At 39.0% G+C, this 72,089-nt stretch overlaps 1 long non-coding RNA gene across 1 annotated transcript; it reads right to left on the reverse strand.

Moving 5' to 3' along the window:
* Positions 1-18,936: 18,936 nt before the first annotated feature.
* Positions 18,937-52,259, reverse strand: LOC110469775 (uncharacterized). The gene is made up of 3 exons (XR_002465314.2): positions 52,203-52,259; positions 51,933-52,080; positions 18,937-18,999 (listed from the first exon to the last, which is right to left on the reverse strand). It is a non-coding gene; the product is annotated as an uncharacterized LOC110469775 (long non-coding RNA).
* Between the last annotated feature and the right edge of the window lie 19,830 nt (positions 52,260-72,089).

Consider the following 72,089-nt stretch of genomic DNA (forward strand, 5'->3'; position numbering starts at 1 on the left):
GTGTCATAAAGTATAAAACTCATCAACAGATGCTGATTAAGGAGAATTGTTATATAAGCTATATATATATTTTTCCTTTAAGGTTTAGCTTTGCTGGTTTATTAGAAAAGGGCTCATATGAGAAAGGTATGGCAAGGGAAATGGTGGCAGAAGGCACTGTGTGGACACCAATGGAAACATATACTTTGAAAAACCTTTACATCCTACCATTGTTCCCTAGAAAATAATAAAAGATGAGTATTTTAAAAAGTTATTTAATTTGACATACTATACTATAGCCAAAATCAGTCACCAAGCTCACTGAAAGCAATCTTCAATCTATTTATAGTATGATAGAATGTCTTGGATTGAAAAGGACCTTAAAGATCTTGTTCCAACCCCCCTGCAGTTTTCTCAAAGCCCTGTCCAATTGGACTTGAACAGTTCCAGGGTCATCCACAACTCCTTTGGGCAACCTGTTCCAAGATTTCAGCAGCCAAGAAACTAAACTTCATTTAGTTACTTCAACTTTATACAACTCCTTGCTTAGTCATCCCACATATTAGGAACGGAAGGATGCAGCAGACCCTCACACCATGTAGAGAATGATGGATAAATTCAGAAGGTAGAGTGGGAAAGACTTTTGAAAGTCTCAGGCTTTTTGGCCAGGGCCAAAGAGAGTTTGTTGAATGAATGCTATTAGCCCATAGATAGATTTTTCAGTTGCATTTATCCTCCATGTTTTCCTATGGCAAATATCAGCTTTCAAAGATGAGCAGTTCAAGGAGGAGATGCTGGATTCCCAGTCCTGAAACTGATTCATTTGCAGTGCTGAATGCCTTCACCTGCCAAATATGGGGACTGTGACCCAAAAGGAGGAGTAGGGTTCAGGGTAGGAAAAGTCACGCAGTGAATTCCTGTTCCCCGAGCTTTGCTGAGCTGAGCTGCCACAGAACACGGCTGCCTTTGCAGTCAACTGAAAAAGAGCTAATTCCTGTGTCCCCAGAAAGAGCCTGTGTTTCTGCAGCTGAGCTGTAAGTTATGGCTGCCACAGGCAGTGGGTTTGCTGCATTAGGAGTGACACACTCAGCTATAAAAGTAACCTAATTGCTGTTTGACAGAAGCGTTAAATACACAGTGAGTTCCTTTCCTGCAGAAGCGAATAATTGCTATGTGCAATTTTACACTTCGAAGGTCAGATTTTGCTGTGTTAAAATCATACAGTTCAAAAGCAATTGGCTTTCTTCTAGCACAGAGCAATTTGGTGCTGGTGTGGGATAACATAACCAGCAGCAATTCACTGCGGCACTGACTCAACTGCAGTATTCCTCAGGTGCTGGTCAGTGCAAATCCATAGCTCAGGGCTTGATCCAAAGCCATGTTGCTGTCACTGTTTCCAACGGGCTCTAACTAAAAAAGAAACCCATTGTGAAAAACCAGAGAGCTGAGTGTATGTCCTACACAATTCAGCTGACTATTCCTATGCTCAGCAGCTGATAGTTTAGGGCTGCAGTATTGATTTGTGTTACTGTACTTTATAGCTAGTATGTTACAAGATTAATTTTGTGCTACTCAGCATCTGCTTTCTCCTTGGGAAGTTTTGTAAAGATTTTTGCTGACTATAAAGAATTGACTTTTACTTTTTTTTTTTCCAAACCAGCTGAACACATTCTTTATACTCTGCCTTTCCAAAGCATAGCATGACAGATAGAGTTAAGATGATTATACTATATACTTACACATGCTTCTGTGCTCACAGGTGAATAACTGAAGTCTTATTAGTACAGCTCAGCATCCTTGTTCAGTCTTCTCTCACTTCCAGCCAACATTACTGTGGTAGATTATTATTCTGCTAGGATAGGCTATGTTTTGGCTCCTGTCCAAAATAGGATATAAATCTATACACTTTTATGGATTAGTATTTTCTTCTTGCATTTACTTATACTTTTAAATGGGAAATAACAGGAATTGGTTATAGGTAAAAGGGTATATATTTAGTTCAAAAAATAAATATATAAGTAGCTCAAAAATAAAAAAAAATAGGTATTATCATGAATAAAATTTCAGATTTCAGTTGTAATTTGTTGATTTAGGTGTTTATAAATATCAGTGAAGTGATATCTAATACTGACATCTAATGCCTTTTCACCAAATCAATATAGGCAAGATTTTGAGCACCTATGATCTGGCTGTGCCTCCCTTTGGGAGTCATTTAGGGCCAGGCAGTGTGTGATGGATGGCAGGCAATGAAATGGGTCTTTACACAGCTTAGCACCAGCCCCTGCAATGTGCAGGGCCAATTTCAGGGAAGAATGGGAGAAATAAGTTGCATCATTTCAAGCCCTGACATAAATCCTTTTCCTTTGCTTCAAAGGAAAGGAGCTCTAACCCCATTTGTTTCTGGCCTGAGCAGTTTTGTGCTGTCTTTGAGTGAGTCTGTGCTTCATTGCACATTGCTTTGTATGCTTTTGTGCCTGCACTATGCAGCAAGACATAAACCTCATCCCCCGGCTTTGTTGCTGAATTAAAAGCAATAGAGATGTGAAAATACATACTCAGTCAAAGTGAGAAGAGGAAATGAAAGCATGGATGCTTCTTAAAGGTTAACCCAGGCTGTGTCTCAGAGGCAGGGGCAATGACACATGCTTTTTAATGAAGTCTGAATGTATTGCTCATGAAGGTTCTTATAGAGGTATTTCATCTACCTTGCTCCAGATTTGTTTTTATTGGGCTTTATGGAAGCAAAAGCCCTGTTTTATTCTTCAGGGAGTGCCACATGGTGGTAGGGCTGAGAGAAAGGCAGAATTACGGTGCCAAAGATTTCAAAGCCTAAATCAGATCATCTCTGAACATGAACACTCACACCTGAGCTTTCTGTAGTAGAAGCATGCAGACTTAAGCCCAGTGAAGCTCTGTCCCTTTTAGCTGGGATCACACCCAAAGGCTAGAATAGAAGAACAAGTTTTTTGGTGTTTTCTGTGGAAATCTGGAAGCATGCACTTTTAGTCCAAAGAAAACAGAATAACTACTCTCCTCCATCAAAAATCCATGTCCTTCTAATAGCATAAGCTGTACACCATGACACAGAGAACAATTCAATAAAGTTAGCAGTGTGTGAACAAAATTGTCAGGGTCCTTATCTGCAATAACCAAAACGTACATGTAAGTAATCCTTCAGCCCTGGACACTGTAAATAAAAAAAGGTCAAGAAGCCTTGGCAAAGGATCTATGGCAATGTACTATTATCTGGGTAAAGGCTGCTGTAAATCACTTTGTATGGCACATGCTCACAAGCAGAAATGGTTTAAAATCAGTAAGAATAAACCTGGGAAAACTGACTGCAAACAGCCAGCAGATGGTGGTAAATCTTGGGAGATGAGTACAATATGTTTATTGCTGCACCATAAATGAATGTGGTTCTGCAGATGTAAATAGACCATAAATCTGATTTTGCCCTCAGTTAACAAGGCCTTTATTGCTTACCAGAGATAGAGCAACTACAGCTGTGGATTTCTGCCTCAGAGATAATCTCTATCCATGTTGCCATCCCTAACAACTCTACAACAGAAAGAAAAACACTTTAGTTCTCCTAGAGCATTTTTCCAAATTTTGTTCTGTGTTATCTTGTAGCACCTTAACTTTCCAAGTAATAAAGGCAAACAGATTGACTCGACTTCACATTAGGTATCAAAATCTCAGTCTGAGGATGTCTCCATGGGTTCCAGGACGTGACCTTGTAGAGAGCAATTCACCTGACAAGTGTAACTGAATGGACCCTTTTGTGCTCAGCACTGAATACAGGTCAGACTTGAGTCCAGGCAAGACTTCTAAAGTCAGGTTTCTGTAACACAGGTGTTCACATCTGAACAAGCTGTTTCAGGTCCAGTGCTAGTCCTCAGAAGTGAGTTTTGTGCACCCAGTTGAACCACAAGGCAGGTCCCCTGGGTTCAGTTCACCCCAAAAGAGACATGTCTTGATAAGACACATAAAATGGGATTTTCTGAGATGTTCTACTGGAAGAAATGGGATTTATGGGAAACATATGTGCTTCAGGAGGGGCAGTAAGAAATGATGTGGAATAACCTCAGGCAACTCAAACAGGTCCTAAAGTTTAGACAACTGAATGATACTCTTCTGTGCAGACCATTTCATATGAACATAAACTGAATCCAATCCCCAGCTGCTTGTGTTAGGACAAATCAATCCCACCTGTTATATTATCTTCTGTCTGTGAGATCTACAGGCTTTATATATTGGAAAAAAATGAGGTTTATCTGTGGTGTTAGCCCTTATTTCTGTATCTTTTCTATTCTTAAGATTGTTGAAGACTTTCTGCTGTCACCAAAAGGGTCTGGATTGAATTTTGTCATGTAAGAGGCCAGGGTTGCTGCATTCTTCTTTGTCATTTATCACCAACAGATTGATATGCACCACTCAGAAATTCAAACTTTTATAAACTTATCTAAAAGGCTTACAATTAGCACAGGCTCTGTTAGAAATCATCCAAAATCAAAATGATCTTCCATAATCCATGCTGTGTGTCTCCTTTTTTGTTGCATTTATCATTCATTCTGTGTAATGATAAATCTCCTGAAAATATGTAAGGAAAAAATATGCAGTATGTATAAGAAGAGAAGTTCAAATATAAAATAACAGGATCCTTAAACCAACATGAAAGAAGATTCACTATCAGAAGAAGAGAAGGCTAAATGCATGGTGACAGAGCACTTTTTACTGGAGTTTTTTTGAAAGCATATTTGTTTGATAGTTCCCAGACCCTTTCAGGGCCAGACCCTGAGTATGTTCATCATCACAAGTGTCTACTACCAACTATAGTGTGTTTCCTTCTTCCACTCAAGTTTCCAGCACTGAGATGCAGCAGGAAACATTTGAGGAAATGAAGATGAAGGAGATTAAGAAACCCAGAGTAGAAAAAAACTACAAGGAAGCCAATGGAACAACCTCTGCAGGTTTCAGCATTTTGGACAAGACTTGATTGTGCTACTTAATTTCTATCATAATACATTTAAAACAGTAGATATCAGTACTCAATGTGAATTTCAATCTCATAAATAAATAAATAAATTTGGAGAACAGGTTGCTAGAGAACAGAACTCCTAGCAAGTATTAATGCTCCTTTCTGAAAGATAAATCTCAATTACATCCCTAATTACCTGTAATTATGAAGGTCAAAGTCATAAAGTCAAATACTGAGATGCTTTTTCTCCATTCTGGTAAAGTCATCTTTGAGAAAATCCTTTATGTTTTAGTCTGTAGACAAGAAAAACAAATGTTAATGAACCATTGCAGAATATCTTTTCATCTTAACACTGTATTTGTTTCCTTTGACATTAGTATTAGCAGTTAATAATGGGACAGGTATTAATTGCATTTTAAAGTACTGGGATTGATGTACAGAGGTGGGACAAACTGGTACTTATGCCAAGCACTGCAGGCAATTATACATAACCTTCTTTTAATCCAAATTTCATCCATAATAAACTATAGCACTAGTGTGGAGACAATAAATCACTTACAGACAGTAGAAAGGTTCATTTATCTTTGTAGAGATGCTGAAAAGAAGTCACATCTGAGTTATTGCAATGAAAAGTGGATTTTTGGACACTTGTGAAAGTACATTTGCAAAAATGTTTATTTTTCAAGCTACTACATTTTACACATTTTCATTTACACCTGCTCATGATTTTTGAAGCAAATATCATTCTTCTTAAAAAAAAAAAAAAGTCATTTCTTTGAGGAACACAATGCCAGATGCAGAAGGCAACCTACAACGATGCAAGCATGATAGCAGAGACAGATTAGAGTTAGAATAAGCAGGGAGTGGTGCTTGTCTCATGCTCAAGAAAATTTTAAATGAATGGATCTCACAGTAAACAGCACTGACAGCAAATCACTCCATTTTCCCTATCCCTAATGCTGTGTCCAGTTACAGTCCCAGAAAGGGAAAGGCTGGATATTTTGGCAAATGGAGTTGTCTAGCTCACTTGGTATACACTGTGGACCAGCATGCATCTACTCTTCTTCCATCACTTACCACCATTTTTGCCTTTTTCACCGCTCCAAGTGCCTGCTCCTCATTGCTGGCCTCACCAGGCATGTCCATAGCAATCCTTCCTGCAGACTCTGTCCCCATGCCAGAGTCAGCCACAGATGCTCCTTGGCTCCATGGCCTCTGATTTTATTCTCTCTCTGGACATCTGAAGATGACTGAGGTCACTGAGGACATGCATCCTCTGAAGTTTGCCATCCTAGCAGGCAATTAAGGGTAAGGTAATTAGCTGGACTGAAGCCCATGGCAAAGTCACTCCAAGTTCCTTCCTTTCAGCAAGTATTTTGGGCTGAAGAGATTCTTCCCTGACACTTTACACCCTTTATTTGTTAGTATATTTTTTAAATTTCAGGTTGATTTATTCTTATCTCCAGTACTTCTTTTCCCTGTAACTGTCACAGCTGGTTTGCACCAGAGATTTGGATATTGATTCATTGTCAGTGCCTACACACCATGTCCCTGGCATGAGCTGCAGGCAAGAGGAATAATTAAAGAGTGCTTGAGACTGCTCCAGAGTGCATTTAGATCTGTGTGTATAGCTATAGATATAGCTAGATATAGATATAGATATAGATATAGATATAGATATAGATATAGGTATAGATAGATGATATAGATACAGATGATATATAGATATAGATGATATAGATATAGATATAGATATAGATATAGATATAGATATAGATATAGATATAGAGATAGATAGATATAGATATAGATATAGATGATATAGATATAGATATAGATATAGATATAGATATAGATATAGATATAGATATAGATATAGATATAGATATAGATATAGATATAGATAGATATAGATAGATATAGATACAGATCTGTGTGTAAGCTATGGGGAACACTTGCAGCAGTCCAGAGGATGAATGTGAGTATCACTCACAGCCCACCCAAACTGCTCTGCCTGGCTGAGAGGGTGGCATACAGGCTAATGGTGAGGGACATGGTTGGTTTGTGGCTCCAGGCAGAGTGGTGGCTGCTGCAGAAATATATCTGGTAAAGCTGGGCTCTGCCAGTGAACTGGTATATTCACAGAATCATAGAATGCTTTGAGTTGGAAGGGAATTTAAATATCATCTATTTCCAAACCTCCTGCCATGAGCAGGGACAGCTGTAAGAGATGAAATGTTAATGGTGAATGACTGAAAACAGTTTCCCATTTGTGGAGTGGCAGGGTGCTATGCTGAGGCCAGGTTTGCAGCCCCCAAGGGGAAGGAGGTGAGGTTTTGGTGTAATGGCAAGACTCTGGTCTGCATAAGATAGAGGGGATGAATGATCACCACTAGAGGTTACAAGGCCTTTAAGGGTAATAAGAGGCAGATCATGCAAGGTGGGATGGTGCTTTCTGTCATGCCAATGGCCCTCGCCTACACAACTCACTCTGTTGTAAAACTCCCTCTCTCCCTGTGAAGGTCCTGAGGATGTTCATCCCTTCTGATGGGACATTACTGGCTCAACTGTGCTGATGTGAGAGCCAGCTGTCCTCTTTTAGAAGGTGTCATAAAGCATCAAGGACCCCCAAAGTACCCCCAGACTCATTTCTGAGACTTTCCACCAGAGGACTGAAAGCTCTCCCTGCTCAGGGGAAGTACCTGGGTGTTCCCACCTGAACCTCAGTTACTGAGGTTTCATCTGACTTTGTGCTTTGTAGGCTTTTTCCCCAATCTGATGCATCAAGATGGTGACCATCACTTCAACAACCACCACTTTGACAAATGGACACCTAAATTGTAACAATCAAGTCTCATTGTGAGATCTATAGGTGGTGATATGTTTTTACTTTTAACCTTTATTTCTTCCTTCTTTCTTTCTTTTCCCTTATAGAATTGCTTAAGTGATATTTTCATGCTTTCATATTACTATATTACAGTAGGTAATAACCAAAATGACTACATACCTGCTTTCAATTGCAGCCACATTGCTCTGAAATAAATACTACATAACTATATTTATAAGCACTGATTGTTCAGTGTTGTTTCACTCTAATCCCCACCACCCCAAGGGATCTATTACCAAGAAACTGTGTTACCCTTGCCTTTAGGGGAGGGCTGTAACACCACCTCCCACTAGACCTGCTTGGTCAAAGGCCCAGCCAATCTAGCCTTGAACTCTTTCCCATTTTCCACATAGAAACTTCCCTGCTCTGGACCTGAGCTTGGCATGTGCTGAGCCAGCAGGTTCAGCCTCTCTTGCACATCAGATTTGTGGTCCGTGCCTGGACTTGTTTGTCTGGCTAATTTGTGTGTTTTCATCTGTTGGCTCCTTGTTATTCAGATTTGTTTGTTAGTGGTGAGGATTTGTGCATCAGTCACATAATTGCAGTAGAAGAGAAGCTCTCTAGTGGAACACTGCAGCTGTTTGTTTGTATCAGCAGTACACAAACTGCAACAATGCAGGGAAAGAACAACCCTCTGCTAAAAATCCTGGAGAACAGAATGAAAACTGCTACTCGAGGCTATAGAAATCTCAGCTTTCTGAAAACTGTTATAGAAACTCTAAAGGTGCCTCAATGAATCATGATTTTACAGACAGAGTGGTAGTGCCTCTTGGAAACCTGTGCCAGAGCTGTGCTTGTGTCACCTGGTGTATGAGGTGCAAAGTCACAGACAACAAAAATAAAATTAATGAGTTTTTTCTCTTGAGGGCCCTTATTTGGGTGAAGTAGGATTTTTTTTTTTTTTTTGTTTGTGGATAACTGTCCAGATTGGAGTTTGCACTGGCCTGGTTTAATTTCCTCTGCACACAGTATAATCACTGAAATAACTGAGCTGGCTGCAATTATTGGCCATGCAATTTCATGCATCCGTGAAAATTTATTGAAGTACAAATCCTTGCATTTGCTTTAATTTGTGCTAATGAAAGGCCTTGGCACGTTTGCTAGTAAGTCTTATAAAGAAGACGATTCAGAGGGAATTCAAAGGGAATCGCTGTAATGATTTCAAATTAGAGTAATAAATTTGACTTTATCACATTAAAATTAATAAAACCGTTGTTAGTAATTTGATTTTCCACTACTGTGCACCTAGTATGAAATATAAAGATGGATTGTTTTTTCAAGAAGTTTCTGACCATCCACAGTTAAAACTTCTGATCAAAGCGAAGCTGTGGATTTCCATCTCAGCATATGTCTCATTAAGAAATTTATCTCTGAAGGAATTATTAGAAACCACAAGAGTGGGATACAGAAACACAAAGGCTATCCAGCTGTAGAATGACAACAAAGTTTAATGAATATTTAGTTTACAATTTTTAACTTATGAGCTGATTAATGATACAAAGTTGTATTTTTTCCTCCAGATGACAGTAGAATCAGAAAAGTGATATGCAGTAGCAGTATGGATGTGACATCTTTATTTTTCATACCTAAATACTATTTGCTTGAAGAGCAAACATATTGTTTCTGTGCTGGTTGAGGCTGCTCTACAGTGAACATACACATTATGCTCAGGCCTGGAAATTCATTTCTTTGTCCGTCATGTTGTACTTCTCTGCAATGAAATCAAAAGCTTTCAAATGTGCTTTTTTCTTCTGTATTCACAAATATAATAAATTTCCACATGAATAAAGATGAAGATGTTGAGGGAAAAAAAAAAAGCAACAAAACCAGCCAGCTGTCTCTTGAAATTCAGCTGCAGTGCATCCTGTTGCAGCAGAATGGCCCCTTGTAGCCCCAAGGTGGGGATCACCAGCCCATGCCCTGCCAGGAGAGTGCTGAGGGCTCTGCTCTGGGCTCTCTCTCTCTCAGTGGGGCTGCTGACTCTGCTGGGACATTATAAACAGTGCCAGAAAAGAAACAGTGCACAGATAGAGGTGCAAAATACATTTTGATTGCAATCACAAGACAAATGGAGCAATCTTCCTTTGGTACAAGGTACGAAGGTGGAGGAAGATGGGTGGCTATAGGATTGTCTTTAGGGAGCAGGCTGAAGAGGATGGAAAGAGGAGAAGGACTATTCGGATACTGATCCTGTTTTCTCATCTTCTCTCTCCTTCTCATTAACCTCCAAATTCTCCCTTCCTTCATCTTTTTTCCATCTGACCTTAGATGCCCCTTCATCTTGTCACCTCTAAGTCTCTTCTCTGTCTGGCCAGATGAGTTACTGAGGATCCACCTTGTTGTACCTGTGCTGTCTCAGGAGTACAGCGACAGCAATTTGAAAGCACTGGCCAGATACTCTTTGTGCCAATAAATTACTCTTAGAAGAGCAAGGCCCACCCTCTGGTCCCAAGGGCATTTCCAGAGCCTGGCTATTCAGCTGCTAGCACAGCTGGTGCCAACAACACCTTGAGGAAGAGGTTTTTGGCACAGGGTTATCATACGTAAGAAAAACCACACAATGCTAACCCTCTTCCTGGGGAAACCTGGACACAGGAAAATTCTATATCATCGTGATCTTCAGCCAGTTCTTGATGCAGGGAACCATTCCTTGGCATTGGATAGCCAGGCTCATTTCAGGATTCCTGGAATAAAAGACTGCTTAGGTGACTTTAATGGCTATTTATGTTCAGGTGGATTATATAATGGCAATAAACTATTTACAGTGAAAGCTATCCTACAATGGATTCCTCCTCCTGTGAGAAACTGGTTTGCAGCACCCAGCTGTTCTTTGTTCTCTGATGTCAGGAAGCATCATGGCAACACACATCACTCATGTGTAGGGAAACAAATCTCATGGCCATGCTTCTCATGGTGCTGCAGACAGCTGTGAAGCTGCTCAAGTAGTGACTAAGCCCCTCTTTATTTTCATTGGAGAATGGCTGTTTTCATATGATCACCAAAGCTATCACATTAAAAAGCAGCACTGTCATTATGTCCCTCATCAGCAAGGCACAAGTTGGAGTTAATACTTTTTTTTAAGATTTTCATCTGCTTGGCATTGCCCTTAACTAAACAGCATGAATGTATGCCATAAAATGATCATGGGTGGGTAGTGATTAAGTGCTAGAGCTATGGAAATGAAAGTCCCTCAGCCTGACTTCTGTAAAGCTTTGCCTTACATACAGCCTAAGCTATGTCTACTTCTTTTATTAACTATACATTAGAGACACAGGTTTCAGTGAGAAAAAAGAAGTATGGAAAAAGTGTTTCCAGGAAAACAGAATTGCTCCTGGGTTTTGGAGATATTTATGAAAGGGCTCCCTTTGCAGGGTTTTAGAGTTGCTTTCTTTCCCAGAAGCCAATGTAGAACTGCTGTCCAATAACTATCACAAATTGATTCATTGTTCAATTTTTCACTCCAAGACCCTGACAATCTGGATCAAGCAGCTAAGTAGCAATTAAAAACATTTATGGATGGCTGATGCAAAATAGAGATTGACTACAAGGTGATCCTTCTGCTCGGCCTAGTTCTTGAATTTGTTTGCAGATGGAAGAGTCAATGAGTAATTTATTTATATAGAGAACAGGATGTACAGGGAGAGCACCATCTTCTGAAAATGTTCTGAACCAATTTGAGAAACAATAGCCTAGTGTTGTTAGAGTTATTTTCTAATTTTTTCATTTTAAACTTTTGGTTTTATTTTAAATCTAAACTCTCATATTACAAATCCTATAAATAAGAATGTCCTTTGAGATACAACAGTTCAGCAGTTGAAAGGGACAGGTATGAAAGCTAAGCTCTTCGAAAGGATGTAATGGCACTTTTTTGAACATTGTAAGACAGAAAAGTTTCTATCTAGAACTTGCCTTTTTTTTTTTTTTTTTTAATTTGACTTCCTGTTTACAGAACAAAAGCAATTGCATCGTGCCCTGTTCGTTTTCATACAACACACTCATCTAGAGGAAGGTATTGTGGTAGTAGGTGTTGTTTATCATGAGGTGCACCAGAAATTTAGAACAAATACTCTAGTAATGTTTTGGGGTTTCTGAAAGAGCTGTTTGAAACAGGTAATTTCTAACTCTTCTCTTCCTAAGCTATATGCCTCCCTCACCAGGAACTCAACAGCATAAAGAAGTCAAAGCCAGCTAATAAGAACCCAAAGAAACTTTAAGGTATCAGAGCTTTAACAGATGTTTTATTAAGGCTTCCTTGGACTCAAAGTGAGAAACTGAAATACTATGTTTGAAGAGATATAGGTCCTACTTGCTGGCTTTCAGGGCAACAAAACAATATCTCCATGGCTGGGAATTTTTAACTTCAAATGTCAGATTAGGCTGGTCCACATTCATGATGTACTTTAGTTTCGAATCAATTTGGGCAGAAGATCTTATGTTTGCAGGAGACAAGGATTTATTCTTATCTGCCTTGCATACCACTTACCTATCTGCTTGGTGGATTAAAATTAGACTGACTCCTGGGGGAGAATGATTAGTGAGCAGAGAAGAAGGAAGTGGCAAAGGTACTTTATAAATAAATTTATCACTTAACTGCACTTTATGACTTACATATTCTCTGCTAGCAGCAATGAGAGTGCTGCAAATTACTTTGTTACTAAAGAAATAAATATCCATGTCTTTCCACAACAATCTATCTCCTGCTTCATATTCTTCAAGGCAGGGATACTGCTTAAAATTATACATACAGATTGATTGCAAAATAAGGTTGAAACTAATTTTAATTGTTTAATGGATGTTTTTCGAGAAACTGGGTTGAGAGCTCTTTCTGCATCTCAACAACCCATTACAACAAAATTCATAGTTTGCCTTTAGCTCACACTGAACTTTGAAAAAAATATTCTATCCTGTATAGCATTTCCATAATGGTTATAATGGCCATGTCAAAATATGTGGTGCTTCTTGCTACGGTTTATTCCTAATAAAGGAGAAAGAGGGAGCAGGGAAGGAATTATTCCCACCCAGCAGTCATCTTGGGGTACCCCTTGTACAGCTTATGCCTTAACCTGGGTCTTGCCCTCCTGCCAGGAGGGTGTAATGAAGTGACAAATGTTGGTTGTCCCACTTCCATCCTCCCCAGTTCAGCAGCACAAGGGTCCCAGATCAACCCTCTATCTGCATCCATTGAGGAGAATAGTTTGCAACCAATTTTATGGATGTGTAAGGTGAACTCCAACAGAAAATGCAGACTTTCTCAGCTCCAGCTTTCCAGGAGGTCCAGCCCTAATGATGTTGTTGCTGTAATTATCATGCCCCATTTGATGTTTGCAAGACTGAGCAATGATCACTTACAGCATCAACAGGCAAATGTGTTTATAAAGATCAAACTGATGAGTGACTTAGAGACATCCAATTTCACATATTTCATTTGCAAATTGTTCCTTGAAGATTTTGTTTACTTTTTAATAAAATCCTTCAGCTTTATAGAAAATCAATTCTCTGTCATCTAAATGTTGTCTTATAGCTCAGCATGCCCTCAATTTATTTTTGTATTGCTCCCTATTAATGAGAGTGTATATTAGAAATAGCTATGAAATATATGCTGTGCTTTTTTGCTGGGGACAATTTTAAAGAAGTTTGATGAAATTATATTGAAAGTGAGTGTTCTAAATTTTAGGTTTGTATAATTTATATGTCCAGGGTGACAGATTAATCATAGGTGCCTGTATAACTTAAAACTCCAATTAAAATAAACAAAAATTAACTTGTTGGAATTGTCATGTATGTAAGAAATCAGTCTGAGTAATAAAAAAAGATTTTAAGCCAAATTTTTCTTTTCAATGCTCCCAGCCTTAAGTTAATGGAATGAATGGACTAGTTTATCATAGGCAGTTATGTGTTTCAGAAGGGACTGAGGTAGACAAAAAGTAATGATGGCTGTCAGCTTTGCATGAAGAATCCAATAAAATCACCTGCAAGAGAGAAGAGCTATTTTTTTAGACTTCAAACTAATGCCTTATGCTTATAAAAACTTGTGAAAAATCAGAGTGACACTGAGAGTCTACCAAGGCTGTGTTAAACATAATTGAAACATATGATAGAAAAATTTAGGGTGGGGTGGAAGTCATTGCTATTGAAAACCAGTTATTAAAATAAACATTTATGTTTTTGATCACTGGAATTTATCTGACAAGCTATAATCTTCAATTGATGCTAGTTTCCTTCTCTTTATCCCAAATTACTAAAATCAGAGTATTTTTTTCTTCACTCTCCAATTACAAATTCTCATCAGCACTAGCAACTCCAACTCCATGGGAGAGAGGAAGAGAGGTATTGGAGTGAAGATGATGGTCAGTCTGGAATTGACTACTAATATTTCTGGGAGAAGCAATAAAGGAATGAAGGTGAAATAAATATAAATATAATATAAATAAATATCATGTAAATAAAGAAAGTATGGCCACTGAACTCAGAGGAGAGAAGTAGTCTTAGAAAAATCACATCTGTGAACTTCACCAATTAAAACTGAAACTCCCTAAACTAAATTATAAAACACACTTCCAATATAATAAATATAATAATAAATATAATAAATATAATATAATATAATATAATATAATATAATATAATATAATTAATATGTATCATATTATTTTAATAAGGGAATTAATATTTGGGAATTTAAAACATTTACTGCAAGTAAATCCTGAATTTAAAAGAATATTGTACAATAAATCAGGAGTAGAATCTGAATATTGCCTCTTTTTTTAACAATAAAATTAGTATCTAAACTTGGCTTTTGCAGATAAATGAATGCAGTAACAGGACAAACCAACCCTTTCCTCATCCATTTATCCCCAAGTAAATGTGTAAATGTATTAAAAAAATGAACAAGTACTAGTCAAAACATAATGATGTATTAAAACCCCAACTGCAGTGGTGTGTTTTTCTTTCATTTGATATTTGTTTAATATCTGTTTCCCCCCCCCCATCTCCAAGTGGTCAATCCTCCCTTTCCCTGCCCCTTTCCCTAGAACCTTCCCTGTCATTCATTCTAGCCCCCTCCTCAGCTTCCAGATGTTAGTTCTGCCCTAAACTCCTCCCCTGCTATTCCCTCATTGGTTACTGTTCCTACACCCGTCCTCCTGAGTTCTGTATAAAACCTTTGCCCCCCCGCCCGCCGGGGTCTTGGGGCTCATGGAATAAAACCATCTCGTTCCCCCCCAAGTCCCGTGTCGCCTTCGTCCGTCCCCGCGCGCCACGAACTGAAACTGCAGAGCTTGCGGGGGAAAGCGGCCGCCCGTTCTCTTCCCTCACCGCCCAGCACGGCACCGCTCGGAGTGCCGCGGCGAGGAGCGCGTACCGCGCCACAACATATGGTAGCGAGAGGATGGTTCCCTCCTTCGTCTTGTAAAAAAAACGGGCAAATTCGTGGGGGCGCCCGCCTCACAGAAGAAGAAGGAGGGAAGAGGAACATCTATGGCCGTAAAAGCTCTGCCTGATGCTAAGAGGAGCTGAGCGCCAAGCGAAAAACTGACGCTCCGGGACCCTCTTCGTTCTCGCCATCTTCCCGCCCGGGAGCAGCCGCGCTGCACGGGCAGCCGGGCTGCAGAGCTTTTTGGCGGGCAGACTTTCCCGAGGACACAGAAGGCGGTTTTGGCAGCGGCTCGGGGGAGCCTGAAGAGGGACTGACCGAGAAGAAGAGGTTCCTCGGTCAGCAGCTGCAGTGAGACCAACGGAAGCTGATAGTGGCCGAAACCAAGGCTTCGGGGACGAGTCTTGGTTTAACGGGAACACCCAGGCTTCTGGAAGGGCCAAACCGAAAGAGAAGGAACATCCCCAGTTTTCAGCGCGACTTTTCCATCGAGTTGAGGAGAAGATCCAAGCCATCTCCGTCCGAGCCTGCAAGGTAAGGTGGGCTACACGGGGTGGGGATCGCCCCGACGGGCGGCTGGGTCTGCCGCTTTTTTTTTTTCTCGCGTTTTAACCCCCGTCTGCGCCCAGACTGGGGCTGTAGCCGTGCATGTCCCTGGCAAGCGGGTGGGTTTTCTTTTTCTGGGGGAAGCTAGCACTGAGTGCTATTCTTCGCCTAGTCTTCTGTGGGGACCTAGATTGGATCGCTTTTTCTTCTCCTCGAAAAAGTTGTCTTCTCTATCCTCCCCTCCCCATTCTGGGCTGGACGGAGGGGGTAGAAAAGACACCAGTAAGGAACAGCTAAGAGAGCGACACGTTAGCTATAGGAGCGTTGTTAAAAGGGGCCCTTTACACCCACGCATTGCGCCGACATCCAGCTGCGTCGGGCGGCCCCCCCCCCCTCCTATAAATTTCCCCTTTTTGCTTCTGTGAAGCTCCCTATGCCCCCATCCCCTCGGACTTTCCTAAACCCTTTCCTATCCTCCCTTGGGGATTGCTGTGGCCGAGCCGCCCCAAGTGCCCTGCCGGACACTGCTCAGGCCAAGTGCAGTGTATCTGGCACCCCCTCCCAAGATGGCGCTGCCCACGCCGCTCGGGACCCATTTCCCGCCTTGACCCTTCTTTTCCACCCCTGGCTTCCCACCAGTCCCATTTCTCTCCCAATAGCCCTGCACCGTCCCTGCACGAGGCTAGTCCCTGTTGGGGGAGGCGGGGTTGGATATTCCCCCATCCTTCTTCGGGCTCGTCCTCCGGGGGGAAGGTCGGGAGGGATCTTCTTCCGAGGAAATGGAGCCGAAACCCGGGACTGAGGATCCGTCATTTTGTCTTCCCCCTGAAATGGCGGCGCCCCGGTCCACCCCTTACCGATACCCCCTGTTAATCATGGCAATCACTAATTAAGTGATTGTCTGATTCCCCTATCTTATTCCTTAATGTACCCTACCCAATATTCCTTTTTATTTAACTACAAATTCCTCTTTTTGCTTTTGATTATTTTTGAATAATCTGTTTGTTGAGTTATATTTTATAGAAAAAAAGATCATCTCATTCAATTAATACTCAAGATATTAGGCCCACCTCGCAAACAAACATTCAAATTGAACAAACCACATCGCTGTCCGCTGACTCTACTTTAAGACAAGCGCCGTTATCCGCTGACTCTGCTTTAAGAATTTAAGAAGCTGAACATCGCAAGCGCCGCGACAAAGCAAATTTTAAATCAGATGAAGTCACAAATCCTGCTGTGCTTTGTACCCTTAATTTGGACTTTCATTTAGGACAATTTTATATATTCCAGATGAAGTTTTTATATGTTTCATATGTTGTAATCACAATTAGTTTATCATTTTTTAATGTCTTTCAATTTATGTTTTTTTTAATAATATGTAATGTTACAATTTAATTTTATATTAAGTTGTTTTGTTGTAATTATAATTATTTCAGTCTTTTATGATATTTTTTGACTTAAAGGCTGTGTTTAACCATTATTGCTACAGGAATCACTCAGCTACTATATCGCTTCAAGCTTGCTGCATTGCTGCGAAGTTTAAAAAATTATTAGTTATATTTAGTTGATCTTTTATTAATTCCATTTAATTATTTTATTTAAATTAAATAATTGTGATTTTAATCATTCTAATTCAATTTTTTAATTTAATTTCTGTTAACTATTTCATTTTATTTCAATCGCCTAACTTTATCTGATTTCAATTCTATTTCAACTATTTCAATTATTTACATTATTTTAGATTGTTACTCAGAGCAGCAAAACAGCAAGTTTTGTGCAGTCTTGTGTCTAATTTAGGATATTACTACTCTTCCTGCCCTATAAATGCAATAATGTGTCTTTCATGTCCTTTAAGTAATTTACAATGTTATCATATGATTTTATATTATTTGCATGTTTTATTAATTTGCTTAAACCACAGAATTCTCCTTCTTTTTGTAAAGGAAAATAGGGAGATGCGGTGGTGTGTTTTTCTTTCATTTGATATTTGTTTAATATCTGTTTTCCCCCCCCCATCTCCAAGTGGTCAATCCTCCCTTTCCCTGCCCCTTTCCCTAGAACCTTCCCTGTCATTCATTCTAGCCCCCTCCTCAGCTTCCAGATGTTAGTTCTGCCCTAAACTCCTCCCCTGCTATTCCCTCATTGGTTACTGTTCCTACACCCGTCCTCCTGAGTTCTGTATAAAACCTTTGCCCCCCCGCCCGCCGGGGTCTTGGGGCTCACTGAATAAAACCATCCCGTTCACCCCCAAGTCCCGTGTCGCCTTCGTCTGTCCCTGCGCGCCACGAACTGAAACTGCAGAGCTTGCAGGGGGAAAGCGGCCGCCCGTTCTCTTCCCTCACCGCCCAGCACGGCACGGCTCGGAGTGCCGCGGCGAGGAGCGCGTACCGCGCCACAACACCCACCTCAATGTGTCTAACTGTGAGAGGGAAGTCTTTTGCAAATGGATATTTTCACTCCACAAAATGCAAATGATGAAATTACAATGAAGACAAAAATTGAACAAAACAAGAACTATGTTATTCATAGTGACAACAAAATCTTTCTTAAGTCTGGCAGACCTTGACCATCTTGTTAACAGACCAGGAGTATCTATGTAACATCCTAGCAATAGTCCAAAAGAATTTTCAGGCCAAATGATTCTTATTTAAAGACTGTACTCATATCTCCATAGGAAAAGTACAATATAAGTATATTGTCATCCTGTGCAAAATGGCTGACTAATGATCAGGTCTTAAAATTTGAACCAATGTTGTGATAGATTAATCATGGCTATGAAGTATGAAGGAGCTCAGATGGGAATACTCTGACAGCCCATAATAAATCAACTAAGAGCAACGTGTAGAGCTAGTAAATAAGTTCAGAACCAAATATAGAGCATATGAGTCAGGCACAAAACTAGAACAGCAAATAACATAAATAAATATGGAAACTGTAAGAAAGATGTATTAAATTGCTGAAAATGCAAAAATACATAGATAAGAAGAAAAACAAATGAAAAGTAAAACCTAAGCACTATTGGCACTTTAAGAAAGGCAAAAATATTTCCAAGTTATTCATCTATAAAACAATACTGACAGCAATACCAGTATTTGACTGCTGGAAGAAGGGATGAACATTCTGCAAAGCAGGCCTTGACTGGAGCAGTAGAACAGCCTACAAATGACCCAGAGTCCAGGGGAAAGACAGCAGCATCAAACTGGGACCACAGACTCTTCAAACAAGTAGTCAGCATATCTAGACGTGGATAAATACAAAATGTTGATTATTTATGGAAATATCGGGATACAGATGCTGAAAAGAAGAAATCATTACAAACCCTAAGTGAACATAATAAATCAATTCAGAAACACTATAACCAATCTCCAAAGCTCAAAATATCTCTCATAAATCACAGTTATTTGCTAAATCTGAGGCGCTGATTGACCAGAGAATGAAACAACCATGGTTTCTTCATCTTGATGCATTTGTCCCATGTCAGAGAACTAGTGACCTATTCTAAAACACTTATGATGTAATGAAAAGGTAAAGACAAGAGTGACAGCACAGCCTTAACTTCTCAGTGACACTAGCATGAATGGAATAGACAATAATAGAAACAAATGTCTTGCAGTGATGGTTGTGCATGAAAAGTTCACCCAGCCCTTTCAGGAGCATGAAGTCATTCAAGTAGAACATAGCCATAAATCCCTGGAGGGAATTTTTTAAAAGCAGGCTGCTCCAGAGTGCTTTCAGCACATGCTCCAAGGGAATAGCACTATTATTTTACACATATGCTGCAAGAAATTGACTGCAATTACTGACAACTTATCCAGGCAGGAATTGTAACATTAAATGAAAAACAAGTGAACAAGAATAAAAAATTGTGACCCTATTCAGAAATATAAAAGATGGGAGAACACTGAGACCATTGGACAATAAATTTTCACATCCTTTTTAAGAAAATCTCTGGAGAGAATTGTATGAAACACACAACACACAAACAAACATTTAAAACAGTTCATAACAATTTTTCATCCATCTGTCCCAAAAACAGAAAGAAATCTCAATTCTCCTGAAGTATGCTAGAAAGACGGATATGAGACAAATATCCAAGAATGCATCAAAATGTACTTTGTAGTCAAACTGCAGTGTCCAGACTACTGAGAAAAGAAATTCTCCATTCCAGAATATAGGCCTGTACCAGAAAGCTTAGGCATTCTGTGTATCAGCAAACAGCCCTGGAGATCTCTGAGATCTAATTAGATGTGATAGGTGTAGGAGAAGTCCAGGCAAGTCACAAAAGAAAAAAAAAAAATACAGTCTTATAGCAGAAGAAAAATAGATCACTTGAATGCAAAGCACTCATGACTGTGGCCTGATTCCTTGACTGCCTCAGAGGCAGATGAAGCAATGTGTTTGCTAAGTACACTTGTTATCACAAAGTATTACTTGAGAGAAGGGCAATAAATGAAAACAGGAACCATTCAGGGTCAGATGGAATGTTCATCTAGGAAGAGGAAATATTTGGGATTCTGTAAAAGAACAGGTTGAGCATAGAGGAAGTTCGGCAAGATAGCCCTTCACTTTAGTATGGCTTAGGACTTCCTAAACCAAAAATGTTGGGTTTGTTTATTAACCTCCAAGTAATGTTTCTTTCCATACAATTTTCTTTATAGCCAAAGTACTCGATCCTTTCAGTACCTTTCAGGTGCAGTATGCTTGTGTGTAACTGAAGTGTACTATCTTCTCATTTCTCCACCTTCTCGTCTAAAAGCTTTCTCTAAAAGTAATTCAGTGTTTCTTCTGGTAGCTGCTGTTGATCTCATGTGAGCTTTCTCATGTGTTCTCAAACATTTTGTAAGTACCATGACTCATACCAACATCTCTTTTCACATGAGGCTTTGCTGATGTGGCACAGAGCAGAAAATTAACCCAATATGTTTTACAGGCGAAATACACATTCCTTAGAAACCCAGAATACCATAGAGGCAGAACAGCTGGAGTTTTGTTGGCTATGATGTTGTTTCTGTGACAACAAAAGCACATTTTTTTGTTTTGTGCCAAAGTACTGCTGGGATGCTATCTAGAGCAGGGCTGATTTCACTGCAGGTTATACCTCTGCTGTCTTTTATTGCTTACAGTGAAGGAGAGAGTTCATGCATAGTGCAAGGTATGAGCAGCATTGTAGAGTCATTCCCTACTTATCTGCATGACTGTTCTAAGCTGTCTGTTACATAAGGATGAACACTGAAGAGTCAGTGCCTAGATGTCAACATAATAGACAGATAAGAAATATCTTGTATGAAAGGAAAGATTTTGTACATCGGTGAAGAACAATGAGCTAATGAGTCATGGATGTCCTGCATGAAATGTCTTAAGCCTATTTAAAGGCTTATCCCATTCTAACCCCAAATTATCTCACTAGGTCAGACTGGGAAAGGGGGAGATGTTTTCATATTCATCTTTTAACAATTTTCCATCTACGTGATGCTTAAGTGGGTTTGCTGGGAAAAGAGGATTAAAAGAAATCATCTAATGTGGAGCGGTAGCATTTAAGGATGAAATTAATTTTCTCAGCACACACAACATCCTCCTGCAAGGCTGTTCCCACTCCCTGGGGCCTCTGCCCTGGTTCCCCTTACCAGTCAGCTGCAAGGGAACAGCTGGAGAGAAAACAAGAGCAGCAAGTGCAAGGGCTGCTGGTGGCATCTTCCAGACATTAACCAGGTCATGTCCAACACTCAACTGATGATCCAGCCAAGGGTGATGGGGATTTGCAGCCCAAAACTTTCCCCAGGTCCTGCAGACGTCTCTGCTGCACACTGAGCTGACTTGGGGAATGATAGAAATTATGAAATTTCTGCAGGGCAGGGGGAAAATGGTTCAACTTTTGAAGTTCCTCATCAAAAGCACCTAAAACACTTTCAGTGCTTTCTCAACAACTCCATAGTAGGTTCTTAAGTGTTAAGTACTGCAGAAACATTAATCCTTTTATCAGTTTTGCCATGTTTGCAATTCTTATGAAGGCTTTAGTATCTCTTACCAGTTAAAGTGAATTCTATGTTTCTGAAGTATTTTTTTATTTTGACTCTACTTATTTTTTTCAGACTAAGATAACTTTATTTGTACATCTTCCCTGAAAATTCAGATTTTCTTAACACATTTTAAGCACATAAATGTCCAATTAACACAATAAAAATCCCAAATAAATTGGAATTAATGCTCTGTAGTAAGTACTATGGTGCTTTGATACTTCCACATGTCTATCTTGATATCTTCAACAAACCTAATTTAAAATCTATATAAAGTATATATAAAGTCCAAGGTTGCTATCAATGACAAGCACATATTCATTGCAACATCAGTCACTCAGGTTTCAGAGCTCCATTGCTCTCTCTCTGACTGGGTTGGCAAGTGAGTAGAGCTTCAGCTCCTTGTCCTGGACATATTATTAACTAAAGCATGGACAGTGAAGATCTTAGTTACCATGATGAATGAAGCCCTGTCACTATCTGTATAATTTAGAAAGTACAGCTGACCCTCTGTTCTCTCCTTACTCATCAGGTATAATTGCTTAATGACTGAAATCAGAAACTAAATCATACATTTATCAGAATGTTATATATATATATATATATATATATATATATATATATATATTACTGTGAACTCATCTACAGTCAAAAGTTCTCCATCTTTTATGCCATGTATTGCTTTATGATAATTTCTTGCCATTCTTAGAATATATAATGGGCTGTTAAAAATAATCTTCACTACCCTCATTACTTGAAGGGAGCAGTGTCTGAAGAGCAGCAACACTGCAGCAATATTTCCATCCTATATTAAAGTCACCCACAAGGCATCTGAAAAAGGAGTCTGATTTTTTTTGAGCCAATCTTGAAAATACTGAAGTTCAAAAAATTGAAAAAAAAAAAAATAATTAACTATACAAGGAAGGCAGAAAATCTGGATCTCAAATTCAGGCTGAATATAGCTGAAGAAATTCCTAACAATATACAGTAGCCCATAGGAAAACTTCTTCCAGGAACATCCTCTCTCCACCCCACCTCAGCTGCAAAATCCCACTGCTGTCAAGGACACTCACTGGAGTTTTATTTAATTCACCCTTGTTGCTTTCTTCCATAGCTAATGCAGCCAGGCAAGCATTTCTGAAGCCAAATATCTGATGAGACTGTCATGAGTAAGAATAACATTTGAGCTGTGTGAAGCTAAAGAACCAGGAAAGAATCTGCACCCTAAGGAAAGTTTGTTCCAGCTGCTTGCACACAGCTGGAAAACCCCATCCCATTGGTAGCTAAAACAATTTAATTAGCCCCAACTTGAGCAGCTCTGTTATTACACTGGGCCTTGACACAAATGTTTCACAGCTTTTCTCCTCAATGTTTTCTTTAGCACATCACTGCTAGGAGGGATATTTTTAAAGCACTTGGGGTCAGCTGCCTTTTCCTCCTCTCCAGCCCGCGAGGAATGCTGAGTAAGTTGTTTTTACCTGCTAAACTAATATTATTACCTCCAGGTTACAGCAGTTAGTGGGTAAACTAACAGTTCCCACTTAGGTAATTCAGGGTCATATATTACACATGGCCATCAGATCTAATGAGGGATCAAAAAAATCTGCCAGAGTGTAATTTTAATTAAAAATTCTGTCTGCCATCAGAAGCTTGTAACTGAGGAAACTGATCTAGGGAAGAATCATGAAGATTTTCAACTCCAGGTCATGGATGCTGGTTATCCCATCATCCAGCTGCTCCCTGGTGGTATCAGTCCCTGCAAATACATGGCCAGGCCAAAATCAGTGAAAAAGAGTTAAGGCACCTAGAGGAACCCTTAACAAGGGTAACAAGGCAGTGAATGCCCTCCTCTGTTCAGCATAGTTGTCTGTAAAGTACCTTGGTATTTTGAGAGGAAAAGCAATGCATTGGCCCTAAAATCCTATGCATTCTCTAAATTAGCAGAGCAAATACGTAACTTTCAAAGCAGGAACAGTTCTACATTAGAGAAAGTGGTACCTATAGTTTTAAAAGTAGGGATTAAAGATGAGCTGAGCAATTAATAAGGTTGTAGCTCCAAATGGCCTGAGTTTCAGCGTAATGCCAAAACATAGCCACCCTCAGTAATTTATTTATGGGGCAGCTGGTGTTACCTAAAACTGAGCCTTTGATACCAGCTTAAATACACACTTAAGCTTTTTATAATATTTAACTACTGATATACTCAATTCCATCTTTCCAATACAAGAATGGACAATTTCTTCCTCCTTTATATTTACTCAAAAGCTCAGGAATATAGTCACAGTGTGACATTTTCAATAGACTTTTATCAAAGATAAGGGAACATGAGGTAGATCATCACTCTTTCTCACTGTAGCCTGTGCAAGGAGGTAGTCAAGAAACCAAAAATTCAAATATTAACAAACATCTCTTAGAGAGAGACTGGAAACTACAGTCAAGGCTGGAAACAGTCCTGAACCATCAATCTTTGAATGCATACAAGGACTCTGCTTTCCAGGTTCTTACATTCTTCACCCATCTAGGCTAAAACTTTCTTGCTGATGAATGTTAGCAGATATTGCTAGACAAAACCACACAGGAACACTGTGTTGATTTTTGATAAAATGTTGTATCTAGAGGGTATATATATTAAAAAACTGAGATGAATTTTTGTCTTTTCTGCATAGCAGGAGAAAAGAAGCAAGAGTTATTAAGAGCATTTATTTCAAAAGGCCTGCAATGGAAAATGAAACTGCTCAGTGCCATATTTCAGAAACCTTGATGGGCCTTATCCTTCTAAAATTCCACATTGAAACATAATTGTTCACAACCATTATTACTTAACTGCATCTTGTAAGACAGCTATTTCTGCCACAGGGCTCAGTCTGGCAGTTGTTCACTGCTTGGTACCTGGAACCTGTTGTCTTGGGGATTGAAATTATTATGATGATGCTGCTTTGTTGGTAGGGCATATAGTCAATACTGAAGCCCAGAAAAGCACTAGCTATAACCCATGTTTGGCAGCTTGTCAATAATCCTGGTGTTATGATCACAAGGGCTGTAGTAAGACTTACAACCTGTGTCAGGTGAACAGAGAGATTGACCTTATTGAGAGTCGGGTGAAGAAAACCCAAACATGTTAGGTTTATTGCCAGGAAATACAGAAAACAACAGATTGCTTGGCAAAAACACAAGCAGATCTTCTGAACTGTACAGTTATTAATAGGAGAAATAATAATTCATTAGATAATTGTGCTTTACCACTTGATCACTTCCAAATAAAAAGTGAAAATAAAAATCCTCAGATTTTAAAAAAATATTTAATTTTAACTATTCTGTCTTGCCTTTTAACACTATTGCAATCCCGCAAGTCTTTAAGGAATACACACAGCAAAGCTTTATTAAAAAATGATCCATATTTTGTACTTTTATATTAAAAGTTAAGCCAATTTCAGTCAGCACTGAAGAAATATCAGCCCAAGTGGACAGGATATCATGAGTCAGAAATGTCTCACAGAAACAAGAGGATTCATGGAAGCAAGGTACAGGAATAATTGAAATGCTTTAATATCTACATTATTTTATATTATATTTGAAGCTCATAAGCCCTCTGGGTGGAAAACACTTCTTTAATTTTCACAAAAGATGAACTTGGTGCTAGTTTGGAGCCAGTGCTGTTCCATGGTGGGCACCAGGGAGAGGATTTGAATTTAGTCTTCTCGAGGCACCAGCATGCCTAACTGAGCCCCTCAAAAGTACTCGTTTGTTTTCATTGCCTTCACAGAGCACAGCCTTTCGAATCACACCTCTGTGGTCTTTTAAATCACAGTTTAATTAAGATACCTAAGTAGCCTGAGTAGACAATACCAATGTTACCTTATACTTCACCATAATTCCTTGGAATATTACAGCATTTACAGTTCACCACACCCTTGTTAAACCTGGCTAAAGTAATTTTGCTTTCATTAATAAGAGAATGCACATTAAGTTATTTTGTGTTTGGTTAAGGTTTGGGGTTTTTTTGGTGGTGAATATGTGTGACACTTAAGGTCTCAGTCTATTTCAGCAAAGTGCTTGGAAGGCATAGTAATTAGTCAAGCAGAAACCACACAAAGGGAAATTAAATAAGACATAAACAGAACCGGTATCACATGGCATCATTATTAAGGAGAGTTTCACATGAGAAGAAGGATGAGTAAGAGGAAAATGCAAACCCAGGCTGGATCAAACAAGGTGATTTCAGTGAAGACAAGGAAGCACTGATGACAACACCCATAACAGTTTAAAAACCTTATTTGGAATACTGTATAACACTTTGATCATATTGACCTAAGGGGGGAAAAAACCTCACTCCACAAATAATGGAAAAGGTGCAGTGAAATGCTGCTATGGAGCTCAGAATATGTCCTGCAAGACTAAAGGCAATTCCTTTTTACTCTTAGGAAAAAGTCTTAGGACAGCAGGATTTTGCTCTGTAAATATTCTAACACAAACAGAAAAAGGGAAGAAGTGGGATTGAAGAGCTAAACCAAAGTCAATCCTCTTGGAAGATCAGTGCAGTTGGGGTCTGGTCTGGGACTCCACGTTGTGTCCTTTAGCTGACAAAAACTGAACAGCCTAAATATTTCTGACAGCAGCAGTGCCTAATCATTCTGCATTTGTGAATTTGCATGCTATAAACTGACCTCTCAAAGACACAGAAATATATTCACACACAGGACTACAATTCATGAGCCTAGGAGAGACAGTACATATGAATCTTTCAAAGGAAAACATCACCAAGAAAACTGAAGTAATTTAAGTATGGCTTTGAATGTTCTGGGATATGAATGCATTAAAAACAATGTTCCATGAAATAAACCATTTATGTGAAAGCACAGTCTTTGATCTTGCTTATGCTGGAGTTTCTGAAAATGGAAATACAGGAAACCTTGCAATTGAGCAAATATTTGAGATTGATGGCATATTCCAGATGAAGAGGAAATCAATAATTCAATCTTTCCATCATCCTTGGCTGAATTTCCTCTGTACCTGTAATAGCTCTAATGCTGATCCACCAAAGCAAGCAGCAGCAGCACAGACATTGTGAGGAGGACTATGCAGCCCCATCCTGGGAGTTATGCCTCTCTAAATTTTCATTCCTTAACCTGGCAGTTCCACACAGATCAGCCTTATATCTAAGTCTTCAAGGAATGGATTTCCATCATTTGCTGTAGCAAATGCAATTTCATTATCTGTATCCAGGGCTGAATTGCTCAATGTCGATACAGCTGCTGAGAGAAGACTTTTAGATGTGGATCTTTAGGTCTAGTGAAAATGTAAAGCCATATACTATAATAAATTCCTGTCCTAGAAATTGGTTTTGTACATGAAAAAGTACTTAGGATACATAGGTACATAAGTATGTTCATCCTCCATAATATAATTTTAAAACTTTTAAATTTTATTAAATCAATTTTAATTTTATACTTTGTCTGAAGGTAGTAAGCTGAGATAATCTTATTTTACTCCATTCTGATTGGTCTCTCACTCCTTATAGGAAGTAAAAGAGCATTTGCAGGGGATGCATTGCAATAGATGATACAGGCAACAAATTGCAAGAGGAAGCTTAGGAACTGAAGGACAAAGTGGCTCATGCAGCTGAATTAAAAAGAGGGGTAGGGAAAGAACCCAGTTTTCTTTATTCTTATTCCAGCATCTTTCTTGGTAGAAAAACTTAAAACCCTTCTCTATAAAATGTTTCTGGTTGTTGTTTTGTTGTTGTTGTTGCTGCTGCTGGGGTTTTTTTGTTTGTTTTTGGTTTTTTTTTTTTTTTTGGTTTTTTTTTTTTTTTTTCTGGAGAATTATGGACCTCCAACAAAACACTTCCATATCTTAAGTTCCTTAAATTATCCAAAACTCATTCCTGTGACAGCTACAGTTGCTCTCATGCTTGACTATCAAATGTCAGAAATCAGACTTTACATCTTTTTTTCCTCTGAGGGAGCAGGCTAACCCCATTGTGTGATATATAGCTATAGAAACTGGTAAAGTAGTATGTATATGTGGTAGCAGTAACAAAGAATGGTTTCTAGTAATTTTATCTTTTTTTTTGTACTAATTATTACTACTGCCAAACAACAGAGATTCATCTGCCATCTCAAACATCACTTAATTTACATGAAAATCTGTCTGTTTACACAAATACATTGTGAGAGCAGTGATTAATTCTAGTAAGCTAGGCAGGTAATTTAATTAGCTGGTAAGAATTCTGTCTTGAAATGTCCCATTAATTTCTTGTGAGCAGCTATCTCCAAAGTGCATCTATTAATCCAGTGCAAGGATATATTCAAATGTGACACACACACAAACCCAAAACAATACAGATAGAAAACTGCTTTCAATAACTCAGTTGGAGCTGTAAAATACTTTTGTTCAGTCCTTGACAGTCCAGAGTGCTCAGTCCTTGACAGCCCAGTGTGTTTTGTATCTTTTAGATGTCAGCAACTCAGCAGAGAGCGAGAGAGGAGCAGCTCCTGAGGGGTCATCACTGAGCAGGGGTGTAGGTCTGAGCCTTGGATGTGCTGCAGGAGACACACAAAGATCTCCTCCTGCCTCTGAAATCATTCCTGAAAAGAAATTCATCACAGCAGTGCCAAAAAGATCCTACTGCAGAGGGCAAGGGTGTTGACAGGTAGAGAGATAAGGACAGAGTTTTCCTCATGGTCTGAGATTCCCAAAAGAGGCCAGAAGAGACAGCAGACCCTATTCTTGGATCTGATGTGTTCCCTGCACCAAAAGGAAACCTCTTCTCTGTGCCTAAGCTTCATAACACAGACAGGTACTGAGATGATGGGGTCACTCTCACTCTCAGCTCACTCTCACTGTTTTTCCCCTTCCTTCTAAGTTACTGTAGCAGCAAGAAACTATTTCACTGTCTCATCCCTGGAAGGAAGAACACTTTGAATACCAGGAAAAAGTGAGTAACAAAGCTTTATGGGCTTCTCTAAGTGAGCTAAGCTACTCCTGAGAGGAAAATAAACATGTTTTGACCTGACAAAACCATCTTTAATGGATCAAGGGATATACAGATTCAGGCTATGTCCAAATCATTAGGAGGTAGGTGCTGCAGTGTAAAGCTGTACCCCTGCAGCCTGTGCATCAGCTGTGCTCTCTGTGGGAAGAGGCAGGATGGAGTGGGGTGAGGTCTGCTGGCTCACCTGGATACAGCTGTGTGCCAGAAGGCACCTGCAGGTATTGGGGTTAAGCTGCCATCTCCAGAGGAAGTGGAGACAGCTCAGAGGGGGCTAAGGAGACACTGCAGCCACTTGGGAGCACCTCCCTGCACCTCAGGGCTGTCCCTGCTCCACTCCTTGGCAGCTCCAGGGCAGCCTGGGCACAGGGCTGGGTGGCCACGTCCTCTCCTGCACAGCAGGGACCCCTTCTCACAGCTCTGCCATGGGGCAGCTGAGCTCCACCTAATCCTGGGAGTCTGCTCTGCTGAACCAGGGCACAGCCACTGGCACAAGGCAAAGCAGTGTTAATTCCCGGGCACTAAAAATCTGATCTAACAGTGGGTGATCTCCCACTAGAGCTAGATTTGATTGTCAGCCTGGGAGGTTTCAATTATGTGATTTTTGAGACTCTTACAAATGTATCATTCTGTATGACCTCTCTCTTCTGTAGCTGCAGGTGTTCTCCCTCTGGGTCCCCCTTCAGAGTCAATGTCCAGAATTAACACAGCCAGGAAAAAATGTATTAATTGCAGAAGCCTGCCTGTGCCACCAAGATACAACTGTCCAACAGGTACCAGTAGGATACTGAGCCTGAAAACCATCCACTCTATATGGAAATATTTAGAAACACCTCTGGATGATTTAGGAAATGCTTCTCTCCATCTTGGTCTTGACCTTTGAACAGAGGAATTCTTAGTGATGGACACTCCAGAGAACACCCAAACTGTTTGGTTTCCATCACTGCCAACATCACACACAGCCAGGGAGACACTCTGGATGCCCAGGCTCACAGAAGTAGGACTATTGAACATAAAATTTAAATATTCCTCTTTCCTGTACAACCACACTTAAAGATGGTATTCATAGCAATAATTGGGGAAACCCAATTCAGACCAACCTTGCTTCCAAGTGGGAACAGCACAGGTGACTGAACTCACAGCAAGGACAAAGAATGAAGCCAGAGGCTGGGAACAAGGTAGGTGCTTCTTTCTGGCAAGTAGGAAATGGGATGCTGGAAATTACATCAACCAGAGACAAACATGCCTCCAGCAATTATAGATTTTATAGCAGAACTCCCTTCTCAGTTGCCTCAGGCTGTTACATACACAGCTAGACAGGATAATTTGTCTGTCTCATCTTTAGAGAGGCACATATAACACAGTCTAGAGCATAGGCAGATGTGCCATATTATATAATATTTGTTTTATTTGATGGGTTAATACACCCAAAACTGTCAACTCCTCCTCCACACACACATGCATGAATGGAGGGATGCTGCTGATGATAATCTTTACCCATAGATACAGTATAAATAATTTAAACTAATTCACAGTACTGTGGCTACACATGCCATAGCTACTTCTCTATCAGCTTAGGTCTTGAGCAAAAGTCATTGATGGCATGAAAATCCTTGACTTAAGCTGATGTTGGCAATTTTTCAAAATTGCTACATTCAGTTTTAGGAAGCCAAGGGATGCCTCTGCTCTTCAGTAGTTGTGTGCTTGAGTAGAACCACACACACATTGCTCCAAGGGTCTGTGCTACAGACAATATTTATTTCTATATGACCTGGTCATTTTCTAATCTACCTCTGTGATACCTGTAAAGAAAACAAAGCAGAGAAAAGATTGTAAGCCATGAAATATCTGTGACCTTTCTGAATAACTTATTCAGTCCAGTGCACAGGTTAAGCTCTCTAAGAGTATTTAACTACTGGGAAAATACTCAGGTGATTAGAACTGGTTGCTCCTTTTGCTCTTCCCTCAAAAGAGCCTGACCAGCTTTGGATGCCCGGCATTGCCCAGGTTTAACTCTGTTCTAAGCAAGTAAATAGCTCAGCTCATAAAATGAGATGAGCTGTACCTATTACTAATTGAATACTGTCTTCTTTTCCTTTCTCCCCAAAAAATTAAATTTTGCTAAGTAAAGTTAACAATGTCAGAATTCAGGTAAATAGAGATGTACTTTATTTCAGATCCTAGGAGAAAATGTACTTTGCTGAAAAAAATAACAAAACAACAAACTGTGTGTGGGATATAAGTAGAAAGAAAGCAGGAAGCATGATCCGATTCAGAGATAAATAAGCAGCTCTCTATCTCTAGGTCATGAAATAGAGGCAACTGCAGCATGATCCACATGCCAGGACCTGGGTCAGGGCCAGTGCTTCCAGGCTGGATTTGGGAGGAATCCTCTCCACCCAGACCATGCAGGCAGACAGAAATTTCAGAGAGCAGCACCACTCTGATGTCCCCACTGCTCCACCTCACAGGGTGGTGGTCACCTGTGAAAGCAAAGAGCAAGGCCAAGCTGGTGTTGGAAGGTTCAGGCTCTAGGGAGGCACCTAGAGCAAAGCTGTGACCCTGTGATAGGTTTTACTGCCATGTGAGGCTCTGTGTGCTCCAGCACTGCAGTTTTTGGAGCTGTGATGGCTGTTTTGCCATCTCTGTTTTCCATTTCTCCAGCACGGCACTAGACAAATTTTCTCCTGTGGAAGAAAAGGGAAAAACAAGGAAGGAACTACACTCTTTAGGTTTTTCTAAACCTCTCACAATTGCTTAAGTTTAATGACTTGCTGCACAAAAAACTGTATTTATAAACTTCAGTCCTAAAATGGTTGTGATAGGTGGCATTTAAACTGCAACAAAAGCAGTTGTGTCATGTAGTTAAACAGAGAACAACGAAAAAGCAGCTGATAACAACTGCAGGATCATCTGTGAACTGTAGATCAGGAGCTGAGGCTGAAAGAGTGTAAATATCCAAGGGAAGGAGAAATGAGATTCCAGCCTGGATTGAGACAGCACATTTGTAGCACTACCACGAGGCCAGCCAGCCTTTCAGAGACCCATATTTCTCAGGAGCTGGTTATGCCACACTCCTGCAATGCTCTGCAAAGAGCACTCCTGATTACTGCAGTAAATGTGCCCTTCATCAAATGATGCACCCTGACTTTCCTCACTAGCTTACCCCAAAGGGCTCTGTTGTGCTGCATTCTACACCCTGGTAAACCTGAGCAGGGGATGTTGGTTGGTGGCACTCCTGCAGTAAGTTTTACAGTAAACAATGTCTTGAGAGTCATCTGACTGAGAGTTAATAATTCCATTTTGTATGTTGGACAATGCATAGGGTTCCTCAGCAAACACGGGGACAGGGACAGGTATCAGCCCTGCCTCTTCCCATCACACCTGGAAGTGCATCTGTACAGTTCCATGACTCCCACAGGTTTCCAAAATCATGCAATTGCCACTGGTCCAAACCAGGTCTGCCAGCAGCAGGGAAAACAGAAGAGTCAATCTGAGCCATGGTGGTTCTGTAGTTGATACTAAAATCAAAAAACATGGAGGTGTAATCTCTGGCTGAGATTTTCAAAGGATCCTAAGAGGGTTAGGATTCAATTCAATGGTGGTTTGGAGTTACTTTGAAAATCACAGTCTTAATCACTGAAGTACTGCTGTGAGAACTCAGCTCTGTGCTGTTGAGTAAAGGATCATTTTACCAGTCTTTTTCACAACAGAATTGTCCTGCACTGACAGTTACTAATAATCAAAAGCTAGTAATTAAGCTCCTATTTACAGAAAACACAGACAAAATGATGACTAAGGAAATGGTGCTACAAACTGACCCTTCTCACTTCAAAGAATGTGAAAGGTGCAGCAGACTTTGCACTTGCTCCAAGATAAATATCTAATTACACGTATCTGCTCATCCTGAAAGCTGTAAGAGGAGATTGCACATCTAAGTGAGAAAACTAGCAACTACCCTTCTTGAGGGTTTCTATAGGTGATGTTCCCCTCCTCGCACAGCCCCCTGTATATCAGGCTAGCCCAGAGATCCAAGGCTGTGAGGGGAGGAATATCAGGAGATGGCAAAGATTCCCAAAAGAGGCTCTTACCCTGATATACATTGGTTCAGCTCTCTTTATTCTGTGATGTCCATGGGGAGAGCAGGGCAAAAGAGAACAAACAGGAAATGTCAGGGGTCTATACAGACTTTGGACAGGGTGGGCTTCCCTGGCTCTCCGCCAACCCCGTTGGGGCAGGAAGGAGGGGTCCAGGGTTATCTTGATCAGAGTCACAGAGTCCTGAGGAAGGGAGCACAGAGTGCCCATGAGCTCACTGTAACATATAGGAAAGAGTTAAATGTGCCCTATAGAAAAGTGAGGAAGTGCTGTCTTTGCCTACCCTGTGAGTCTTTACTGAGAAACAGAATCACTTTGTAGAAGACATCAATAAGACATAGAGAGAGTTGGGTTTTTGGGCCACTTTTAACATTTCTGCAAGACGAGGTAGATCCTTCTGCCAGATATCACATTGGAGACATCCTTCCAATCTTTCCCATGTGGGAAGATGGCTGGGAAGACTCCCAGCCCCAGAGTCAGCCCAAGGGAGCAGGTTTGCACTGGGTGGGACAGTGCAGCTTGGGACTGTATTGGCCAGTGTGGTCCATGGTTTTTGTGGACCCACTGGCTCACACAACCAAGCAAGGAATCACTGCTGTGTGCTACAGCATGGAGCAGGCTAGAGAGGAAAAGGAGAGGAGACACACACAGACACTAAACTCCCTCAACCCTCTCATCATTTCAGAGCATAACAGGTGGGCATAATGCCAGTCCTCCTCAGCAGTGCAACAGGAACATACTGCATGTCAGATCCAGGGAAGGCTGTGGGGTGAAATCTCTTTCTTTGCCTATCTGGGGATCAGAATGCAAGTTCACAGTGCAGGTGTGAAATGGATTCATTTCATGTGTGTTGAAATAAACTGCTGCCAAATCTCAGGCTGTCTAAAGCAGTGGTAGGTATCTATTTGAAGTTATGAATCATGAATTGTGCCAGGCAGCCTAGTCCATCTCAGGAGTAGGTAAACCATAGATCTGATAAGCTTTGTATTACCTTTATAAAACTTGAATCAGGCCCTGGGGTGTTCTCCTACATTAGTGTATTTAATATTAATAAACCTAGATGTTGTGTACAGTTCAGAGATTTGGGGGGCAAGTCCTATGTTTGCCAGGAAAGAGAGATGAAATTGATACTTTGTGAAACAAATATTTTTAAAAAAATTTTTAAAAGTTCAGAATTTGTGTCTCAAAGGACTAATGAATTTTAACATTTATGCTAGAATGATTACGAGGCCTTCAATGTTTCATTTCCCTTGCCTTTGAGCAACATGATTAATTTAAATAGACAAAGAACCGAATGGTAAATCACAATTCTTTTGAAGTTTAGAGCTAAGTCTGCTGAATCAGTATTAAGCTATTCCTGTATTTCAATTAACTCTTTGAGAAACCACTGCCTCATGGAGACCTTCTGTAATTACTGATGTGAATGAGTGGAATTCCAGAGGTGATGAAGACCTTTCAGTTAATTGATTTTGAGGCTCCAGCTAGACAAGCCATGAAAAAAAGGAGAACATAGCCCTGAAAGTGGTGATAAGTAGCTTAATCTTCAAGGCTTCTTGGTTTTATTTTTAAAAAGAAAGCATTGAATAAGAATATTTATTCTCAGAGTTCTTTTGAGAAGCAGCTTCTATAGTTGAAACAAATGTGTTAGCAGTTAAAAATAAAATCAATGACCTCAGCAGCCTCCTCTAGATGCAATCCTAAACCAGTGCTGAACTGAGTCTTTTTATTTGCAGATTTTTAATTATATGAAGACTGCCTCTTCCTTATTCTGCCATCAGTGCAATGGAACAAAGCCACTTGCAACCTTGTTTCTACAGTGGATTAGGTTCATTTTTTAAAAATTCAGGAGACAACAATTTGGGAGATGAGTTGCAGTTATGAATGATCTTGCCAAGGAAGTACCAGAACATGTTTTATCGTGTGGCAAGAGCACTTCTCTCCATGCATGAAATCAAGGTTAGACAAGAGCAAGGTTCATCTCCTTTCCAGGTCATCTGAGTTTTATTGCTTCTAAATATGTTGGCAGTGTACTGAAGCATTGACTAATATACTACAGCATGAATATTTATTTTTTTATATCACCTTCTCGCTTTCTTATTTCCATGCCTTCTTAAAGTAAAAGGTGATAGAATTTCAAGAGAACTTAAAATACGAATTTTTACAAATTCCTTGAGATGTAGGCAACTTGGACTTTAAAACTCGGTTATTAAATTCTCAAATCTGCTTTATATACATAAAATCTTGTGTATGTGTGAGAGGTAGGAACTGTCACAAATCAGTAATTTCAAGCAAAAAGCATTTTTGGGAATAATATTCATCCTCTGATAAATAAAACCGTAACTGACAGGTTGCTCCTTCTGTGCTAGACGTTGTAGATGCATTATTGTAGATGGGATTGCTGAAATCACCAAATAAATTTATGCTGTGTGTTGGCAGAACTGCCCCCTTGGGTTCTAGGCCCCCACTACCACATTCACATTCATACAATTTTATTGCTTTGAGCCTTACCATGCTCTTTATACACCTGGCACAGTGTTTTTGCTCCTCGGGACATGGGCAGCTGTGAGCATGGACGGCTCTGAGGATTTGATCAGCAAACCCACAGGCAAAGCCAAGGGGCATCCTGCCCCTGGACACAGCCCATGAGCTTCTGTGTGCTCGAAGCTGTCCCCCACAGTGTCAGACCCAGCATTTGGGCAGCTGAGCAGGTCCCTGATGGCATCTTCAGAGCTTCAGCCCAAGCTGAATTCCTTTCCAGCCTCCCCTGAACAGAGAGGTTCAGGGACTGCTGCCCTGTGCACACCTGGGCAGCTCCAGAACCCACTTGGTGTCTCTACGTGTCCAAATCCAGACCTAGATCCCCCTTCCATCTTCAGTTCCACCATGAAACTGGCCAGTTTCAGCCTTTCTGCTCTTACTCTTTTCCTCCTGGCTTTCTCTGGAGTGGCATTTTGTTTTGGAGAAAAAAACCTTTTATGCTGGGGCTGGAATACAGGAACTTAGAATTTTGTTTTGATCAAGCAATTCATTTATGAAAAAAAAGGTTTTGCAGCTTTTCTCTAGCAGTTTTGGTGAGAAGCATAAAATACCATTACAAACTGCCTCAGAAGCCAGTCAATAGTGACCTGCTTCTTAAAGATATAAGCAGAAACTATTAACAATGTGGTGAAAAGATAAAATTGGGGCATTTTTTGAGACAAACCTTTTGTTTGATTTGTTTTTAATTCATTATAATGAAGTGTTTATTTTAGTCCTCGATGAATTGAAGTGACTAACATTTTTACAAGAACAGTTTATCAAAATCAGTGATAAATAATGTTATTAGACTTAATATTCCAGCCTCATTTGCTTTTCACAGAGAAATTCATAACAGCCAATAAAACACAGATGTGTAATAATATTGTGCTAAAGCCATAAACACTGTATTTGTAAAGTTGACATGCAATAAAAAAGGACAAAAAATATCTTCTAACAAAAGAAGATTGCAGCCAGACTTGTTTATTTCTTCCCTGTGAGTGAGGAGGGAAGGAAGGAAGGAAGGAAGGAAGGAAGGAAGGAAGGAAGGAAGGAAGGAAGGAAGGAAGGAAGGAAGGAAGGAGTAATAGATACAGATACAAATGTAAAATCTGTAAATTATTTTGAAGAAATAAAAGTATATGTTTTAAGCCTACAAATGAAAATTATCTCATTTTTGTATGTGATTTTTCATTTCAATATTCTGATGTTTTCCAGCTTCTACTTGTTTGGATATCAGCTAATTACAGTTGCATTAACTATGTCATATCATGGTCAAATTTATTCTTTGGTTGAGTAGTTTCTATTAAATAACTGAAGAAAGTTAAACTTCATAAACTTCATATGATGCAAGTTAATTTTATAATCACTGCTAAGTCAGAGAATTCATAAGGAAGAAAAAAGCATGAGGAAATATGAAGCTTAACTTCCAATTCCTTTCCAATCTCTCTGCCCCATTTCCCTCCCGGGTTCACAGAGCACAGCATGATGTACCCATCTGTTTCCAACTAAATATTTCATTCTCTGTCTTATAAAGGCTTTTTGGTACAAGCCCAGAAACATCCTAAAGCTGTGACTCAAACCAGACCTGTGCTGCTCTCCCATGAAAATACAAATTCCAAACAGAGAAGGAAATTTCCTTTGCCTCCTTCAGAGCTGGCTGGTGCTCAGAGATACACAAACACCACTAACAACACATTAAATTTGTCTGTATTAGCAAATACTGGCCCACTGACTTTGGTATCAGCCATGAGCAGAGGCCATGCAGCCACAACATTTTACAACCTGTGCATCTGAGTGCCACAAAAGGTGGTATTAAAGGCAGGCAGGAGGTGAACACTTCTCATTCCTTCCAAAAACAAGCTGTTAGCCCAGTGCCCAGAGGCCCAGCACACTCATTTCAGCTGGGCTCAGGCAGAAGCACACAGAGACATCAGTTCTCATTAGCTCTGCCACAAACAGGCCAATGGAGGCTTCTGGGAAACTCCATCAAGGAGATGGATGAAAACAGCCATAAACCATGTAATGTTTCTAATGTCTTCCAAATCTCATTAATATATTTCAAATGGCATGGAGTGGTTTATGCTTATATATGATTTGATTTCTTATGATCAGTGACAACATAAGCATTCTGCAGTGGCTGAGATTTCTCCTGGAATTACAAACTCACATTTCTCTAGAAGTGTCTTCTCAGCAATTCCAGCTGCATGGTTATCATACTTATATAGAGTCTATATAGTCGTTATTTTTTACTGACTTGCTTAATTGTTTATAACTAGAATGCAGTTTGAAACTGAATTTATTGGGCTGACTGGAAGCTGCACAGCTTTCAAGTGTGTATGGAGCCTTCCCAGATTCCATTTTACCACTTTCATTGCCAGAGGCCACTTTGCTGCCTATTTAGTTTGGTGCCTTTATAAAATAATGCCATCAATATATATTCAGACTGGAATGAGAAAGCACACATTGACCTTCTTTTTTCCAGTACCTCTGGGCTGTTGTTATTATGTTAAAGATCTATAGGTCAGTAAAAAAGCTTATTAAGGTGAGGTTACTTAATGAAAACAAGACAGACAGTGGGGTCAGTTGCCATGTGCAGCTCAAAGCAATATAAATATAGACTTCTCTCCTTACTTCCCTCTGTTTTAGAAGTGACTTTAGTGCTTTTCATTTCAGCCCCAGTTAAATGAGTTGTGTGAAATATACTCAACTTATTTCAGGTGTACAGAATCAAAATAGCTCAGTTTTACTCTATAGATACTATGCTGCTAGAAATTATTGATTTTGCTTAAGCAATAAAGTATGAATTCTCAGAAATTATTGTGAATTTTCTTACTTTCTTTTCCTTAATCCTTTTGTCTTTGAAGCTAGGTGCAGATCTATACTATTTCCCTATCAAAAACCCCAAACAAAACAAGCCCCCCAAACCACCAGGAAAACAGAAGAAAACAACCCTCTGAAAAAACCAAAATCCTTGAAAAATGGAAGCAGACATCATTGACATGATTTTCACTTCTTTTGGCCAGCTCTAGTTAAAACACACTGTACACAGTAGCACAGTGTAGCATTCTGAGCTGAAATAAATGACCTGCCTGAAGTTCACATTTATCTGTTCATTTGAATGCAATTTTAGTAGACCATCTGACCTAGATAAACCATATAAGTTTATTGCATAACATAAGTATGATGAAAGAACAGGTTCCTGAGAATATTTTTCATTATTACATCAAGAGACTAAAATAGCCAGGACTAAGAAAAATAATGTTCCAAAGAGCATAGAAAAAGAGCAAATAGGGAGAAAAGAGCTAATCAAGTAGATGGCAACAGGTCACATATTAAAACTTCAAAAGAGCTGGTCACAAGGGAAATTAAGAGAAACATTTCAGAGAGCATATGATTAAGATGTGTATAGAAGTGCTGCAGTCAGCAGTGGAAGCTGTGCTCTTGCTTCTCCTTTGACTTACATCTCCCTCATTTCAACAGCACTAGGGTGTCATCAGACAAAAAAAATGAAAATGTGACTGCAGTGGGCTACTCTTATTCTGAAATTACCAGAAATTTAGGAGCCTGGACTCAAAGCACAAGCTCCCATTTGTATTGCACAGTGACTTAACTAACATTACTGTTTGAAATATGTATTTAAACTGCTATTGGTGATTCCCCTCTTTCCCTGCTCATGGAAGAAATTTCCATTCATAGTGGTGACTGTCAGTTCAGGTATGTACTTCCTCTGGATGATCCCATAAATGATTGTCGGGTGGGAGAATATAACATTTATATAGTCAATGGCAAATAAGACCTGAAGAAGATCCCTGGAGGAGAAACAACTTCTCCCAGAAGAATCCTCAGAAAACTCAGGGCAACAGAAGAAAAAGGCTGCAGATGTCCCCTTGCAGGATGCAATTTATCCCAGGAGGGAAAATATCAGTGGCAGCACAAGTTCTTTTGCTCAGCCTCTCTCTAACACCTAAAAGTTTTCCATTGTATATTTTTTGTTTCCTCTATTTTTAACATAATATCCTTACATTATATCCAATCAAACCTGAGCAGCAATCATGTCCTGGCATCAGGTTTATGCTTCCCTAGAGAGCATCACTTTGGCCTAAAAAAAATGAAACCCCAATGAACACAAAAAGAAAAATCCCCAAGTATTTATATTTACCCTCATATTTAGGTGTTCAAATCTATTAAACTACTTTGAACTCCTGAGGCACCAAAAGAAGGGAGACACCAAATAATAAATTCCATAATGTATTTTTTTTCTCCAAAATAATAGGGAAGGTAGTTTTGCTCACTGCTCTGAACTAGGAAAGATTCCCATGAAGTTATCTTATTTTCTTCTCCTTTATCCTCTTTTCTTCCTCCCTTTCCCTCCCTGCAGCCAAGTCACTGATCTGGTTCCTGAGGTTCTCCTGGCAGAAGTTTACCCATCTGTTCAGCCGTGTCTCTTGTAATGATGCTGGCATTATTTTTCTCTGCATTTTGTTTTAATGGTGTTCATCAGAAATGTGCAATCTTTGAATTGCAGCCAGCTTCTCATCAGAGTGGTGAGTTGTTTGAGTAAAGCTCTGGAAGGCAGAGATCTTTAATTTTGCTTTAACAAGAATTTCAGAGATGGGCAGAGATGGGCAGTGGGAAGGCAGACCTGAGTCCCCTCCTAGCTGACAGCTTTTTTTTACTTCCATATGCATTAAACAAGAGAGGTTTACTTCAAAATACTTCTAAAAACAGAGAGAGTGAACTGCTGAAGTCAATTAAATCAGGTTATTCAACATGTTGTAATGGACTGACAGTAATGTTTTTTAAGCACAATGCTCTTTATCTCAGTCCTGATCAGAGCAATGCCTCTTTCAAAGGAATAGGGCATTAAATACAGGAGGTGAGTATAAACAACCTTGCTCTCCCTTTGACCTGTGATAGTTACATTTTACTTTCTAAGAAGGCTCAGGAATTCATAGACTTGTGGGACATATTTTCCTCCCACTATAATAATATAAATCAGAGGAATTACATTTTAACCAATTGATTTTCTGTGAGCCTGCATAAATGGAGCATCACAAGGTCTGTACCTTTTCCATCTTTTCTATTCTGAAGCTCATAATTTTCACAAAAAAATTACCAACTAGCAGCTAATAATACTTTATATATTTAACATATGCTATTCTATAACTCCTTCTGCAAATCCTGCATCACCCTTGAGGAGAAATTTAAATTAATACTAATAGATAAGGAGAGATCTATGGGTTAGCTGTGTGAGAAATATGTAACTCAGTAGGCATACACTGCTCTCTAGTGACAAAAGCAGGAAGTCAATACACTGCAGCCCATAACCACACATAGTCTTAAAATACAGGATTTTTTTATTTGTTGCTCCTTTTTTTAACAGAGAAAAGTAAGGTCAGTCAGTACCTTACCAGTGTTTCTGATGTCAGCTCTCAACAGCCGGTGTTTGTAATTGGCAGTAGAGTCTCTATTTTAACTATATTTATGATTCTGTGAAAAGTGACTGAAGCATTTTAAATGCTAAAATATTTTTTATAAAATATGAAAAACATTTCTATATTTAGAAACAAATATTCTTGATAGAAGCTAAAACAAAATGTCCAAACCAAGACACCACTGTACATCTTCTAAAAATTGGCTGAAGCAACCCTTGTCAAATCAACTCAGTCCAATTTTGTAAGCTTATAGGTCAACTAAATATTTTCCCATTTTTTGCAATGATTTCTAATGATAAATTTTGAGAACACTTAGGAGATTTACTTGGAAAAGGATAAATTAAGTTATTTTCAGGGCCCAAAATTGTTAAAAGAAATTTTTCATTTCCTAATTTAACCCAAAATCTAAGGAACAGTGTTTATTTCCAGCTCTCCCACACCCAGTGCATTGATTCATCATTCTCTGCTTTATGAGGGGGAATTTTTGCCAGCAGGAACAGCAAAATGGACCCTGGGTTTGTATTGCAGCCTATTCATCCTGCTGCCTTATAATGAGAACCAATATTACTTATGTGATGCCCATGGCTGCAGACATCAGTTGAAAGTGTTGTGAAGTTAATCTCCTCAATGTTTCTGAAAAAAAAGCTCTCAGGATCTGATAGTGGTTGGTATTTGATTAATTGCTTTGCCAGTTTGCAAAAATCATTTTATTATATGGCTTATGAAAGATAAATCCTACATCGTGTGACCCATGGACAACAACCCCTATGTTGAAAGCCAGTTTAAATTAACTTATATTTGTCTTTTTACATGTGGTCCTGAAATAAAGCTGTGCCTGGAGGGAAGTTATTAAGGGAGGGTCACTGAATGGGAACTCCTATTTCACTGTATAGTCAATGGAGAGAAATTTATGCTTCCCAGAAGGAAGGCAGAGGCAGAAATCTGACCTCTTTCAAACAGCTCCTCTGGGCTGAGATGAATAACAGCCAGAAATGTCCTTTTCTTTGCTTATAGAGGGACCAGGAAAGCCATCTCAGAGATTAGTTTGCCCAGAGGAAACTTGCTGAGGTCCTCAGGACTGAGCAAATTGACCAGTCATGGTTCAGGTCTTGAGCACTGAGCAAAGATCCTCACTCAGGTGGGATTGGGATGTCCATCCAGTGCAGAGGCCATGCAAAGGCAGAGTGCAAGCAGTGGTGCAAGAGAGATGCTGTTCAGTGACAGGGCTGCTCTGTGATTCGCTCTTCTGCTTTGGTCATGAGAAAGTGCAAGTCATGCTCCAGCTCACTGGGTATCATTGATGTGATGTACCTTCCATCTGTGTAATGGAACTGTATGTTGTCCAAGGAATGAGGCAGTTTATTAAGTTTTATGAGCAGGAATCTCCATGAATGTACTACGTTAGCTTAAAAGCAGCACAAAGATCTGTTTTAAATATACTTTAACACTTTGATCCTTGCAACAGCCATTTAGTAAACAAATTATCAAGATTTCAAAACAAAAAAAAAAGTGTAGGAACACATTAACACAGAAAAACAATCCTGTAGGGACTATTTCAACTATTTTCAAATATTTCAACTATTTTATAAATCCATAAATTAGCTGTATATTCTGAATTTGTTCCCCATGATTTTTCTTCAGTCAATGGGGAGGGATAAGCACTTTAAAGATAACCTAAAGATATTAGTAGATACATTTGATAAGGAATCTTAAAACCTCTTTTTGAGATGCCCATCTCTCTACCTACAAAGAGCCTACACAGGTAGATATTCTTGTGCTCTTGTACTTCCATGAGAAAATAGCAAGAGATGTTCCAGCCTTTATCTTTGCCTCTTCACTTTCTTCCCTCTCTCCCCTCTAGCTCAGGTTTATGGGCCATATGAAAACCTTCTAGGGCCATATAGCAAATGTTCCTGCCAGGACCAGAAGGGAAAGCACACAGGTAGGAAGGAGTAACCAATTCCAGGGGAGCCACTCACACCTTAATGCTCAGCAGATATGGCAGCAAAGTGGAATCCCATGATGACCACAGGGAATTTAACTGAAATCTTCCTTATCACAAGATAATTAGCACAAGCACACTATTTTATTTACGTCCACATATGATATCTGTATTTTGCAGATTGGACTCCTGGCTGAGAAACTCCAGTTACACTTGGCATGTGTGAGCCTGACTGCTTGGGGTGCCATGGGCAGGGGGGTGGTTGTCACCCTGAAGGGCACAGCAATGACTCCAGAACAGTGTCTGCAGCTGTGAAAATAGACAACAATTATTGTAGCTTTTGTAGTTTGGTTTTGGTTTCAACATATGCAAGTGGATTTATTCACTGTCAGCCTACATTCACAGCTTCATTCTACAGAAAAGTTTTCACCAGCTCATCTGAAATACACCTCTATCCTTCTGAATCAAACATTTTTCAGAATTTCAGAGGCAAGAATTACCTTAAAAACCTCAAGTGTTGATTGATCTTGAGCTTAACAATTCTGGGTTTAAAGATTTCATTTGGAGTTTACTGAGTGCTAAATTTATCCTAGAGTGTATTTTCACAAAAAGTACTCCTTTAAACATCTTCCTTCTTATCTCAATTGTAATCAAAAAGGTTTTGGATCAGTATTCTCTAAATATGCAAACAAGCTGCTGGGTGGGATTTTGTCTGTTTACAACATGCCATTACAATCCTGCATTGGTGAGTCAGCTGTGACATTCTGCAATTGATCCCGGGGCAGAACTTTAAAAGGACTGTTAGTGTTTGCTCTGTTGAACAAATATTCTAAGATACTTGAAATCCCCAAATTTCATCTCTGTATTCCAGTGCAGTGTATACAGAACAATTGTGCCAACACTGCTGTATCCAATGTGAATAGCAAGGAGACAGATTTCATATATCAGGCTAGAAATATGGATCCCCAAAAATTAAAATGATCCTGAGATGCAGTACTGTGTTGAGGCTATAGGGCAGTTCCAGCATGCCACCAAGCCTGATGACTTTGACATTTGCAGGTTTTCAGTGCCACAAAGGTGTGCAGAGCCCAAGGGCCTAGTCAATCTGTCCATATCCTTGAGAGTTCAGAAACCCAGATCTGAGATATGGGAAAATAACAGATGGAAACAAGTGAGAGGGCAAAGCTGAGTTCTAAACACATCACATTGCAGAAAGTTGCAATTCAAACACAGGCTGCTCTGAGGAAGCTGCTTTAGTGCTCTGGAGCAGCTGTCTTGTATTTTATTGGATGTAAACTCCTTTTTCAAATGTGGTGAAATGCTCTCTTCTGACACCTGTCTTGGTTTGAGAGAGATTATCAACAATAGCTGGTGAGAGCTATGTACAGCTGGGGACAGAGGGCAAAAAGGTATCTTTTGCAATTTTTCAAGAGTATTTTGGAATGATCCAGACAATTTGAAACTGAGATACATTGGCCTCTTTCCTCTCTTACTCTGAGTAAGGGGTCCCCAGTTTCTGTTTTCCTTTTACTCTGCAGTTTCAGAGAGATACCCATATGAATATGCCTCTCCAAGTAAACATTCACAGCTGTCATTAAGGACTACAGGAGAGAAAAATATCCTGCTTTCAAGTAGAACTACTGCTAAACTAAAAACATGAGAAAGGGTAAGTCCCAAAAGACTGATACTTTATGGCTCAGTTGTGAAGTAAATCTCATAAAATACAAAGGGTGTTGCAAGCTTATGGGATATTTCCTGTCTTAGTGTAGTTGTCTCTTGAGATAACCTGTCCAAAAGCATCTACTTTATGCATGAAATAGAAAAATGTATTTACACCTACTTCTGCACTCACTTTTAAGCACAGTTATTTTTATGAGCTTTTCTTCATTCTAATAAACCTCTAACTTCCAAACAACCATGTAATCTATAAAATCATTTTGAGGTTGGACTGAGGTGAGTGTATTTGTGCTCAATTTGGTAAATGAAAAAAAGAAGCAGTTTTATTCAAGTATTGTACTAAAGGGAAGGGAGTATTTTGAGTGATGAAAGTCCTTCAGTGCAAATCATCTGTGACACTTTTGTATGAGATAAGCTGTTCTCTACCTGTGACTTTAGCACCAAGAGTTGTAATATACATACTATACATATACATGGTAATATAAACAGTCGATCATTTACATTAACATTTCTACCCTGCAATTAAAGAGTAATTCAGTTGAAGTTTCAGACTTCCCTTTTGTTTCTACCTCACCAAAAGAATTTAATCCAACTGAATAACTGCTTCTCATTCCTGTAACCAAAGGGTTTGGGGATTTTCATGACTCATTAGGTTTGGGGGTTTTTGCTTGTTTGTTTTTGTTCCTTAAAAAGCAAATATAAACTACACACATACACAAAGATTGTAAAATATTTCTTAAATTACAAACTTGCCTGCTTGGATGAGTTTTTCCTCCCATAACTCAACATATCTTCAAAATATTATTCTTGTTTTGCTGTGAGATTTCAAAGCTATAGGGACTGAAGAAGCAAGGAAAGTAATGCCACATGAGCTGATAGTTCTGCATGCAGACACAAACACTGAAGATAAACATTAGTAAATACACATTTATGACATAGTGTTTCTATCAAATTTTCTATTTGTTTATTTAGAGGGTGGATTTATATCTAAGTATCATGGAGAGTTTTTAAACATATAATATCTATATAACAATCCTGGTTTATTTAATCTTCCCTGTGGCTATCATTAAGGAAAGACAGAGTTCAGAGGCACTGCAAATACCCCAGTGCAGGGAACAGCTCACTTCTCTCTGATATGAGCAAGCAGGAGACAGTGTGAGGTTTTAAAGACATGTACCTATTACAGGTGCCTGCTTCATGAGAGATAAGAGATTTGGGGTTTCTTTCATCCTTCTGGGAGGCAGGATTTAGTGTACACTAACAGTGCTAAAATTATAACTACACCTTAAGAGTGCTGCTTTCTTGTTCAGAAGGAGCTGCTAGATCCCAAACATTTCTGCTTTGCTGCTTATAACAAGCCACTCTTGCCTCTAGTAGTTGCAGAGTGATTGGGGAACTGCAGATGTGATGTTTGGAAAAACAAACAGGACATATGATGTTTAATTTTGTCACAGCCTCCATGCTCAAATAAATCTTTGGTCTTCCAACTGCTTTTCCTTATGTTGCATAATCCTACCTTAGTATTCTCATCTGCTCAGCATTTTAAGTTGGTTTCCATAAAGCCTGCATATTAAGAATTCATAGGCAATTCTTCTTATGATAAATTATTGCTTTTAAAGCAGAGGGGGAAGGCAACATTTTCCAAAGTTGCTGGCTGCTAGAAAGCATTTAAAATAAAGCATTCCTATTGCAAAACTTCTTTTTAAATTAAAACCAATTCTTTCAAACTACTACTCTTGCCAGAATTGCGAGTTTGATGACTGAGGCCTAAAACAATAAAAAAGAAGGATAATCAGAGCTTAAGAAGTCCAGTGACAACATATAGTGAAGGCAGAGGGTGATTGATGAAAGGAAAAAGCTAACAAGCAAGCCTAAGTGTCTTTTTTATCTTCCTATTTTACTACTAGTGAAGACATCCACATTAATCAGATCCCCAAGCCATAAAGCTGAGAGAGCCAGACATGGGAAGTGTAAGCAGGAGCTGTGTGAGCATCCCAACGTGATGCAGCAGTTTGTGGCTGCAGACTCCAGGGCAGCCTAGGAGAGGCTGGGCATGGAGAGGGACTGAGGGCAGGTGGCTGAGCCCCAGGAATCAATACCTGAGTTCAGTGCATCCCTGAGGAAAGCTAGAGCTTTCCACCAACTACCCTTACTAGTCCCTCCCCTGAAAGAAGAGAACATTGGTACTGCTGACCTTTGGGAATATACAACAATCCTCTAAAGTTAAATTTTATTCACGCTGCTAAAACATTGGAACTGCTACTGCAATCCCGCTAGCAGCAGATGAGGTAAAATTGCTCCTGAAGCAAGCACAGACTTTTCTGCCCTGAAAAGAAAACAAACAATTCCTGCTTGCTTGTTTAGGCTTCTCTAAATGTCCTTAGTATTAGGCCAGGTTGTTTCTCCTACTGATCCCTTCTCTGTCTGCACAAGAATTTCTCATCTCCAACCAGACAGGTCTGAGACAGGTCCAGCTGGTTACTGCTCTTCTAGAAAACATGGAGCACCAATTTTGTTGCACTTTAGAACAACAAGTGATCTACATGTAAGAAAAAGTGACTGGCCCTGAATTTTGTTCCCCCATCTCTGCACTCATTTCGTGTGCTTGCAGAAGGGGCAGGCAAGATGCACACATCTTACATTACATTTATAGGTGTCACACACACACTGTCGTACCTAAACTTAACTCCTTTGTGGGCAGAGAGCCTCATTCTGTGCTATTACACATTTTAAACTATTTCTTAATCATGAATGTTATTATTTATTAGTTGTGAAATCTCTTTCCAGCCTTACACAGGCAGAGAGTGGCCAGTCAAACACCCCCTGGAACTTTATTCACTAGTTATTGCTAGCTGGATTTATATGTGCTTTTACATAAAGTGATGAAGTGTAGAAGAAAGACACACTTTTTTATTTCTCCTAGCTATTCTTTCCTATCTCCCACATATTAATATGAAATAATTATTTTACAGAAGACTGTGTAGTTTGCTCTGTGCTAGACACCCTTGTTACTTTGCTAACTTTTTGCCATATGGTTTTCTAAACTTAAAACCTACAAAGATTAATTTTAATTTTATAACTTGGAATATATATTAAATATTCGGTATAAATACTAAAAAACAACAACAAAAATAAGCTGTTCTGCATGTTTTGGAACAATGTAAAAATTGTAATAATGCAAAATAAGAAGTATAGTGTTTTATTCAAGGCTATAAAATCAACAGGCATTTTATTGCTGAGATTTTGTTGCATTTGTGCAGACAATGAATGTTTGTGAATTTTAAGCAAGACTTGACAATGTGACCATTTTAACAGCAAAAGTAATTAGAGAAGAGAGGTAAAATACTGAGAACAAATGCTGTTGTAAAAACCCCACTCACTACTGAAGTTAGTGGGAAGCCAAGACACTATTAAATGGCACTGTGGAGGTGTTTTGAAAGCATAGAGTTAATTTGTTAGCAAATAATTATCACTGCAAACTGTATTTTAAAACACAAAGCATAAAGTGTTATGTCAGGTGGAGCTGAAGATTTCTTCAAGAAATGTTTTGCAAGGTCCAATAAAAAAAGTGAGTTCCAATGGAAACATTAGAATTTCCTGTTGGGTATTCTCAACAAAGGCTGACAATTTTCCCTTGCAGGAACTCTTGAAGGAACAGATATTTCAGCAGCAGGAAGGTAATTTCCTATGAAGAAATTTGTAGAAATGTAGAATTATACAAACAAATCACTGGAAAAGCCTACAGGTATAGAGAGATATATGGACTTTTCCCATCTGTAGTCTACAAGGATAGCTGAAATACTATCCCTAACATTCAAAAGAAAAATAAATTTATCAAGAAATACTAGTAATAAAGATTAATGTCTTGATGGAAATTCAAAGCATTTCTGATTGTAGCTACCTCTAAGCAATGGATTTTCCAAGATTCAATGCTTGATCAAACAGAAATATATTTAATATCATTAAATTAAAATTATTGTGTGTTTAAGAGAATCTATACTCAGCTTGTTTTAGGTACAACCACCTAATTTCAGCCATGAAAAAGGTCGTTTCTATTGTTGACAGGTGGTCAGAAGTGAGTACCTGGCTGCAGGCATGGGGGTGAAGGGCAGGGCCCAGGTGATGCCCCCTCAATCTCACTGGTGAAAGGGAAACACATGAGAAGGAGAAGATGGTCCTGCAAATCAATACCCAGTTGGGCAACTGGTGTCATCAAAAGGCTTTTTGGCTTTTAAAAACACAGGATCTTTAGTGAGGATTGAGGACTGTGGGGAGAGATGGGGTCCACCTGACAAAGCCAGACAAGAGGGTGTTTGCTCACATGATGGTGCACCTGGTGAGGTGTGCTTTAAGCCAGAAATCATAAAGGTTGGAAATATCAATCTCTGGGAAACAGCACTGAATGGGGTGGAAAGCAAAGGGGAAGGAAGGCAGGGCCAAGAGATGCTTCAGAATAAATTAGAAAGGTAAAGAGACATCAAATTTAAGAATATACAAAGACCTGCAACCTGTGGAATGAAGCAGGAGAAAGCAGAGATCTGCATGGAGTCACTGAAATATTGGAATAACTCAGGGTGGAACAGCTTGCAGAGCTAGAGGGAGCAACCAGATGGAGCAAGTCCTTCAGAAAAGGTGGGCAGGGAAGGCAAGGAGAAGGAGTTGCCCACTGTGTGAATGTACAGCTTGGATTTATGGAGTTCTTCTATGGGATGAATGCCCAGCTGGTGGAGAGCCTGTGGGTCAGGAACAGAGAGGCTGGGAAGACAGACACTGTGATGGGTTGTTGTTACAGGCCCCGTGGTTATGATGAAGAAATGCACAGAGATTTCTTTAAAATTAAGGGTATTTCTGGTCACACACCCTGGTTCTCATGGGGAACTCGACCCAAGATCTGCTGGATGGGCAGCTGTGGAACATAACCAGTCAGTGGTTTCTGGGCATTCTCAGGGGTAACTTCTCAATACAGGCAGTGGATGGGGCTGACCAGCTCTCCCAGGTATCTGCTCTTGGTCAAAGTGTTCAGGGAAGACATCAAACAGCAGCAGAGCTCTCACTGGGAGATGGATTCAATGTCCACTCTGGGAGGGTTCAAAGACTGGACTGGACAAAACCCTGAGCAACCAGGTCTGACCCTACAGCTAACCCTGCTTGGAGTAAGTAGGAGGTTACACTAGAGACTTCCTGAGGTCTCTTCCCACCTGAATTGTCCTATGGTCCTATAATTTGCTGAAAAACAACTTGCACAGATGGATCATTAAAGCCAGTTCACAAATATCCCAGTTCACTCAGCCAAGCCAAATACTGTCTGTTTACCAAAGAGGTGAAGCTGAAAAATAAGGGTCATAGTTTCAGGTTTCTACACCATGACAACCTGGGTCAAAAGCACAGTAAAACAGTGAGTTATATCAGTCAATTGGCACATGATGACATATGCACAAGGAAGAAACCATTGTTTAACAGTTTACAGATGTCATGAAATAAATCATTTGAATAAATATAAACACCCTTATTGGGCATGACTAAAAATCTGTATTAGTCTTACCAAGGTTAAAACATGAATGAAATAAGCGGTTTTGTATGAGATCTGCTAGTAATAAAGTTGGGTGTGAGTTTGACTTTATTTTTAAATGCAATTCTTTAATTTTTGGGAGAGAGGAGATATAGTAGAAGTTGAACAATAAATACATTTAAGATTCATATTTGGCAGCATGAGTTAAAATGATTTTCTGAGGATTTTTTTTATATTTTTCTTTGAAATGTATTGAGGAACTTGAAAAAATTTAGTTCTGCTTTGGCCAATTTACATCCAGTTCTGAACTTTGTCTTCTTGCCCTCTGAATTTTGTCTTAATCCTTTGAATAAAGCTTTTCCACTTTATGGGAATTCATAAGTAGTAATTTGCTTTCACTTGAAAACCCTTGTCAGTCTGTTTGTAAAGGAATATTCACAAGGATGTCACATAACAAGAGGCAGTTAGAAATGAGGAGTGAGGGCTTGTGTGTGGTGGTCAGTCTCCTGATGGCTCTGACACACTGAGTCCCCCTTTTGAGGGTGCCCTCAGCCCCTCCAGCTGATGTAACAGTGCACAAGCTGAGACTGTCACAGGGCTACAATCTATACACAATTCTGATTTCTCATTAGCTCATACAGTGGTGCCAATGACTGAGAAAAATCTAGAAACAGGCCATTTTCTTGGGAAGAAGTGCACATAATTTCCTTAGCATTTGAGGTCTTGGATGGTTTTCCTTTCTATAAGGTGCTTTGTTTTAGCCAACACCATGCTGTTCTCATGAAGGTGTAATTTCACCAGCAACAATGAGCTAGCCTTCTCCAGCAAGACAAGAGCCTTTATAGTAAAAAAAAAAAAAAAAAAATCACTGGAATTCTGGCATATATTCAAAGACTTATATGAAAAAAAAAATGCTTGGCAAAACACTCAGGAAGTGAGTTTCATGCAACCTCTCAAGAATAAAACATCAAAATCAAACCATGTTAACTAATATAATGCACCATAATATAACATCATTTTATTTCTCATTTTTGTCCTCTGGTTTATGAACAAACACAGCTGTTTCTGTGATGCTAAACAAAAGACAGCTTTGTTATAAGTAAATACATCCCAGATGGGAGTGTCTCCTTGCAGTAAATCACACACTTAGTGCATGGTTTTGAAGAGACTTCTTTCAGAGATCCTGCTTGTTCAGAAGGGTTTCTCTCTAGGCTGCAGAGCAGCAATCTGCCCCCCTCAAAATGCCAGTGCACCTACAGCCTTGTTCCTGCAGCTCAAGTGTTAAAACACTCTGTTTGGTAGGGAATGCTGCTCAGCTACATTACAGAGTGAAGTCCTCTATCTACACTGAAAATCACAGCAGATAGAAACGTTGGAAAATTCCATTTAACTAGAAACCTTGAACAGAGCTAAATGAATAATTCTTTTCATTGTTAACAAAGTAATGCAAATCATGTAAATAAACTTTCCAAGCTAGGTAATACTTAAAATAAAGAAGTTGGTTAATTCATCCCTACAAACTTTCAGTTTCTGCTGAACATGTAGCTACTTTTCATAGTAAAATTACTATGTGCCTTCTTGGAAGAGTTGCCTGCCTGAACAATATACAGCTCACAGCACGATAAGAAGATGCAAGTTGGAGGAGCAAAAGCATATATAAGAAATAGAGAAATCACCACTAGGTGGCAAAATGGTGTTTTCAATGTAATAACATCGGGCTCCAGGTTCATTGATGCAATTTTTAGAAACTTGTGCCCAAACAGGGAGGGTTAGATATAAATAGTGCATCGTAATGTCGCAGTGTTTCAGGTTTCTGGAAAATGAGCATAGGTTTGTAGCCTGACTTCACACTGCTGCTGGTAGGATTTCTCTTAGTCAGTCTTTGGCAGAAATCAGCAGTCAGTACCTGCCCATAAGCAAGCCAAGCCCGATTTCCAGTTTCATTTCCATCTGGCATACCAAATTTGATGAGACAGATTATCACTCACAGCATAGCATTGCAGACTGAAGGATTTTCTTACATTTCATCTTGTCTGGCACACAACAGGATAGGAGCCACTCTGACCTCGTTAGAATCATGCGAGCATGAAACAGCTGAGATGCAGAGAAGAGTCAGTTCCCATGTAAAGGTAAAGCCTAGGTAACATTTTAAAGATACTGTGAAATAAAATATAATAACTTTTGGTACTACCAGAAAGATAAAACAGATTTCACCTGCCAGCTGGGATGGGATATGGTGCTGTGAGCTGCTGACTGACCTCCGTGGGCTCTGAGCATCCATCAGTCACAAAAACAGGCCTGTAATGTGCAAGAAGTGCAAACACTGCACTGCAGGAAAGGGACAAAACCACTGCAGTTAATATCTAACCAGAAACGTAAATGAAAATAGGCATTGTGGGACATCCTTGAATACACATCCTTGTGTAAGGCCACAGGACTCACCACTGCCTCTTACTCTTTTCTCTTGGTTTTTAGTTGCCATGGTGATGAAATAACTTTTTCTCCGTAGCCTGTTGTCCAGCCAACACTAAATCTGTTCCCACCTCATCCTTTACAGTGTGCCCATCCACTTCACACTTGTCTGTTCTCTTCTCAGTCTGTATTGGTCTTGAACCACTCCTTTATTCCTTATCTTTTCTGCAAACTAAATTTGCCCTTATAAACCTGTCTTGGCTGCAGAGCACCTGGCTCCCCAAAGAAATACAGGATGCAACAGACCCCAAGCTGCAGAGCAACTGCAAAGGGAAAAGTCTACTACAACTGTTGCAAATCAAACAGAGGCTAAGCACAGCTTGCTTTGCCTCTGAGCCTTTTCTCATTCCCCAAGAAGTTAATATTTAAAATAAACAGCATGATTTGAATGTGCTCTAGTACGGGACATTCCTTGGCTGTCAGTGAGCCAGCAATGTGCAGCAGCTGGGACCAACCCAGCCCAGTCTCAGAGGCAGCTTTGGTCTCAGACAGTGAAAACTCAACATCTTGTCTAAATTATTTCCATCCCACTGTGCCCTGTCAAATCAACACAGTGTGCTCAAGTGAGGAAATAAAATGAAGAGTGTGGTCCCAAAGGGCATCTCACAATAACACCCTCAGCTCTGCACTGCAGCCTTCACAGGGACTGCTGGTGAGCTTTGTGTACACTCACCCGGGGTCACATCCAACATGTAGCCCATGAAGTCATGAAATTTGGTTATTAATGGATGAACAGATGTAAATACCAAAAAAACTGGAATATGAAGTCAACATGAACTGACAGGAAAATGGAAAAAAAATCAAACCTCTAAATTATTCCCTACACTGACTGATTTAAATTTGCTATTGGAAGATCGTAAATTTTCAAATTCTCACAAATGCATCATAGTTATGCATTGGCTGACTTTTGTGCCTTTGGTTCATACTATAAGTCTCTCAAAATTAACTTTTTAAATTAATATTGGATTTTATAATAAGAAGCTTCAGAGGAAAATTAACTTTCTATTTACAATAGAAAAGAGATGCTGTTTGGGAGGGGGAAAATGTTGGGCTGAGGCTATAGGTTCTCTTACTGTCTAGCAAGTATGATACACTGTACCTGTCTTAATTTGTGATAAAGCCTCATTCAGAGACCATTTTCATAGAATCAGAATGGTTTCAGTTAAAATGGACCTTAAAGACCATCTAATTCCAAACCTTCTGCCATAGGCAGGGACACCTTTCACTAGACCAGGTTGCTCAGAGTTCCATCCAGCCTTGTCTTGAACACTTCCAAGGATGGGGCAGCTGCAGCTTTTCTGGGCAAAACATTCTGAACAAATATTAATGGATCTGAAAGTAACACTCAACAGGTTTTTTTCTGTTGTTTTTTTTTTTTTCTCGTTTTCTATAATTCCTATATTTTATAACTCCAAAGCTTAAATATACATTTGTACAGAAGAGAAACACAGAACCATGTTTGGTCTTTTGATAACAGGTCAGAAGACAGGACCCAGATGAGTAACATTCAGCTTCTGGCTTGATAAATGCACATTACTTCTGCAGAAATACAATCATTATTATAGGGTTCACAGTTCAACAAACAACCAAAAGCCTTTCCAAGAAGATGAAGAGAGGTTCCATGATTGTGTCAGGTGGGTAAATAATTTTCATCAGATTTGCCATACTTGCCAGTATGTTTCTGAGGAAACAACCCAAACATTGATAAACTCAACAAGCCCCAGGCAGGTCTGTTCCCTCCCAGGAACAAAGGGACTGGTGCTATTTGCAGAGTACTCACATTACAGAAAATCATGGGAATGAGAGTGCAATAAAGACTGCACTGGCAGATGCAGAGCTGAATCAGTCAATATTATTGTACATAATCCAGCTAAAAAGTCCCATTTGTAATCTACTACAAAACCTTCTTAATAAGGACATGCTAATGGCAAGTCTGTTCTCTCTTGAGTGGGCATACTGAATAAAAACCTGTTTTCTAAAAATGTCTGGAACATAAAAATTTGAATGAAATAAAGTACTGACCTTCCTAAAAATAACACTCACCACCTTACAATTTGGCCTAATATTTTTTTGAAAAAGACAGTGGCTGTGGTGTATTCTGGGCATTTCAGTGTCTCATGTAATGCATCATGATTATCACTAGGTGATTTTAGAAGTTGTCTGAGTTTCAGTCTTCTATCAGAGTAGGTTTACAGGACCCAGATCAGATATAGCTGCCGGTGGTCATCAGAGCCTCAGAGGTGAAAAGGTTCCAACCCTTGCTGCCAAAACTGGAGCTATCAGGATGGGAGCAACCATAGGCAGGTTTTGTGAAAAAACAGAGCTGGTCAAACAGTAGGAAAGAATCCTGAAATCACAAATGCAGTATGTGGTGGAACTGAAGCCAGAAATATCTAGCTCACTGCAGCTTAAAAGCTTCCCTTTTAGGCTGTGCTGCATTTTGTATGTGCCACATGCACCCTGCTTCAGGACAGTAATGGACAACTTGGTTGCCCCTCAAATAGCACATCAGTTATTACAGACTTCCCATGCATCTGAAAGTGGCTCATAGTCTGAATTATCACAACAAATCATTTTAATAGATATACTTGTGTTAATAACTAAATGCAGATAACTAATGTAACATTGCATGTTACTTAAAATATTGCTCCTTAGTGTTTTATTAAACAGTTGAATGCTTTCAAATATTGGAATGTCAGACTGTCTCATATTGTACCATTTCACTGTTATTTTTAATTAAGCACTCTGACAGGAGTGAGTATTTACTTATTTAAAATAAGTCAAATTTATACTTAGACATATCACAGGCTCAGCATTTCTTACAAACCTGATGGGAAATGCAAGCTCTTGCAGCTGTTGGTTTGTCCAAGGTCACGAGCAGAACTTGTTGTTGGCCCTGTCAGTTTACTGTAAACTCAACACACCTTTCAGGCCACACCTGGTTTCTGTGAGGATGACTGATCTGCAGCCTTTTTCAATGCAATGTTTGGATTCCTTGTCCCTGTGACTGACAGGGAACATTACCAAGAGAATTAATGTTAACTCCGATACTTGGGATGAAAACTGTCAGAAGAATTTGGTCTGTTCACATGCTTCTGTACTATTTAGAATTGCTTTGAGCAAATGTTGTTTTAATAGAGCTTGACAAACATTTTTTGTTTGACCAAATTATTTCACATTTAACAGAATCATAGAATCACAGAAATAACTAGGTTGGAAAAAGTCTTTGAGATCATCAAGTCCAACCTATAACCTAACAGCACCATATCAACCAAACCACGATACTGAGTGCCACATCCAGTCTTTTTTTAAATGCCTCCAGAGATAACAACTCTACCACCTCCCTGGGCAGCAGAGGAAGTCAGTGACCTGTAAGTATAATGCATGAGAAAGAAAAGTCCAGCAGTCCTTCATATTCCACTCTAATGTCAGTAGCATTTCAAGCTAGGTGCCTCTCACACATTCGGTACAAACATAAATATGATAGAAACTTGAAAATATCCACAGCCTGATACAATAAGGCTTCTTGAATGTATTTTTTCTTTTGGAGTTGATACACACTGAACTCCTAGATGTGTGTTCACATGCCAAACCCCAGAGTCTGGCTCCTTGTCACCCTGCAGCTGCAGTCTGCACATTGCCACCGTGCTGGTGCAGACCCAGAGAGTTCACCCAGCCTCACGTGGGGAATCTGGGGAGGGGGTCATGCCTCCTGCTCCCAGCCCTGGCAGCTAATGCTGTTCTTAGAGTGGCTGAGTCAGCCACTCCAGCTGTATGAACAGTTTTCATGCTATTTCAGAGGAGCAGTGAGGTTCAACCAGCACTCCCCTCATTTCTCTGAGATCTCCTTATCCTCCTGGTAGGACCACAAGCTTCAACAATGCACCCACAATGAAATAAACACTGTGTTCCTAATTTAAAAGATGTATCTATATGAGCACCTAGTTCACAGAAAAAAAATGAAATTTAGGCTCTAAAGCTAGAACATTTCTTTGGGCGTGCTGTCAAGATCATCTATTTGAGGTAGTGTCAGCCCCTATTCAAAGCTACACAATATGCTCTTTGTTTACTGTGTGCTATAAATAAGAATGCACAAAAGAAGAAAAGATGCAATTGTGTTTCATCTTGGACAGTTAAATGGAGCAATTATTTCTGTTTTCAGATTTCTCTTTACACCTTTTAAATAATGTAATTATTTTTTTCAAAGCTTTCCATCAAAATACATAGTTTCAAAATCACAGTTGGCATAAATCAGTTTTGCTGTGCTTAGTGGAATTCTGTTTATTTGTGAAATTGCTAATTTGCTCACAGAGCTGTTGTGCCTAGACATATCCATAGCTCAAATCCATTAAAATGTTGTCAAACATTAGCAGTGCAAATAAAAAATACAAAATACATTTACACATTAACTAATTAAAATATTTATGATCAACCATAATTAAAATTATTCATAACTAATAATTTACAATAAAATTAATTAATTTTGAGGATTTTTTTCAGTGGAAACATAAATGTTTTAACGTACTACATGATGTCTCCACTTTTAGGGTATGTAGTAGGGCATTTTGTAACAAAGCTTCATTGCAGTAGAAACTCATTTGCAATACTTTACTACAATGATATATGGATCTATTGTTTTAGTACTTCTATTGTTTTTCTCATTACCTTCTATGCTGCCCTATATTTCAGCTTACTTCACTGAAATACTTCTTCAACCAATTTCCCTGCCATTCAGGTTAGGTGGAATTCCTGTGTTCAAGCTTTAACATCTGAAAAGTGTCACAATCTAGGTTAGTCATACAGGTTTCCTTTGTAATCACTGTATAGGGTCTAATAAATCTGAGGAGTGACTCATCTAATCCCCAAATGATTGAACACAATAGGAGAAAAAATGTCTTTCAGAAGTGTCTCTTGCACATTGCTTATATCCAGGTAACACTGACTAGACAAATAGTTTGCATTAGATACTTCATTTCTAGACTGTTAAAATGAGAAGAAAAAAAAGTCTTGACCCATTAGTAAGGAGAGGGGAGTTTGGAGATACCTTTAACCACTATGGCAGCACAGATGTCAGCATGCACTCTGAACCCACCTGAGCCAAAAAGAAAGGATGCTCTCCCTGTGTTCCTACAGGTACCAAGCACAGGGCAAGAAACAGGCCATGTGCTGCTGCAATGTCTGTAGTGACAGCCAAGTGTAGAGGTGAGAGGAATAGACAGGTCAGAGAAGAATAGGGCTGCACATCAGTCCACTGAACTGAGCACATTTAGCTCTCATTGTCCTGGAAGAATTTGAGGATTCTTTTTCTTTCTCTGTATAGAAAATTCTACAATGCATGTTCTCATCCACTACATACCAACACATTGTAAAAGACATTTTGAGTAATATAGCTCCTCCTGATACCTTTTGCACTAAAATGAAGATGTGTTAGCAGTATGAGTCCAGGCTCTCTCCTATTTCCTCCAACCTCACACACCCACTTCCTCACTTCCACCAATTATGACAGCAAATAAAGAGAAGGGCTCACGACTTTCCCTGGTTAGTAGCACTAATTGGATCCAGTCACCTCATCCTGTTACTGCCCTCGGCAGTCAGAAAGTTTTCTTTGCAGCAGGCTATTGCATGTGCAATAGGAGGAGCAAAAGTCAATGTGTACCAGCTTCTCAACTTTTACAGGCCAGCCATGTTTGATTAGAAGGATACTGGGTGATGACAGGGAGACTAGTGAGCTGAACACAATCTTCTAACCAAAGTTCTGTCAGATGTGTTTGCAAATTATTTAGATTTGTGTTATTTTTCATAGGAGTAATAAGAAAATCAAATGAACTCTGAGAACTCAGTCTTTATGCTAATAAAAACCACAAAGCTAATTTCTTACAAATGACACCAAAAATTAACAAAGTTGTCATCCTGATTAGTTACAGCTTGAGTGAATAACTGTGACAGAAGAGATGTGGAGAATTAGAGGCTCTAGAAAAAAATTCAACAACTCTTCAACCTTTCCATTCTCCTCTTCCTGCCTACCAAAATGACCCTTCTCCTTTCCTGAGATGTGGCCAGTGAAAGAACCAGAACCAGGCTGTGAATCTGAGGAAAGGCAACATAAAACTGCACAAGATCATTATTAAAAATCATCTGATTGAAAGAGGGAGAAGTCACTTAAGGAAAAATATTTATGATCTAGCTGTACAATGAATGATGTGAACCAGACCAGGTACCCAGAATGGCAACTGGAAGGTCATGACTGCAGTCAGAGTTTTCCTTTCTCACTATTAAAATATTTTTGTTGATCAACAGTAAATAATACAGTGTGGGCAGGAGTTCTGTACAGGGCAGAAATGCAGAAACAAAAAACAGATTAAGCTTTTGTTATATTTAATTCTAATTGACAGAAGAACAATGACAGGCATTTCTCAAGTATTTCATATTTAATTGAGAAGCAGAACTAATGAGGTTTTCTGGAATCAATAGTGGCAGTCAACAGCACCATCCCCTTTTAGGTATGTTTTTCACACTAACCATGGTAACAGTGTTAAGTGTTTCCATTAATGTGACTCTATATCACCTGCCATACTATGCATTATTTAATGGCCTTTCTCAGACATATAATTGCTTTTTAAGATTAGCATGTGATTTGTAAGATTGTATGCCTTGGAGTCAGCTGTCATGTCAGCCCAGCTTTATGCCGGTTTTAAGAGCACAGGAAGAAATGAACGGGCTAAATGGAGAGAGCAAGTGCTCACACAATGCCCAGACTGAAAACTCAAAGGGATTTCAAAGTAATCTGATGTTCAAATAATGTAATAATATAAATGACCCATTCAAAGGCATAGAAACAGCTGTAGAGTTTAGCAAAAGGTCTTATGATTCTCTGCTAGCTTCTCATTTCGAAGACTAGATCAATCCCTGATGTTTTCCCCATATTGATTCAATGGCTTTATCAGCTTTTAGTGACAGCATTTGATTTCTACATCCTTTTCAAAATTTCAATACAAAATCAGAAGCTTTTTGTCAGACTTGGTTGTCATCCCTCGTTCCTTCTTTTCAGCTGTGACTGTTTATTTATTGAATTTATTCCACCTACCCTCCAGCTATTAGCTATATATTGTCTCCATAGCAATCCCTCTCTTCTCAGCAAAAGAAGAGGCCTGATAATTGTGATTTGAGATGCAAGGTGTTATTTTAATGCTTTCAGCAGTGCAAACAGCAGGGAATACGGCACTTCTGACACTTTTGGACATCATCACTTTGTGCATTATGTTTTTCATATTCATGTTTCATCAACCATTTGCAAATTCTCATTTATCTTGACTGACTTTAACATTGGCTTTGTTCACATTTTATAATCAATATAAATTTAATGAGACTGTGTTCTCATCAGGCTGCTTTCCTCGTGTAATTTTACATTTACACTATATGTCTTAAGAGGCTTTTAGAGATTTTCCTTCCCGTGGTATGGGGGGAAATCACTTGGTTAAATTCTCTAGAAAACAAGTGAATAAGGACTCTTTCTCCCACAAGCCTTTGCTATATATTTTCTAATTTTTTGTATTAGAATATTTATTTTGTATATGTATTTTGAATATCAAGAAAGTTCACTTTCTCTCCATGGCTGACAACAGTTAGTATACATCTATTTCCTTGAATCCTTCACAAGTCATCCTATACTTGTGAGAAAAAAACATCAAAGGATTGGATATTCTGTTTCTGTTTCATCCAAGGTTTGTCTTCCATGTCGAAACAGTCTTTGTGTATTAATAGAAATGGCAACTTATATTTAGATTTTACTACAAAGAACTGAGTAATGTAGACATTTACTATTGATTGCAATGTTGTTTGATAGCAGCTGGAACAGAAAAATGACATGTCTGTCACCAGGCATTTTATATTTCGTATTACTACTTATAGATGGAATTAAGTGTGGATGGCTCTTTGGAACACAGTGGGCTTTAGGCTCTGCCTTGGTTAGTTTCCTGTCTGTCATGAGCCTTGACTAAACTTTGTGTAACAGCACTACACTAGGGGTGGACACTTTTACATATAATAATGGAGTGGAGCAGCAAAGTCAAAAAGGGCTGGCAGAAAACTGATAAAAAAGTTAGCTACATTTTATATGAAAAAAAATCCAACTGAGCCTCCAAAGAGATTAGTGAAGTATAACATTTTCAGCTGTGAAGAACCACAGGGACAATTTAAATGGAGGTTAATGACCCAAAGTGAGTTCAGGCAGCATTGTAATATCTGCTTTTGAGAAATACAATAAAGGGTACCATGTTATTAAACACTATACTTATACAGATTAATTCACCCAAGCAAAATGAAAAGGATTAAATATTTATAAGTCTGTACTTTTGCTTTGACTTGAAGTAGATGACGGCCACTATTATATACTCTGTGCAGCAAGAGCATTATCAGAAGTTCTCTGCATTCTCTTACTTGTAAGTTCATTGGGATCAAGATTAAAGGCTAAATAAGATTTTCATATAATTTCTGTTGTAAAGCACTACAATCCCCTTAATCTTGTTCCCATGCCCTTTGTAAATATCTCTTTTAGGCTTTTTTGTATCCCCCTTTAGCTACTGAAAGACTGCAAAAGGGTCTCCCCAGAGACCTCTCTTCTCCAGTCTGAATGACCCCTGCTCTCTCAGCCTGCCTCCATAGGAAAGGTGGTAAAGGCCTCTGAACACCTTTGTGTCCTGATCCAGGCTTGCTCCAGCAGGTCCATGCCCTCTATATATGGAGACCCCAGACCAGGACTCAGAATTCCAGAGGGGCAGAATCCCCTCCCTCTCCCTGCTGCCCACGCTGCTTTGGATGCAGCCCAGGACACAAGTGGCCTTCTGGGCTCCAAAAGCACATTGCTGGGTCATGTCAGGCATGTCAGGACCTCATCAACACCTTCTCCTCAGGACTGCTCTCAATCCATTTCTCACCCAGCCTGAATTTGTGCTTGTTATTGCCCTGATGCCACAGTGAAATGCAGAGATGATGCACTACTTCAAAACAGAAACAGCCTCAAGACATTAATTTGTATCAAGTACAGGACAATCATATTGGTAAGAAGCACTGATTGACAACTCAAGCTACAAAAACATTTTGTATTAAACAAAACTTCTTCAATGTTCAGTGTTGTTTTGAATCAGATTTAATTTTCACTTTCCTTACATTCAGTCTTTTGTATATTTGTTCCAGATTGACAGAACACATCTTGCCAAAAAGCAGTAGCAATCTGAACTAGCTATCCTTGAAGCAGAAGACTGCATGACAAGAAGTAAAGGTCTTTTTTTATGATTTAACATAAAAAACCCCATCTTGATAAAACTCACCACTCTAATTCAATTTATACGTATTAAAATCAGAAACCTAAAGTCAGATATGGAAACCTTGTTTTCACTGCAACTTATAATTCACTTCTTCACTACTATAAAGTAGTTTTGTGACTATAAGAAGGTTTAAGGAGGTGGAAAACAGACCGGAATGAATAATAAAATATTGTCTTTAGTCACACAAAATCAAGATTCCAGTACTTGGAGCACCAGTTTGTATAAACAGACAATTTAATAGTCTCAGCTACAAAAAGCTTGCCATGTTGATGTGTTCTTACCTGATTGTCCATATTTTGGAATACTTACTGGGCTACATTAAGAGCCAGCTATTCTCAAGGAAGGAATGCAACAAAAGTATAATTAATTTGAGATAATATTACAATTGCTGCGTGTTAGTAACTAACAGTCTCATCCTGGAAGAGAAAGAGAGAATGCAAAGGAAGACCATAAATTATCCTTCAGCATCAACAGATTTCTCTTCAGGTTACAGGGAAAAAATAATAGCAGAAATATCAAAAAGTTTGTGCTATAATTCCCCTGCAGAAAATGTATATATATATATCTATAAGACTTTTTACTGCAGTTTATTTTATTTATATATTCATATTTATATATTTACATATCTGTATCTGTGTATAAAGCCTTTGGCTTACACAGTACAAATTGTGTACACTGAAACACCACAATTCTATGTAGTTTATGACCTTATTACCACTGGGAGAAAACTCACACTGCTGTCATGTGGTGCTTACTGATGCAAGTGCAGTTCTTCAGATATTTTGTTCATATTTTTCTGTGAAATTACTGTTTTGGCATAAGAAAGAGAAAATAAGCATTAATACAAAGTCCTAAGCATCCTTTTTGCAGTGGAAGAAAAGTAGGGGTGGCAGGATGATTTAGCAGTGAGCTATATTATTTGAATTTGTGAATTCTGGAATTCAGTTCTGTAACTAAGTCAGTCTATGGCTATTTTAGAGTCAGAGTAAAATATCTCTAAATCAAGATATACATATTTCATATAGATCAATAGCAGATATGATCACTTATCTCTAGCTTCACAAACCATTTACAATATATTTCAGATGTTTTTACAAACAGGTGTGTCGAAGGTTGAAGACCTCCCAGATTTTTTATTTTGAGTCTTTACCAGTCTTTCTACTGGTATTTAGATTTCAAACAGCAAACAAATTAAATTCCAAAAGTTGGACTCAATGATCTTGGGGGGTCTTTTCAGTCTTAGTGACTCTATGATTCTAAAGACTCTATGATTCTAAATATTTCTAAATTTGGATATTAATAATTAGAAAATTGATCAGCACACTGAAAATGAAAGATTTTGTTTCCTTTTTTTCTTCATTTCAACTTTGTCAAATGTGATTCTCATTTTGCACAATGCTGAACATTTCTGAGTTGGCTGATCATGACCCATCTGCATTATGTAACTGTCAAAACCCTGTTTGGAGTTGGATAATGTTGAAAGCAAGTATTGTACACAGGGCCACTAGCCATTTTTATGTAATTTTCCACAGAATGTCCTAGTTCACATTTAAATGACTCTACGATACAAAATTTCTCCCAGCATTCAATCAGCCTTTTGTCTTGCTCTGAATAGATCCTATTAAAAAGCAGAAACGTATGAATAGAGACACCACACTGCCTGCTTCAACCCACTGGAAGCTGTGACATGCTTGTGAATAAACAATATATACACACGCATAAAGAGGAAGTTAAAATTAAAAAGTTTGGTGTGAAAATAGCATTTATGTTTGGATGGGCTAGGCTGCTGTGGCCAAGGCAGTGCTGAAGAACACCTATTCCTAAGGAAAAGGCCACAGTTCTATGATGCCTTTGTAGTGCCTCATCCCTGAAATCTGGCTTGTTTGCTGCCTTATGGCCTTAAATAGGGCACACCATGAGCATTCATTACTGTTTGTACTGTGGACACTTGCAGAGGGTGTCCAGGTCACACAGACACTTTCAAAAGCTGTGGCAGGCACATTCTTCTCCCTCTCAGGACTTCGTCCTATAGGAGCACAGAGAGAAGAAAGAGAAAACAATTTCTATTTCTCCTCCTTTTTTCTCCCATGTAGAATGTGTTTGGAGAATTGTTTACCTGGGGTGATTGCTTGGTTGGATTCTGGTGAGGATTGTTTGAGCCTGATGGCCAATCCAACCCACCTGGGGCTGGACTCGCGCGAGAGGGTCACAAGTTGTGAGTGAGTTAGATATGGTAGTTAGAAAAAGTAGGTAGGTAGTTTTAGTATCTCCTTTAAATAGTATATTAATGTATTTTAGTATAGTTATAATAAAGAAATCATTCAGCCTTCTGAACGGGAGTCAGGCATCATCATTTCTCCCCACCGGGTTCACCTGCATTTACAATAAAAGGTGCTGAGGGGCTGGGACCCAGTTCTGCAGTGCAGCCAGGTATGGCAGCACTGCCTGGCCCCACGAGCCCTCCCTGGAGAACAAGAATGCCAAGTGTTTTCCTTTCACAGCCCCGTTATCTCAGAACTTGTCCTGCTCCTGCACTGCACAGTGTGGGGACTCCTGGGCAAAGCCAGCTCCCTGTGTCATCTGCGCCTGTAATCACCACAGTCAAGTCACACAGCCACATCACATGTTCACCCATGATGGCACAACTGGAAAGCACTATCTCTTCTCTCCCCATTGTCACATTGATTCAGTTACATTCATTATCCTGTTTAGATATCAGATGAGAGATTGAGGAGTTGGACTACTCTGCACAATAACATCATTATCAAAGTGGGTGTTTGGTGCCAGCACCAACTTCTTTTTCCTGCCACTCACCGAGATCTGAAACAAGTAAGTAAGAATGAAAACTCAGCAGCCAGATCCAGTAAATGGCTCAGTAAAGCTGGTGGATAGCCCTGTACTGCATTATTATATGCCCAGATTTCTTTTTTCCAGAGGCTTTTACATTATTTTTAATCAGTAACATAAATCAGTCTTTGAACTATATCTGCAAGGCCCAGAAGCCATTTGGCTAGCATTGAGCTAAAAGGGAGTTCAAAGGAACATCAAAGTTGTCAGAATGAAATAAAAGGTTCCTTTTATTCAAATTACAGAATTCTGTATCACAGCTCTCTGTGGCAAGTCACACAGCTTTATTTTAACTAGAGGATAATCATGCTACTTTGAGAATCTGCTTCACTTTTGCGAGATCATACTGAAGCAATTTCTAATCAGAGATTTGTCACTGTTTATTCCTAAATTGTTTTACTTATTTTTTTATAGGCATACTGACTTTAATGAAGTATAAAAAGTAGATGATCTAGTTAAATATTCCATCACTCACTGACCCTTAAATTGTGGTTTTGCCATTGAGAAAGCATCAGTGGTCTCCTCAATGCCCTGCCTGGCATCTGAAAGCCATTTCCCATCCATCCCTACCTGTTCCCTGGTACCACTTGGATGTGTGACACCTTCTGAGAGCCTGTCCAAGCTTCTGCCAGACACAGGGCAGCCAGCTCCTTCTGCTGCTGCTCACATTTCTCATCCTTTTTATTAGAGAATTCTCCCTGGGCATTTTAATGATGATTTATACTGTATACTTTCAATTGCCTTTTTTTTTTTTTATTTTTTTTTTTGTGCATCCACATTAGTTCTCCAAGTAGTATTTCAATATTGGTCTAATTAAAACCTCAAGGAGAGATAAAACTGCCTCTTCATACACTTACTCTTTGTTTAGCTATATAAACAACTTTTACCTCCCCTTCCCAGGTCTCTGCAGAACAAGAATGTTAGGATATTGCAAATAACTGCTTTAGCCTCATCATTGCTTAATGTTTGGTTGGCCTGTGTGTCATGTGCACATTTTATCAGATATGGTAGGATAACTAATTTGAAGTTACCATGGACTACGTTGAACAAAACAGAAATGAGTCCTGCTTTCTGCAGAACCCTTCTACAAATTCCACCCATCCATGAAAATCTGGACAAACTCTTTACATATATGTCACAAACAACAAAAATACATATATATATATATAAGGACACAAAATTTCATATACATTTTAAAAATCTAACAGCTCACTTCTCTGCAATCCCTCTAAGGTCTGAATCATAGAAAAAACATTTTGCTGCATTTGAAGTCTGAGTGTCATGGAATACTTAGACAAAACCTCAGACATTTTCATCACAAAAGTAAAATGATTTGGTTTTGGAAAACAAAATTCAGTAAGTATTGGCTGGAATTTATTTCACTCCTATCTTTTACTTCATAAAGAAGTTAATTGTGTATCTGTTTTCTGTTATTTTTGGTCAGACTGACCAGCCTGTTGTAGCAGGGGATATCTTAGCAGAACTATTGCAATGTTATTACCATAATTTTTAAAAAATCATTTTTCTATACATATAATCTCATTGCTGCTTTTATAATAGATAATACAATAACATCAGCTCTGGTTTTGTAGGAACAGATGCTTGTAGAGATCTTTTCTTTATACATTAATTGAAAATACTTCAGAATTGGAAAGAAATTAAATAGCCCAAACTCATGCCAACTTTGCCTAGCAAAACTAAGAGTTGAGCTGGGACTTACTCTTATTTTGCTCCAATATAGAAAGGATGCATAGGTCAGTGAGTGAGAAGGCTTATTTAATATGAAGGAAACCTATAAAATAAGTCAGTTTAGAACTTCTGAGAATGATTTGAGGATTGGGGGAGATTGCAAGTTGGGGGTTGGGGGTTGTTTGTGGTTTGATTTTTTTTGTTTAGCTGTTTTGAATATTTTGTAAAAATGCAATTTATGGATTCCAATTTTTTTTGCTCCCTTCCTACACTACTGATCTGCTTTCACTCTAAGAGTGTTCTGGGGGAAAACTGCCCATGGCTTACGGATCTGTTGGGAAACCAGAGCTCTGCCCCAGCTCTTTGCTCTAGGAAGTACTGCTGCAAGCTTTGGGAGCTGAAGCCTGAGAACTGCAGCTATTAATTGACAGAACCATCCATATCCATCATCAGAGGAACCACTGAGACCTGTACAGCTGTCTCAACCAGCCAGTTTCAGAGCACACAAGGGATGAGTGGGCTTGTGAGCCCCTGGCCCAAAGGGAGCTTGTCTGTAGCCCACCTGCGACAGCCTTGGGCAGTGCAGCTCTGCACTCACACTGCAGAACCCCTGCCATGGTGGCATTGAGCTTTCCTCCTTCTCTGCAAGGCTCTCTGATCTGCAGAAGACAAACCAGTGAGTGCCAGCACTGTACCTGCTTGTATCTCCATTTGTATCTCCATTTGCACCCGCTTGTATCTCCAGACCAGCTCTGGATTAGTCTCTCTGTACTCAAACACTCAGCTCCAGCTGGAGCTCACTGCTTCTCTGGTTCCCTCAGTTTGCCTCTGACTTCCCTGACCTCAGCTGCAAGACTCTGCTTGATTAACATGCCCGAGATCTGGTCATAATTCTTGTTTCCAGTTTGGTCCTATTAATTTAGGGGATAGTTGGATGTCTGACTCCCTTGATTCTAATTCCTTTTTAAGCTTTTTTAACCAGTGAAGCACCTTGTGAACAACTTTGCACTGCTGATCTGGACTGCCTATCCTTGGATGGAGTGTCTGTCAAGCTCTCATAGTCAGGGCAATGGTCATTCTGCACACAGCATTAGCATTCTGCAGTAACAAACAGTACTCAGCCTTTCCTGTTTAAATTCCTGATAGTTCTTTCTCATCTAAAAACATTTCCTGTTTTTGTTCCCTTAGACAGTTTTATCAATACACAGATTTCTTAATCTGGGTTCTCCAAATTCTTGCAGCAGAGGCTCACAACTCAGTTTTATAGTTCTGGTCAGCCAGGGAAATATCTGGATCTTCCAAATATCCCTCATGAGAGAAGCCTGAAAACAGCATCTATTTGCTTGGGAATGAATTCTAGATGTACTAGCCAGAATTCAACATGATGGAGTAAACTCTGTAGAGTAGTCTGCCAGATTATTCTATCAGGAGATCTTGTGACAGACAAGGAAGAATTATTTTTGCACACTGGAGAGAAGAATCTGTTTTGTTACAAATTATTTTATTTCTAGCTTCTTTTACCACTGTCTCCAACATTGTGTAATGCAAAGCTACAACCAAGTCTTACGGATATTGATGACAGGGATCATCTCTCCTTACAGTAGACCTCGGATTTGGTATTAATAATGTTAACAGTGCTTAGCTAGTGCATTTTATTTCTATTTTTAATAATAACATTTTTAAGACAAAAAATTTCTGAACATATTTTCACATTTTTTTACAAACAGATGTCTTGACTGTTTCATCTATGCATTTTTATAAAAAAACCCGCTGCTTGTGTTTCTTGATTTTATTTTGTTCATGCAATTGATTCTACAAATTTTACTCAAGAATATAAAACCCTCCTTCAGGATCCTCCTCTGGCATATGTAGGTTTTTTGGGGGGGTGGTGGGGTGAGATTTAAACAGATAAACAGAATACTCCAAGACAAAACTGCTTAGCTTTCAAAGTAAATATTATGTTCAAAATGTAATTTCTAATACCAGGAACCATTAGACATAATGTATTATTCAGCTGAACACCATAATAGTATCCAATGCATGATAAAAATTAAAAATTAATAACTTTGCAACCATTGATTTTCTGTATTCTGCATAGATATGAGAAAAGTGAACTATAGTCTACTTGAGAAAAAAAAAGTAACAGCCCATGATTTCTAGAAGCTTTAAGGACATTGGACATGTAAACAAACAATAGAATGAAAAACATTACCCAGGCAACTTCTACTGATTTATATAAAAGCAAAGCAAATGCTAAAACAAAGGGGCACTGGAATATAACCAAATATGTGCTGGGTTTATGTGTTCCTGTTTGCAAGACAAAGGAAGTAACATTTGAAACCACTATTTCCTGCAGTAAGGCTCATACCTGCTTTGCTCTGAGAAATTATTACTGAAATTATTACTGAAATTACTACTTTCAGATAAACAAGATATAACCAGTCTTGTCACTGCATTAGAGAATATCCTGCAGATTTATTCAGGTCTTTGTGATGACATGAAGTGTTCTGCATTTTTTTAGGCCATTTAAGGAGAATTAAATGAGACAATTACTCAGTCATCAAAACCACAACATTTTGAATGGAAATAAACTTAGATGTTACTATTTCAAGTCCTAAACTTGAATTGCATATTTCCTACCAAATAACTTGGGATCGGATTTTAGACAAAAAGTACAGTAACTTTTTCATTCACCCAGTAAAAACAGTGTTTTTGCATCACAGTGTCAGCATAATTTTCATAACTACAAAACCATTTTGAAAGATGCTGAGGAGTCTGGCTGTAGATCAGGAATGCACTTAAACACATGTGTAACTTGAAGCACTTTAGCAGCTCCAAGAGAGAAATTCTGGCTGTATTTACATACAGTAATTTACATAAAGTAATAGTAAAAGTCACATTCTGGGTACACTCCAGTGTACCCAGAACCACAAACTTCATTACTTCTAATAAAGTGCCTAAAACTAAGGCTTGTTGGTTTATTTAGATTAACTGGTGTAACTAAGGAAAAAAAGAAAATATTTGGGATACAGAAGCACTTCTTCAAAAGCTGAAGAATTCAGAGGTAATAACAGGCTCAGAGTAAAAGAATGTATAGGTGTAAATATAAGTCTGGATTGCATCTGGGACCTAGTATGACTGAGAATGAAGAGGAATATTTTGAAGATTCAGCAAGCATGTAAACACAAAACCACAGCAAAGGCCTTCCTTCATGCCATTGCTTCACAACAATCACAGAAGAAGGCAGGCAGTTTTAGCATTTTGTTTCTTCTTCATCTTTTGTAATCAGGAGAATCTTTTACAGTTGTAAAATAAAAATCCCAAGGTCTAGTATTAGGGTCTCTCTCATTGTGCCTAGGGAGAAGGACAAACCCACTTTGATAAATATTTCAAAGTTATTTTACTTGGTATTTATCCATCAGCACTCATGGTTCTTCAGCATTCTAAAATGGAAAGACTACTGCCATAGTCCATACATAAAGATTTGCAAAAATAAAAAGGACTATGTATTAAAAAAGCACTTCTCATTTCCACATAAATATCATTCAACTTTCATTTGAAACAAAACAAATAATATTTATTGGATAACATGGTCAAAATCTACTTTTTTCAATTAATACACTTTACCTACAAATTATTCTAAAATTGCAATAATTGGAAAACTCTCTGAATTTCTGTAAGTAATCAGTCCTGGTCTGTGGTTTGTTGATATGCTTTGTCAGCAAAATAATTGCTGGATTTATACTATATTTATAACTGGTATTAAATGCTTGTATTAATACATTATATAATTAATTTATCATAATAAGTAATATTTCAATATGCAGTAAAAAAACCCTGACTATTCAAGGTATCTACTGATATGAGCTACCTTTCAGAGCTTGTGTGAAGACACTTAGATATGACAGTCAAAAAGGTGCTGTATCGTCCTAATTTGTGCTTATGTGAGATAAAAATTTACCATTCCTGCAGCAATTTTCCTGAATATCTCATTTAGTGTAGCATCTTATGCAGTTGTTTCATTTACTGTACTTGTACAAATCTTAAATAAATATACATTACTGTAAAGTAAATTAAAAAGACAGCAATTTATGAATACCTAGCATTGTAACAGGAAATATTATACTGGTTCATAGTTTTGCTTATATATGCTGATGCTTACTTCCTACAATTCAAAATTGATACAGACACTATAAAAAAGAGTTTACAGGAGTTAAATTATTTCAACTTCAGAATTTAATTTTTGCTAACGTGACAATTGTGCATGAATGTACCTATTTATGTATCTAATTTTTATTAACATGCAATAACATTTACAAATACAACACTTAGTGTTTCAGTGCTGTTTCACACTAACTGGGAAATAATTTCAATTTACTAATACATACAAAGGAACAAAACATAATGTAACCTCTTGGATCACATCCCAAAAAGCCATGTATTTCATAATATTACAGCTTTACCTGATTTTTTGTGGTATAATCCATTTCTGCTATGGATAAACTAAAGACATTATGTCCTGAAATTCTAATTCTGGATTTTGTGCTGGCCACTTAGCACTATGGAAACACACTATCAGTGTGTGTGTGTGTGTGTGTGTGTGTTTCTTCTTCTTATAGATTAATACAATCTTAATTCTCTTTTTCTTATAGATTAATGCAATCTTCATAATAAAGAGCTCAGTTTTTCAATGAGTTTTTCCTTTGTTTATTCTTACTATGAAGTCTGTACAGTGATTAGTTAATTTGCAGGTCAGGGGTAGAACAGACAGTAGATTATGTAGTTTCTTCTGCTATAACTACTCAGAATTAAATCTAAGATGGTAATATTTCAAAGACATGCCAACTGCACAAAAAGAAATCTCCTTTGCTGAGCATTTACATCTGGTTCTGTCATATTCTAGGAGAGGGCCTATCTACAGTGCTTTGAACATTGCAATCATCAACTTAGATATTTGCACAATTTGTTGAAAACCTGGTCTCTTGGAAAGCTTAACATGGAATGAATGAAGAGTCAAATTTCTCTCTTCCCCATTGCTCAGCCTTCTCCTAGCAAAAGAACACGCAGTCCACCTCCAAGGACCTCTGGATTACACAGCGTGCATACACAAAGCTGATTTTCTTCCCGCAGCACTGTAATTACACTGCCTTCATTAAAATTAACAGAATTCTCACTGTTTATTTCAAGGCAACAGTGAGTACTAGGATGTGCATAGCACTCACTGGCATACACAGCGCACGTATCCTCTCCCTGCCAACAGCACCTCCTGCACAAAATATACACCTTGGAATCTCCCAAGGTGCTGACAATAATTATTTGCATCCATATTAACAAGCACTATGGGTGTTAGCATGCTACTGAGCTACAGCTTCATCAATTCAGTATTGCTCATCTAAAGCATTGGGAAAATTTAAAGCCAAACTTGTTTTGTGGTTCCAAGAAAAAATTCATTTTGAATTAAGCATATAAAATCTCTTAGTCAGAAAGGCCCTTCACAGAGTGTTGCATGAGCTCTGCCCTGTCATTAGTGACATTGCTGAACAGGGACATTATCCTAGCTAATTAATATCTAAAGTATCCACTACCCATTAATTAATCACAGTAACGTGAGAGAAGAATCAGCGTTGTGTATGCATACAGTGTAATCCAGAGGTTCTTACAGGTGGACTGCAAGCACTGTGCCAGAACACTCAGCAGTGGGGCAGAGGGGCCTTTGACATTCAATTCACATGGAGGGCTTCTATTTCCTCTGTTTAATTATTTTTTTCATCTGTTTAAGTTTCAAATGGTGTAATACAGCTGTTGTTTTAGATT

This window comes from Lonchura striata, chromosome 5, assembly GCF_046129695.1.
Source record: "Lonchura striata isolate bLonStr1 chromosome 5, bLonStr1.mat, whole genome shotgun sequence".
In the NCBI taxonomy this organism is placed as follows: Eukaryota; Metazoa; Chordata; class Aves; order Passeriformes; family Estrildidae; genus Lonchura; species Lonchura striata.